The sequence below is a fragment of the Rosa chinensis genome, chromosome 1 (assembly GCF_002994745.2).
Source record: "Rosa chinensis cultivar Old Blush chromosome 1, RchiOBHm-V2, whole genome shotgun sequence".
NCBI lineage: Eukaryota > Viridiplantae > Streptophyta > Magnoliopsida > Rosales > Rosaceae > Rosa > Rosa chinensis.
In genome coordinates this window covers 33,740,700-33,801,647 of record NC_037088.1, presented here as the reverse complement: position 1 = coordinate 33,801,647, position 60,948 = coordinate 33,740,700, and the positions used below count along the sequence as shown (strand labels likewise).

General features: G+C 37.9%; 2 protein-coding genes and 1 long non-coding RNA gene across 7 annotated transcripts; 1 reads left to right on the top strand and 2 right to left on the bottom strand.

The window, feature by feature from the left end:
• Positions 1–1,423: 1,423 nt before the first annotated feature.
• On the bottom strand, positions 1,424–5,729 carry LOC112179541. The gene is made up of 2 exons (XR_002927787.2): positions 5,460–5,729; positions 1,424–1,892 (listed from the first exon to the last, which is right to left on the bottom strand). It is a non-coding gene; the product is annotated as an uncharacterized LOC112179541 (long non-coding RNA).
• Positions 5,730–25,261: 19,532 nt separating this feature from the next.
• Positions 25,262–32,657, bottom strand: LOC112165422. The gene is made up of 6 exons (XM_040506066.1): positions 32,569–32,657; positions 29,547–29,630; positions 28,842–29,052; positions 27,174–28,787; positions 26,652–27,026; positions 25,262–25,819 (listed from the first exon to the last, which is right to left on the bottom strand). The coding sequence occupies exons 1-6, from the start codon at positions 32,655–32,657 to the stop codon at positions 25,262–25,264; spliced, it is 2,931 nt and encodes a 976-aa protein (XP_040362000.1).
• A 16,057-nt stretch (positions 32,658–48,714) lies between these two features.
• Positions 48,715–57,230, top strand: LOC112182464 (general transcription and DNA repair factor IIH helicase subunit XPB1-like). Of its 5 annotated transcripts, none has more exons than XR_005804729.1 (21): positions 48,715–48,810; positions 48,911–48,954; positions 49,060–49,129; positions 49,396–49,558; positions 49,631–49,853; positions 49,954–50,010; positions 50,874–51,017; positions 52,096–52,176; positions 52,301–52,388; positions 52,932–53,269; positions 53,351–53,426; positions 53,521–53,714; positions 53,888–54,051; positions 54,163–54,235; positions 55,357–55,470; positions 55,741–55,821; positions 55,953–56,012; positions 56,119–56,202; positions 56,284–56,426; positions 56,589–56,758; positions 56,921–57,230. XR_005804729.1 is itself a non-coding variant. In XM_040512708.1 (21 exons), the coding sequence occupies exons 1-20, from the start codon at positions 48,801–48,803 to the stop codon at positions 56,689–56,691; spliced, it is 2,310 nt and encodes a 769-aa protein (XP_040368642.1). In that variant the 5' UTR covers positions 48,715–48,800; the 3' UTR covers positions 56,692–56,707; positions 56,921–57,230. The 5 variants fall into 5 exon arrangements, 4 of the variants coding, with proteins under 4 accessions (XP_040368642.1, XP_040368643.1, XP_040368641.1 ...); XM_040512708.1 differs by having other exon boundaries at positions 56,589–56,707; XM_040512709.1 differs by lacking the exon at positions 56,921–57,230 and having other exon boundaries at positions 49,474–49,558; positions 56,589–56,879.
• The last annotated feature ends 3,718 nt before the right edge of the window (positions 57,231–60,948 follow it).

Here is a 60,948-nt window from a genome sequence, read left to right as displayed (position 1 = left end):
ATATTCTCTGTTCAACAGATCTGGAATGGCTGTAAGTAAGTTTTTCCTTTTCTTGGCTTATTTATTTTTTTCTTAGATGAAACAGGGATTTGGATTGTTGAGGATTGGAAAAGAGGACGGGACGCGCAAAGGGTAAGGAACTTTATTCACTGAAGGAAAAATGACACACAGAGCAAACAAAGAAAAGTATGGGACTTTATCACTCACTCAACATCCAAACCCCAATAGCTCATTCATTGTTTTGCTAGTAGCCCAGTTGTATTCAAGCAAGAAGAAAGAAAACCAATTTGAGAATTCAGGGTTTACTCTCAGACTTTTCTAGGAATAGAACAAAATAGCATACCAAAATGAAAAAGAACATAACCAAACGCAAGTTTTATACAGAAATTAAACTTCCATTAATTCAAAATACGGTTGCAAATTACATGAATCGCAGATTCCAAAGCACAATACTCATTCCACACTGAAAGCAAGCAATGCTAGTAACAAACGCAATACTGAAAAAAGTGATCAAAATTGCACACAGCGCCATAACCTTCACCTCCTCCACATTCCATCCCACCTCCGCCGCCGCCACCAACAACTCAGCAACCCCTTTCCGGCGATCTGGCGAGCGCTCGGGCCCCTTCGGGTGACGTCATGGGCGCGCCCAAGCATTTGTGGTTACGCTTGACAACTCCGTTCGCTCTAAAACAAAGAAGAAGAAAAACTAAAATAAAATAATGCTGAGCTGGATATTCTATTCTAAATAGACCGACTCTAATTGGTGAAATGAAAAGTTCACTCTCCTCCTCAAGACTCCAGACGGAAAACCTCTCAAAAACACGGTGAGTGGCGGTAGCTGAGACTGAACCTCATCGCCGTCAACTCGTCATCCACTCATCGTCGTCTCCATCTCGAGTAAGCTTCTTATACCAGTTTCTGAAATTTCCTTGCTTCGCCGAAAAGCGAGAATTGGGTTTAGTTCTAAAACTGAATATTGAATAGCTCATTAAATTCATTGAAGAACCGGAGAAAAAATGGAATATAATAGCCCGTTAATTTCATTGAGGAACCCGAGATGGATTAAATCAACTCAGATGGTTCTTAGACCCCCACTCATAATCAGTGAAATTCTCATTCATTTTGTATGCTGGTTGCCCTAGGTCGATGGCGTACTACGTAGCACACAAGGGGGAAAGAATTGAAGTTTGGGAGGACGAAGAAGATGGGAGGGTTCATCAAAGAGCTCTACATTGGGTAACAACACCTATTAACCTGAGTCTTGTGAGCGTGACCACCATTGGTGTGGGTTTGGTGCATACTGTCACACCTGCTGGTCGCATTCGGCCCAGGCCACCAGATTGGGCACATCTCCAAATCACAGATTACCAGGTGGGGCAGGTGATAGATTTCTTGAAGGAAGGGATTTGGAGGGAAGGACTCGTATACAACACTGCTACATTTGCATTTGATATAGTAGCTAGGAACAACCATGCAATCCTGCTTCATCATGCAACTATGGGACCCCACCTTCAAATTCAAGAGTACAGACTAGCACTGGAATGGACAAATCAAGGCTGGATTTCTCGCACAACCGGGTATGCAACACATTCATCTCCATGCTATTAATTCCTATTCAGCATTATCATAATTTCATACTTTCATATAGCAAATGTAGTAAATTTTGACATGAACCTAACATGACCAACCAAATAACACTTTCCATGTGTTACAGTTTACATAAATTACCTCTAAAAACAACAGCAAGTATGGACTAAATGTAAGGAATAACCGATACTTTGATGTTACTACCCATAGACCACTGATGCAGGAGCAGTATCTGCCTTGTGCAAGTCAGCACATGAACACCTTAGTCACCAGTAAAAGATCCTCTAAATCCCCCTTGGAGCCTGCAATAAGCAGCACAAAAATATAAGCAACACTAGATTACAAATAACTGACTGCACTTAAGCTTATTATTAGGATTGAATGTCCAAGTCACAGTGGGTTTGAGCACATTAGGTTAACTCTGCCACGCCAAATGTCACCAAGGAACATATAACCTCGAGGTTAAGCACCTGTTTCTATCCAGTGGTTTGAGTTCTGGCAAGTGTACTTTGAAGGATTCTTGTTAAACTGGGAGGGTGTTGCAATGCACAATTTTGTTTATCATGTCATGCTGGTTCAAGCATATCAGTATTGTAATTTTCCATGTACGTAGTTTCTATTACAAAACATAGTTACTTAGCAAATTTCACTATGCTAGCCGTGAATTCTGACAGGATCCTGACCATCTCCCATATTTGTTGAACAATCAGTGCAAACCTCAATGAAATTCAAAAAGATTGGACCAACCCAAAATCCTTAGACAAGAATTTATTTAACCTAATCAGTCAATTCTCTCTAAGAATTACCAAACTGATGTAGGAAAGGTGCTGTGGTATTTGTATTACTCTTTTCTCCTAGAAGGTAACATATAAGGCCAGACCATTAGGAAAACCACATAAAATATTTAATAAGGGGGCAGATTGTCTTGCACTTGCCATCTCAACATCTGCGAGACATCTCCATCTAGTTACCTCTATTTCTAAAACTAAAAATATCCCATCTTCTCTCTTCCCTTTTATCCCCCTCTTCTCTCACACTTCTTTAACTCACCAATTTCACTCATGTACCTAGTGTTGGCCATGGACTGCCCAAAAAAGAAAAATACTGGTCTTCAGTGCCCAAAATCAGTAGTCTGGTAAACAGATTTTGTAAATAATTACATTTAATGTGTCGGAAAATTACCAGAAATATTTCCGACTTTTGTTTTGGAAAACTATGAGGGGGGAGCAATTGCCCAAAATTCTACATAACCTAAATTGTTAATCAGAGAATTCTATAGCAACTAAAAATACAGGGAAGTGGGTCTTGAATTTTAGAGAAATTTGAAACATAAGTTGGAATCACAAGTAAGCAATAGTAGTTTATATAGAAATCATCAACCAGTGAGCATGACTCTCGACTTGATTTGATCAGGTTAGGCAAAGCAGACTGGTCATTCAGTAAACGGAGCAACGAGTTTCAGTATGGATACTCTGTTTTGAATGTCCTTACATGTCTGTTTTAAAGGGTCAAAAACTCATCTTACATAATCGTTTCATTTGAATTATTATACCCCTCCACCCAATATAAAAAACACCTCCACAATCTGCAAGGCAATGTTATCTAGGCAGTGATAGGGGGCAGTGGTGGGGGGAGAAGAGATGCACTGGTCGTCTAATCTATGGCCACGCAACAGTAACCCCAGCATGCAACATGCAACATAATTTAGTGAAATTCTCAAAAATAGATATTTAGAAAATAGGGAAATGTAGGTTTCCTGTTATTGTTCTTATAGAAGAAATAATAACATTGCATGGACCATGCCCAGGTTCAAACCTATTTTGTGCTCATGCTGGTGGCGAGCCATAGAAGCTAAAAAGTACAACCCGGGATTTTTATTGGTTTACCAGGCTCATGGAGAGCCTAGTCCATGTCATGCCTATGCCAGGCCTGGCCTTTTTCACCTCTATGTAGCATTATGAACTACTGTTCATTACTCTTATATCTAGTAGGAGGAAGCTTTTAAGTTACAAGTAAGATGTTGCAATAGTACAGTGCACATTAGAATTCTCTCAAGACATAACATAATAGACTCAAAGTCGGGGAAACGGCATAGACCTTAACATAGTGCATCAACGAATTGTACATGTTAAATCCCTACACTTTTCCCTTCCACAACCCTTCAACCAAATTATTGTCCTGAGATTATTTTCTACCAAAAAAAACAAAAAACACCTAAATGTTGACAATAACTAATAGCAACTTGCAAATTGACATGAATAGCTTTTCTTTCTTAAAGTCTACTCAACAGATTCACAACTTTAAGAGATGAAAGGTAATAGCAAATTGCCTCATATTAATTTTTTAGAGGACTTACACTTGCTCCTAGGATACTTTCTTTAGGAACAGGATTATCACACCAACCTGAGCTATAAGATTATTATGCAAGAACAAGAAGCAGCTTGACCATTTCAGAGATTAAAAGGATTAGCCCTATATAGTAGAAAAATATCAGCATGGAGGCTGAAGCTTCTTACAAGATAGATGTCATAATATTGTTATGAGATTCTCCAATCTGGTCCGCAGTTACTATAAGTCAACAAAAATCTCCAATCTGGTCTGAAGTCATTCCCTTTTTCTTTTTTGGATGTGTGAAGGCTCTAAGAGAAAAAGAATAGGATTTTAGGAAATTTGGGGGGTGGGTGTTCCGAAACCAAACAGTCTTTAGGAAACAGGAAACTGAAGCAACTAATGGCTAGGTAAGAACAGTAGAGCATGACTGACTGCCTACAAAGACTGGAGGCAGCAGAGCACGTAAACCCAGTAATGGTTTTGACCACCACCATTCTCGTCCCACTCTGCTGCATAGTTATTTTGGTATTGTGCAGAATCAGACCATGATAATGCCCTCCTCCCATGTTGTTGTGTGGTGGCGGTCCTCCCATTTTGTTTTGGGGCAATGGTGGCCCTCTCATATTGTTGTTTGGGGTATCTGATTATAGTTGTTGGGCAGCCCCTGATTGTTATTGTTCGGAAGCATCTGACTGTAGATTGGCTGTCTCCGCCCCAGTTGTTGCTTGGCAGCTGCACATTATTGTAGTTGCTTGGTGCACCCTTGTTGTTGATTGGTTTTCTTTGTGTCACTTCATAGGATGAGTCTTAAACTATCATGGACACTTCTATTTGGACGAAAACTTTTATACCCAAGCTGTAAATCTTGCATCACCTAGCCCACACAAGATATGTTACATAGCTACAACCTTTCTCCAATCATGAAGTTCAGACCATGGCGGTATTAGAAAATCTACACTTGAATCATATCAAGTATATGCAGCTTTTACTTCTCCCAAATAGAAGTCTTTTGTACCTTCTCTGCTCTATATAAAGAAATTCTTAATACTATCGCAAGATATAGAGAAATAAAATGATATATCACCATCAGATAGCATGCCTGGAAATATCCAGTCCTTCTCCAAAAGGACTTCTAGAGCCAAACCCATTACCACATGAGTAGAAACCTGCTTCAGAGAGGGGGAGTCAGCCTCATAAAGGCTTACAGTGGGACTAGGAGGGGAGTCAAAAACATGAAAAACCTGCATCACAACTCCGCCCAAGTTGAGATCAGAAACCCTATCTGCTCTCAGGAAGCACTAACAGTGGAAAATTCCATTGCAGAATCCAGTTTAACTATCAGAACCCTACCGCTACAGTTATATGCCACAGTCCTTAATTCTGCACTCAAGGATATCACCACAGCCTAGATCTACATATCTTCTATCAGATCATCAACTCACTTTTGCTAATCACGAATAAAATCTCTACCAACCAATTCAACAAAATTCTTGAACGAATCAGAATATATAAATTAAAACAAGGGTGGGAGAGTATACCTGGTCACCACGGATCCCAGACCTCAGGCCATCCTCGTTATCTCAGATCTTAGACATATAGCTTCTCGTCCGAGACTTTGAGATCTCAGATCTTCTTCCTTTTCCACAATAGCGGCAGACCCACCGCTCAGATTCCTCAGAACCGTCGTTTATAGCATCTGATTTGGAAGCCTATTTGGGTGGTGGAGAGAGAGGGACTGAGGGAGGAGCGAGAGAGAGAGAGCAGATAAAGAGAGACGGTGGAGGCGTACGTCTTTTTAGGCATACTGTTATTCTGGATCTTTTCTGTGATCAAGAGAAAAAAAATAAATAAATAAATAAACAGATGTACTGTGGTCCTGTTTGTACTTTAGTTTCTTTTCTTTTTCGTTTTTTTGTTGCTGTTGTACTTCTGCTCAGTTTGCCCATTAGATTTTTCATATTTTATAATGTGGGTCCCGCAACTTACTTTCTGATGTTTTATGTTTTTTTTTTTTTTTTTAAATTAATTTTCATGTTTTGCCTCTCGTAGACTACCGGCGTTTCCACCACCTCCACCGCCCCCTCCACTGCCAATTTTTCCTCCACTTGTCATCGAGCCAGTCCCATCTGTGCAGCAGGTTTTAACAGAACATCCCATTCCAGCAGCTATTCCATTTGTTGATCTTGACATACCGAGCGGCAGTTCCGGCACTCCTAGTAGCGCCAGTTCAGGTTCAGGGGGTTCAGCTTGATTCTGTATCCAACACATCATGTGATGGCTGCCATTTCCCTTCTTTCATTCCTTGGATATTGTTACTTGTATCGCATGTCGTACTAGCTTTTAAATTTCTTCCGAGTACTTGTTTCGTAATGTCCTATCATTTGCTCCGATGTTTAAGACTTGTTAAAATTTTGACTCTATTTTGCTTTATGAGTATGTGAACTATATAATAAATCAAAAAGACTACAGTCAAGTTTTGAGTATGTGAATTGTTGTGCTGACAACTCTTTCATATTAGAATTTTGGAGAAATTATTAGATATTTCATTCTGAGAAGTTTTTTTTTTTTTGTTTTTTAAGTTGCTATTAACAAAGTTTTTGTCAAGTTTATTGCAAATGACAAATGGTAGAAAAATTCAATGTTTTATTAACGTGTACTATTTCGAGGGGATATGAGTGTAAAACTTGGGAGGACTGCCGGAAGGTAAGAGCGTAAAAGCTCGGGGGTGCCCCAAAGGCGTGAGCGGTAAGCTCGGGGTGCCGCGAAGGCATGAGCGGTAAGCTCATGGTGCCGCAAAGGCGTGAGCGGTAAGCTCTTGAAGGGGAGCTCGGGGTGTCGCGAAGGCGTGAGTGGTAGGCTCGTGAGCGGGAGCTCGGGGTACCGCGAAGGCATGAGCGGGGAGCTCGTGAGTAAGAAGCTCAGGGTTGCCTCGAAGGCGTGAAAGGAAAGCTCGGGGTGCCGGGAAGACATGAGCGTGAAGCTCAGGGGGAGCCATAGAGGCGAGAGCAGGAAGCTCGGGGTTGCCGCGAAGGCGTGAACGTTAGAGCTCGTGAGCGTGGAGCTCGGGGGTGCCGCGGAGGCGTGAGCATGAGAGCTCTAAGGTGCCGCTGAGGCGAGAGCATGAAAACTCAGGTTGTCATTGAGGCGCGAGCTCGAAGCTCGGTGGTGCCGCTGAGTAGCGAGCGGGAAGCTCGGCGGTGCAGCTGAGGCGAGAGCGTGAAAGCTCAGGTGTGCCGCTAAGGTAAGAGTGTGAAACTCGAGGGTGCCACTGAGGCGAGAGCGTTAGAGCTCAAGTTACCGCTAAGGCGAGAGAGTGAAAGCTTAGGTGTGCCGCTGAGGCAAGAGCATGAAACCCGAGGGTGCCTCTGAGGCGAGAACGTTAGAGCTCAAGTTGCCACTGAGGCGAGAGCGTGAAAGCTCAGGTTGCAGCTGAGGAGCGAGTGCGAAGCTAGGCGGTGCTGCTGAGGTGCGAGCAAGAAGCTAGGGGTTGCCGCTAAGGCGAGAGTGTGAAAGCTCAGGGGTTGCCATGAGGTATTAACCGGTAGCTCGAAGATGATGCCCTGAGGCATGAGCGTAACCGTTGCTAATTATGCTGGGCTGTATGTACAAGTTCCCGAAGTCCCCAGTCAAGGAGGGTTTTCAGCGGGGTTGATACCAAAGTGTGGCTTTGTGCCATATTGCGAGCATAATTAGTGCAAGTACATCGTCCATCTAGAATTGGTCGGAGCGAACACTTATGCCCTTTCGGGTGGGCCCCTGCTAGGCCCTCCAAGGAGTCCCCCACTCTTGGCTATAGACCTCCGTATGGTCGGACAATTGTTTAATGAGGGGAGTTGCGTTTAAGCAGTGGGTGTTAGGTAGCGAACCTAATCTTTGATACCCAAACATTGGGGGTTAACTGTCGAATCAATGACTACTGTAGGCTACGTTAACCGGTCCCTTTACTCTTTCCCGGAGGAGAAAAGCTTGATTGCAATGCTGCATAGCGGTCATTGTCATTATGGGGCGTTGCCTTACCGCATGGCTTTTGGCCGTAGACCATAGACTCGTGGAGTCTAGACCCGTTTAGGTCTCTTTCCCCTAGGAAGAGTTTGACAAAATATGGTGCCCGGAGGTTAGGTCATATGTTTACATATAGAGTATATGTAAAGTTTGTAATTGTATGAACAATGACAAATAAGTATAGCAAGTAATAATATATGGATCTTATGACCATGTAACATGCACAATAGATAGTGGCAAGTGTGATGGGCGTCCATATAAAATTTTGAGAGTAGCTTCTGATGAAAGTTATGAAGTATTGTGAACCTAGAGCTTAACTAAAGCATGTTGGATATGTTTGAGCGAGTTAAGTTGTGTTCGAGCAAGTTAGGTGTAGTTGAGCGAGTAGGCGCTCTGCGAGCATGCGAGGCGTGGCCCAAGCAAGTCGTGGCCATGCTCGATACCCAAGTGAGTCGTAACCCAAGCAAGTCATTATCCGAGCATGTTTAATTAAGTCATAAGTGTCACAAGCTTCTAAATGCAGCATAATTTGTTTAAGTGAGTGTCACATGTTATTTAATTGGGTTGTAATTAAATAGAAGCATGGCATATGTGTATAGCATGTACTAGTAGTAAAGTTGCTAATAACATTTTTGCATTTATTGCAAGCATGCCTAAGGATCATTGAGATCAATATTTAAAGCATGGAATTGCATGTAAGGCATAGCTAGTGGTTTTGCTAAATCTTCGACATGTTATAGGCATGCTTAAAAGTAGTAAAAGCATGCAAAAACATGGCAATGGCTCTAATTGCAAGAGTGTAAGAATGGAAGATATAGTTACTTATCTTATGCTGATTTGGAGTGAGTTGGAATTGGATTTGGAATTGATATAAGTACCCAAATCATGTTGGAGTTGTCCAAGCATGACACTCCATTGCTTTGGAGGATAAAGTGTTCCAATAATGTATGTCAACTCGTAGTTGAGGTTGAATGCTCGATAGAAATAATTGAATTTCCTTGAAACAAAATAGATGATTAATATGTGGATTTGTAAAATCGATATCAACAATTTGCATATGTACTTTGATAAAATTGTAAGCAAAGTGTATAAGCAATGTAGTCGTGTACTAACTGTTGACAAGTGGCATGTGGTTGCCTGTCACTAATATGAATTTCGATGGGCAATGAAATGTGTAAGGAGGCATATGTAACAAGGTATTATATGTACACTAGATGCTGGAGCCTATACATATAGTTATGTACAACTGATCATTTGACATATATCAATGGAAACATCTCTAGAATGACTAGGTTGGGTTTGGACCAAGAATATGTGCTATTTTGAATGTCACCATGTACAATTATAATGCCGAGAAACATATATGACACATGATACTGAGCATAGCAATTGTCCATGCGGTCGTTTAATCAAGAATGATCATGTTATATATGTATGCCATAACAACATGGTTACACGTAGTTAGTGTGCATCCCATTTGGGATGTAGCAGCTAAAATAAAGTCTTGTGCATTAATAACTTAATATGCATAGTTTGCATAGCTGGTTTCAATGGCATAAGGCATATGTGTTAAAAGGCCAATAGAGATGGTTCATGCGACCAATGAACAAATACCAAAATATGTAAGATATGATCATGTATAAGAGAGCTAGCATGTTCTTAATTTCTACCTTGAATTTCGATTTAACAACGAAACTTAGAAACTTAGTGGGGCAAGTACACGAGTTTTGATTGAAATTGTAATCATGCTCCATAAGACATACATAGATGATTCCATATCTACATATCTAATACTGTGGGCAACATGCAATTATAGGAAGCCTATGTGTTGACAAAATAATAGAACAAGCTAGGTGTCCTTGCATGTGCCATAGAATAAATGTGTTGGGCACGTGTAACTATATCATGGATGAAGAAGATGTAGTTGGGCATGGACATATATTATATATGTTCTTGATACGTGGTAATTAAACTAGCTGTATAGATAATGCATAGAGTGGAGCACGAGTCCAAGCATGCTTGGAACTTCAATTGAATTGCTGTGTATGTACAACGACTTATCTTTGCAAGGAGGCAATTTGAAGATTGAAGGCATGCTGGGTGTTTATAATAGGCTAATTGCAGGTGCCCAGTGAGGTAGAGGTAGATTGCAATCAAGAAGATGGCTGCATTTGGTGGTTTGGCTGTGTGCATCCGGCAAGTCAGCATAAGTGAGCAAACGAAGAGGACAGAGCCTTAGCGCTGATGCTGATCAAGGGATGGAGCTTGGATGTTGAATGCACCGAAGAAGAAATCATGGCGCAAAGGATTGAGGAAGGCTGGGTGTCCAAAGTAAATGGGCACTAAATTCCCGTGTGCGCAAGTGATGTCGGAGGAGTGAGTTAGCTGTGTAGTGCTTGCAGCTGCTGCTGATGCTAAACCAACTGTGGGTGTTCATAGCAGTTATGGAATGACTAAGGTTTATGGTTCTGTAGATTTATTGCTCCAATCTATCTCCAAAAGACAACCCAGCAATCATCGGTGGCTATGTGTTTTGAATTTGGAAACTTTGACTGCTTCCGGAGCTCGAAAATGGCTCTGGTACTGATGGTTGGTGCTAGCGGAGCGTTGGCCTTGCTAGCGCTGCTGTGGTTAGAGTTCGGCGTTGCCGTGATTGAAGCTCAGCGCGGCCGTTGAATGAAGTTCAGCCCTGCTGCTGGCTGAAGTTCGGCGGTGCCGCTGCTGAAGTTCGGCGGCGCCCGCTGACTGAAGCTTGGCAATGTCGCTGATTGAAGCTTGGCGCTAGCCTCGCTAGCGGTGGCTGATGATTGAAGGTGGGATGGAGCTGGCGAAAGCTGTTGCTGGGCTCGCTGGGTGCTAGCAGAGCGTGTTAGCTAGCAAAGGTGGGTGCTCTTAGCGGAGGCCAAAGGATGGCAACGATGATCAAATGATGGGAATGGTGATCAAAGGCCTCTGAAATTTGACGCTTGACCAAGTGAGTTTGCGTCAAAGAGACGAGCTCCGTTGATGCATGGGCTAGCGGTATACAGTTCAGTGGGGCGCTAACGATGACTGAAGAATGCCAAAGTGTCCAAAGTGGATCTCCGAGTGTCCAGAGCAAATTGGCAAGAATTTTTTTTTTTTTGAGTGATGTAGCGTTGACTTTTTTATATGGGCGTTGACCAAGCATTGACAAGCCTCAATGGGCGTTGACCAGCCATATGGGTGTTGACCAAGCGTTGACTCAATGCTTACGGGTCAAAGTTCGTGGTAGGTGACGAAGCCTTTGTGTTGGCTTCCCACAAACGGCGCCAATGTTAATGTAAGTGAACGAGGGCTCTAATTAATGTTAGAGAGAGAGAGAGAGAGAGACACCGAGACACAAGAAGTATAGTGGTTCGTCTCCCACCTTAGCGGGAAACTACGTCCACTTGAAGTGTTGCACTATATGGATTTGGGCCTTGCAGCCCAAAGGGATTATAAAGTGTGCAATGGGATGTTGAGTAAGTGGGAATGAGTCTCCTTTTATAGGGGAGGGAGGCTCCTTCCTTTACATGTTTTCCAATGTGGGATAAGAAACCACTATTCTAATCTAGAAAGCCATATTGTGGAGACATGTTGGCAAGGCCGGGAAGGTGGCTTCCTGGGGAGGTATTGGCCGCTTCTGACTACCGTAGCGTAGCCTGGACTTCGGGCTATGGGATGCATGTCTTGGTTGGGCCCCACCATGGCTTGTGGGCCCCTCTAAGAAGGTGTTACTTATGCTTGATGAGATAGCAAATTAGCTTGCTAGTAGAGGTATCTACAAAAGTCTTCCCAAACTTGTTTAGCGTTCACTATGGGTAAAGACCATGATATTTTAGAGATCTACAAAATAGACCATAGTCGCTGTATCTTCGAACAATGCAGAGATTATTACTCTTCACGATGTGGTTCGTGAATGTATATGGATTGGATCCATAATTATGCATGTTCGAACAATTGTGGTTTGAAGTCTACCACAGATGAGCCTATAAGCATTTAGGATAATGTTGCTTGTTTGAAACAAATGAAGCAAGGCTACATCAAAAGCGACAACACCAAGCATAATCAGCAACAACAGACTTTCCTTAAGATCAAAGTGAACTAGGTTCGATCTAAAGACAGTGTGGTAGACTTGCTCACTAAGTCATTGCCTAAATTCCAAACATGTTGGTAGCATCGTTTACAGAAGTTAACTGAACTCCCATGACCGTTGTCATCAGGGGGAGATACAGACATCAGGGGAGATATAGACATTAGGGGAGATGTCTTGTAACGCCCCAAGCTGCACCTCACCAGCTTGAGCAAGTCACAGTGCCGCGAGCCTCTAAAACATAAACCAAACGCTCGATTTACATTCTAGAGAATCGCTAGGCATTTTGTTTGAAAACTTTTCGTATAAACACAGCGGAAGCTACAAATATTTTTGAGGTGAAAAAATCCTTGAGTTGCTAAAATTTATTTCATTCGTCGAGAACTTGAAATGAATTCTCACACACAAGGTACGAACTTCAAGGAAACGAGAACTCAACCAAAATTAACACACGACTAACTATCAACAAGTCTCGAAATACGAAGTTCGAGAAATATAATTCAGAACAAGGTCTAAACAACAAAATTTACCAAACTTGTTCTGCACACCCAGCTCCTTCCACTATTGTCCCGTTACCAGTGCACAGTACCTGCATCCACACTGTTGTAGGGGTGAGCTTTCGTCCTCGCTGCTCTTACAGGAACTCTACCACGACTAGGTTTGAAAACACTAAATATATATTTGGGATCCCAGTATGAAGACATGCTTAAATCAAACATTTTAAAGGAACGACAAACTTTAATGTTTTTCAACTTGAAAACCGATGCATGATGCTTAAATAAATACGGCGCCAAAACCAAGTATTACCTGATGGCCAGTCTCATAGACCCACTACACGACCTTACCTCAAATTAAGTTATCACCAGGTAAGCGTAGCGAGAGCGTCCACTACCTAGCTACACACACGTACCGGGCCCGTTATTATGATCGGAATACCCGGACGACCGGCGTAACTAACCCTCCGGAGGTTAAGGGGATCGAACCCAAGGAAGTCAGAGCCACCCTTTGCTCTCAAGCCATCACACATTTTCTCACAGATTGGTTAGTATGCATTGCATTTTACATAACCAAACCATACCACTTATCATGCATCACATTAATAAAATATAAAAGAAAATCACAAACCGAGGAGAGTCCTGAATTCCCTACCTGGATTCCGAAGTCGTTTAATTCACGTTGTTCGAGATTCACGAATCTGCCGTTCCTCGGGTAACTGGAGTCCTAGATTCCAATATAATAATCGTTAATAATCCATTAATCAACTATTAAACGATTATCTAATCGTCCAACCAACTTCTCCTAGTTTGACCAGGATTGACCAAAGTTTGACCGAAGTTGACCAATCACATCTAGCTTTATAGTGTCTCAATTACTGGACTTCTTATACCGTTTGCTCGATTTACACATATCTGTACCATTCCGTAAATCTGACAGAACACCAAATTTTCAACTTTTCGCAAACATTTCCAATTCACTTAATAATCACACCTCATAGTAATTCTGCTCGAATTTGCTATGGACACCCATCATTAAATCAAGCCATTTTTTACCATTTTCACATGTCCCATGAGTATCACAATTGCGTTTCAGCATTATCATTATTCAGCTTGTTCAATCAATATCAACCATAATGAATCCATTATCTGCATATCCAGAATAATCAACCACACAACTTCAAGCTTCCAATCACCATTCACAAAACCAAATTCACAACCAGAATTTGACTGGAGAACGATTCTGTTTCGGAATTCCAAATTTACCTTTGAGAATCAAAGAATCGTTAACAGAGGCCATCTTGAGCATGCCTATACGTGCAGCTACCTAGCTCCGTAAACGTTAGGCAGAGCCCACCCAATTTCCCCCTTCAGTTTGAAGTGCAGTAAGGACCAAAGCATCACCGAACACCAATTCAAGGAGCCAAGCTTCCCCGGACCTCAACTGGTTTTCCAAAACGCTAGAAACGAAACTAGAAGCTTGGAATCGCCGCCATGGACGGCGGTCCGTCGATACCCGAAATCACCCAAAACACAAATTCATCAAAACTTAATCGAATTCGAGAACCACTTATACCAGCACGAGCGTAAGGAGAGGGTTAGTTTTCCTACCTCACACAGCCCCGAAGATCACCGGAAATTGCAGAAGCATCGCCAGAAAGTTCAAACCTTTCAAGCTTCGAATCTTTCTCCACAGTCCGTGCATGGATGATCCGTGGCCAGAGGCACGTCGGCTTCGTCGATACGAAGCGAACGCCGGTGGTCCGCCACGAGATATGGTCGAACGGAGGAGTTCCGACCGGGTCTTGTTCTCGGGTCATCGGGTCGCGTCGCGGGTCAGAGGGAGCTTGATGCTTCTGGAACAATCTGATGCGTTGGTCTGATGGAAGGTCTATATATAGTCCCCTTAATAAATCTTGGACGGTCCAGATTAAGCGGTGGGTAAATGAATGGATCAGATTGAACCAGATAATTCCATTTCCCTTAAATAATTATTTATAATCTCAAAACTTCCAAAATTCGTATAAATTAGCTCGGGTATCCGGAAAATTCCCCGAAAATTCCCACGAACTCGTTGTCTTGTGTCTTTTATTATCAAACCTAGCTTTAAATCAATAATTTCTCCTTGTGAAAAGTTCTGAAAAATATTTCTGAGCACCCATAATAATTTTCGAGATCGTAAATAAATAATTATAGAACTATCTCGATTAAGCTCGATAAATTTTTCCGGGGCTCACATGTCTACATGTATGGTCTCGAAATGTGAAGGATGTGTTGTGCTCTTTTTCCCCTTTGACCGAGGTTATTTTTGTCCCACTGAGTTTTTGTTGCTTAGCAAGGTTTTTAATGAGGCAACTAGAGGAGCACCACGTTTGGGTGACACAAGAGGGAGCGTTCAAATAAATCTAGAATATATGTTTGGCCCAAACTCTAGGTTACTTGACCTAGTTGTAATAGGGTTTTGAATTAGAGATATTCTCGGAGATAGTCATAGATATCCTATTAATTGTACGATTATCTTACCTTGTACAACTCTGATTCTATGTCTTGTAATCCTCTATATAAGGAGGCCTCTATTATCAATGAAAGTAAGACTCAATTCTCTCCCAATTCAGTTTTCCTTAAACAATATATACTTTATTTACAAAAATTACATGGAAGGGGGTTTTTGGATTTTAATTTCTAAATTAACAACTAATTATATACAAGTGACACACCAAATCAAATTATAAACCAAATAGATAAAGATGAATGGAAGATGTAAAGATGAAATTAACTACTCATTAACACGTTAACAAGGGTGATAATCATTATTTTCGAATCAAACATATCATAGCAAGGAATCGATCAAGAATAGAGATGAACACATACAAAGTCCTTTTTACTTCCTTTACTTAAATTAACTAGAAGAATGCACCATAATTAACCCTATTAAGCATGCAATTACTAGTGGTAGCTAATCACTAATAAAAACATAATCAACGCATTAAGCACACACGGAAGTTTCATCAATTCAATCAATGACAATAAGTTAGAACGCTAATCTTATCATGCAAAACTCATTGTTGATTTACCTAAGGAATTATAGGTTTTCCACTTCAATTATTAAGACCTAAAATGCTAGCAATCTTAATATGCATTCAATTACATGCTCATCAATCAAAGTATGCATCCTAAGATTAATAGACAGGTAAACAATGGGTTATTCGCACAAAAGCAACAATCATGTTATGATATAATGAAATCGCAAATTTTTAGATTATCTAAACCCTAAAACATTAACATGCTTCATGGTATTTGGAAATTAAACATCAAAACATGCTTTCAATCTCACAAGTAATTGAACTAACCAAATTATCATAACAAAAATCTGTTTTGAATTACAAGTATTGAAAACTGAAAAAAAAAAAAAAAAAAAAAAAAAAAAAGGAGTTCATGGTTACACTTTTAAATCTTCAAGAACGCAAGAAGCTTCAAAAGGTGGTGGAGGTGGACGGCAAGGATGCTTGGAATGGAGGATAATTATGGCTATGGGAGAGGATAATGCTCACGGCTTTAATGCTTGAACTTTGGAAGAATGTCAAAACTTGAGAGAAGAAAGGGGAAGCAAATTGTAATTTTGATTTAGGATTTTGTGGTGGTCAAAAATGTCTCACAAAGCCTCCTATTTATAGTGCACGGCTAGCCAAGATATCAAAGTTGGCTTCTACTTCAATGACATCATCCAACCAATCAAGATATTGCGTGAGAAGCAGAGAACAATCTTGATTCTTCATCAATATCCTCTTAGTCAAAATTATTTTGTATCTTCCCTTAATTTGATCTTCATTTAACTCATATGCAATCAGGAAATGTAAATTGATAATTACTCTTCTTTATTTTCTTTTTCATAATTCACACGAAGTAGATATTCTTCCAAACTCTCCCAATTTGATATTGACAAAATCTTCTTTAATATTCCTTGTATATCTCATGACAAAAAGCAATACTTATGGGATTAGGACTCCTCCAAGGTGTCATGCATGATCATTCTAGAGACTCACATGCAAGTCACATGCTTCAATCTTTGGGTCAGGCTTATCAATTTGGACGTTTCAAAGCCCATCTTCTATTGTGACGCCAACTTGTAATCTTTTAGAACATTCTTGCACAATCTTGAGTTATCTTAAAGCCACAACATCTCTTAACCTTCCCAGGTATCCTAATATCATCAGGACGTCTAATGCAAACAGGTTTCCTAGTCCAATTAGGACTCTTCATTTTCGATATATTTTGGAATCTTCCTGAGCTCTCCTTCTGCAACAGAGACTCCTAGTCATGTTATGTTTCATTTTCCTGGTAGGAATGGGTTTCCTTGTTTAACTGAGATTCTGTTATTTCTCATTTCTGATCATCATTTCCAGGAGCTCACTCTTAGTTGACTAAGGATTCCTACTTGAACTGGGATTCCTTCTCCTAGTAGGATTGGAAAAACTTTATTTCTCCATTTCTGCACCATTTACTCCTTGCCTTCCATTTAAGGACTCAAAAGTACCTAAAAACATAAAACTAAGTTAGAAATGATAATGTTAAAGAAATAATTAAGTAAAATGTAGAGAGAATAACGTTAAAAACTTAGTAAATATTGCTTTTAAATTCCCCCACACTTACTTTTGCTAGACCTTTAGCAAATCAAAACAAAGAAAACAACAACTAAGACTCATGAAAACACTAAGACTCAAAACAAAAATTCAATTAAGTATAGAAAACCTAAAACGAAAACACAAAGACAAAAGACAACAACCAACAAAATTAACTAAGTACAAAACTCAAAAACAATTACAAAGGTTAATGACTCTAATGCCTTCAACATTTTGTCTCAGAAATTTGATACTTACATGTCACCAAGAATAACACTCAACAAGACTTTATCACATATTTTTCGAGAGTTAAATAAAAGATATACACAACACATAAACATGTAGAACTTGGGACAAATAATGGAGAGTGGTTGGAGCTTAGCATACATGTACAAGTATTGATTCACCTCACAAAGGATATACATTCTTTCTTCTCTCAGAATTCAAGGTTAATGCTTAAAAAGTTTTTTATTCACTCAAGTATATGTGAAAGATGATATATATATTAAATGAAAAGCTCACATATAAGAAACGAAAAGAGCGCGCGCGCACACACACACACACACACACACACACACACACACACACACACACACACACATATATATATATATATATATATATATATATATTCGAAAGATCTCATGAAGAATATCAATCACATGCACAAATGAACTCAAGCCATAAGTTCACAATTATAAATCATTTTAAGGATAAAAAAAGGTCTTATATAAGGGTTGTAATGGGTCTAACGCTTAAGGTTAACAGAAACAAAGGGGTAAGGAAATCACAAAGGTTTCCTAAAAACAAAGTAGAGCTCTTAAAACAACTTCATGAAGTCCACCAAGGCATACAAATGTCAAGGCCCATAGAGGTTATATAAAAGGCCTTATTTCATCTTGTTCGGCCTCTGCTTCATTCTAGGCTTTAAATCCACAATGTAAAAATACAAAAGTCCACAAAAACTTAAACAATTTCAACCAATTAAAAGTTGTATACATATATTTTTTCTTTTCCTTTTCAACAATTTTTTTTCTTTTTATTATTTTTTATTTTTTCACGGCATATATTAAAAATAATTTTCATGGACAATTATACCCCCATACTTGAACTTTCACCTCTTCTAAATCTTCAATCTTCATGCCTTCTTTCTTTGCAAAGCTTCAAAATTAGGGCTAGTTTGAGATTGTTATGACTTTTTAAAAAAACTGTTGCTGCTGTGTTGTGAGAATAATAAGTTGTGCATTAAAACAGTTTCGTGTTTGGTAAATAATATTTTTAAAAGTGCTGTCAGTACATAAAACAACTGCAGAGTGTGTTTTGATCCACATAATCTTCTAAAAGCAACCTTTAGGTTGCGTCTAAAATCTGCTGCCAGTGACATATAACTTTCAATTAAAGCTACTTTTTATTTATGTACCAAACACAATAAACTCTAAAATTTTGAACAAAAGTTTATTTTTTTAAAAGCGAAGCAATCTCAAACGGGGCCTTAGCTCCATTAAGTCTTTAAAACAAAGAGTAATGATGTAACTATATTAAGGTTAAGTGGTTAAGGAAATTTAAGATGATGAAAGAAAAAGCTAAATAATGTTGACTCAAAGGGGTTAATCTAGGGTAGTGCACACAAAATAGGATATAGACTTATTTGGCAATGGTGGTAAAATCCTAAAATGCCTTTATCCTTTCCAAAATTAAGGATATATATCGATAAAAGTTTTGACAAGCATAAGAGTGAATTCTAGCACTAGTCCATTAAAGAGCTATGACATGTAATCAATCAAATGAAAGATAACAAGATCAACTAAGCATCGCCAAGAAATTCAAGAATATACATATAGTATATATAACGTTAACACTCAGAAAAGAAAAAAAAAAAAAGGTACATGGGCTCAAATTCTCACATGGATGAATTTGAATCAAAACTCATTTTAGCATAATCAGAATCTGTACCATGTTATCCACTACACAATTATATATCACATATAAGTCATATTTAACAAAGAGAAATAAATTTCCATCTTAATTTTTTGATCATCTTTTAGCCATGATTTTAGAGATATAAGCTCATTCTAGATAGTTGAAAGGCGACTTAAGACTTAAAAACCAAAAACAATACAAAAATAAAACAAAAGTGACTCAAAAAGACACAAAAACGGTTTTGGACTTGGGCTTTTTCTCTTCTTCCTTTGGTAACTCCTTTGAGACATGACCAGGTGAAGAGAGGAACGATTTTGACGGAGACTAGGGCCCAATTAAAAGCACTTCTTGTATCCAAACCAGACCTAAGACATCACATCCTACTCAGATGGATCTAGTTTGAAGAAGATACTAACCCAAAACAATTTTGACTCAAACAAACAAAAACAAAAAAACAAAAGTTAATGCAATTTTTTTTTTCCAACAATTTTTTGTATTTTTTTCCTTTTTCAATTTTTTTTTGTATTTTTATTTTTAACCACAAAAACTAACAACCTAAAAACGAAGTATAACGTTAAACCCTTTCCCCCGCATTTAAATCATACACTGTCCTCTATGTAATACAATTCATAGCATGCAAAGCATAATAAAAGCAAATAGGGATAAGTTAGCGCAAAACCAAAAATTAATAATTGATTAAAATCAAACACTAAAAATAATTGTCCAAACTTAGAAACCAATAAAAGTAAAGAAGGTCAAGAAAGCGTTGATGATCTCCTCCACAGTTCCTTTCTGATCTGGGTTGTCTCCCATGCAACGCTTATTGTTTAACGTCTTTCAGCCTAGACGCAGCTCCTTTGCTCCTCAGTTGTTGGCACCTTCAAAGCCTCCCTTTGGATTTGGAATGGTGTTGTTTGGAAGCTTAACTTGTTCATGGAACTTGGTCATAAAGTACACTACTTGTCCCATTTACTTCTTGAGATCCGCTATGTCCTTTACATGGTTTTGTTGCCCTTGAATCAAGGCCTGTGTTGAAGAGTTTAGCATCTCAATAATCTTTTCATAGTTAGGGGATGTAACTTGGTTTTAAGGAGGGGCATGAGGTCTTAGAAAGAATACTCCCTGGGGTCCTTTGTTGTCTGTGTTTTGATTGACGTTTTAGATATTATCATTATCCCACCACCTAAAGTTAGGGTGATCCCTCCATCCTGGATTGTAGGTGTTGGAGAATGGGTCATTCTGGATGTGGTTGCCCTTGTCCTTGACCTTGGAAGTCTAAATAGTATCATGCTTTCCCATCCACCATTGTCTATCAATTGGGGGCATTGATCAATCATGTGCCCTTAAGTAGAGCACACCCCACAAGCTTGAGCTACTCCTTGAAACTTTGGCATTAAAACCTGAGACAAAAGAGAAGTAATTTTGTCCAAACGAGCATTCATATAAGAGTTTAGGGTTACCTCCTTCACTGGGCAAGATGTGGTCCTAATGCCTTTATATTGTTGAGCATTGGTAGCCCTATTAGCAATCAACACCTTCCCTTGAGCTGGAATCTTGTCTACAAAAGTGCCTCCACTTGCAACATTTAACATTTGGCGCTCAAGAGGGAGTAAACCCTCATAAAGTATTGCAAGAGGCTTTCATCCTTGAACTTGTGCTGGAGACACTGAGCCAATAAGGACTTGAACCTTCATAGTACGCAAGGTATAACTCATCTTCAGCTTGTTGAATCCTAGTGATCTTCTTCCTCATAGTGATAACTATTAAAGCAAGGAAGAATTTCTTAAGAAATGCCTTCATCATGACATCCCATGAGGTGACACTTCCATCTGGAAGTTCATGCAATCAATCTTTGGCTCTTTCAACTAGAGAGAAGGAGAATGTCTTCAGCTTGAAAATGCTCTCAATTTCAAATGAGAAGGTCTTATGTATTCAATTTCTGGAGGGTTCTTTAAACATTCGAGCCGTGCTTCAATCTCTTCTGCAGTAGGGATCTTAGAAGGCTCAAACATTGATAGATATCCTGAAGAAATCAAAAATTAAACTAAGTTAGTAAACTATACAATAAACAAAATATAAATTAATATTTATACAAGTATAGAGTAAAAAGTATGTCACACAAGAAACACAAGTCTATTTGTATAAGTATCAAAGTATATGGCGCCATGTATAAGTGTACAATGAAAACTTTTACAAGTTTAGTGTATGTATAAAATGTATTTTTACAAATTAGGTGTAAACGTGAAATCAAGCAACTTATAAGAATTCAAATTCAACCACAAGTCTTCTATCAAGGTTTAAAACACGGCCTAAGGGTTCTAGTTTTAACATCATGCTCCTTTCTCAATCTTTTGGTAACTCTTTTCACATATGGCCATGTAGTAGAGGAATGATTTTGGCGGGGCTCAAGTCCCACTTGAATGCACTTCTCATATCCAATCAGCCTAGACATGATGTGCTACTTAGGTGCGGCTACTTGAGAGAAAAAGGAGAGGGAAGCCAATGTTATTAAGAGAATCCTTCACCGATTCTGTTATGATTTTGAACTCATAATTCAACTCAAACTCCCACAAATAAGAATTAAACACAAATTACAAAAAAAAAAATTATTTTACAAGTATATTAAATTCCAACGCCATTTACAAGAAATAAAAAATAATAATTTAATCCCCAGAACGGCGCCAAAAATTGACTCCACAGTTATTACCACTACAAAAAAAAATTGCAATAGCCACGGCGCCCTGCCGTAGCAAAAAGCTGTTTTGCCGTGGCAAAAAAGCATTTGCGACGGCTCTGCGACGGCAAAGCTTCTGACGCCGTTGGTGGCGTCGCCAATATCTTTAGCCATGGCAAAATGCCGTCGCAGACCACTTTTGCGACGGCTAAGATCTTTGCGACACTTACTCTGCGACGGTTTCATGCTACCCCTAATGCCGTCGCCATTACAAAATATACTACGGCAAATTTCCGTCGCAGCATAATTAATATTAAGATAATTATATTACTTCCCGCCAAAATTTGTTTCCTACCAAATTTGTTTCCCGCCAAATTTGTTTCCCGCCAATTTTTTTTTTGCTGCCAAACTAATTTGCTTCCCGCCAATTTTTCAATAGCAAATTTTGCTACGGTCTCGTTGCCGTAGCTTCGGTGTGGTGTTATATAGAAATATATTCTTGGCTACGGCAATTCACCGATGCTAGTAGCCAACCAATATTTTTTTTTTTTAACAAAACCTGTATTTTTGCAATATCCAAAAATGGGATAAAAATATCAATACACAACACATATATTGTTCATTAACTCATCTATTTCATTGCAATGTAATTAAGTTGTTGCACTATCAGTATAGGTAATTAAAAGAAGTACAAATTAAGTTATGCCCAAAACCAAGTTCCTAATGAAGACAACCAAGAGTAACACTTAACAAAAATATGCAATAACATATTGAAACTTAGCCCATTGCTCTATCACTGCTTGAATTTGGATTCCCTTCTTCTCCTACAGACTCCCTCCGAATTTCATGGTCACTAGTTGCATCTGAAACCTAAGACATCAAAAAAAAAAAAAAAATTAGATATATCATGTATGGCTTTGCATATCACCCTTTTTCAATGTCACACCATAACCCAATTCCAATAACCAAACACGCAGATTCGCAGGTTGCATCATTTTTTATAATCATATTACAAAGAGAATGACAGTATGAGAGGAAATTTCAAATCAAGTGTCATCAAAGCTAGTGTTTCTTTTACAAGTTGATCTAGTATGTATATTCATCATTGATAAAATAACAGCAAAGGGGAAACAGATCAAATAATAGAACAATTGTAGGACTGAGGACACTTGAAACAATTGTAGGACTGAAGACATATATGATCATAATAAAACATTATCATCAACCTGCCTACTATACACATACATAACTAACAAAAGTGACATACTTAAACAAGGAAAAACATCCCACTAAAAAGACCTTTTAGAGACCTTTATACAAAACCAACATATGATCTATATAGGGAAGCATATTAAACTAAACAATTCTTGTCAAAGCTGAATAGATCTTGTCACCAACTATATATTTCTTGTCAAAACAAACTGAAATCTGAATATCTCCGCATTACTTCATATTTCTTGTCTTGCTATATTATCTCATCAATACCATCTAATAAATTGTGCACATCAAATAAGAGCTAAATATTCAAACAATTATTCTTGTGATGACAAACCTGTCCATTTTGATCTATGCCTCTCTTCTCTTTGTTCTCCAAAAAATCAATTCGAGCTTGTAGCATATTAAGCTGATCCTGAAACTTTTTTGCCACAGATTCAGTTACTTTCTGTATTATATCATCAGTGGTTTCAGAGGAATTTGGTGCATGTGGGTAGACAAATCTTCTAGGCACAGCAGATCCATAGGTGCGACAATATCCATGGCCATCCTCTCCAATCAATTCATGAAATATACGGTCTTTGACAGCCTGAAAGTTCCTTTGGTCCTCAAGTTCTAATAAAAGTCGTTTTTCATATTCTTCCTACATTCAAGTATAGAATTACCAGCTTGAAAAGAACATATAAATTAGAAACTGAAACATTATCATACAATATACTAAAAATAAAGCTTACAATGACTTCAACTACTTCTGGTTTTGACTGGTCTCATGCTTTTTTCCACACATTCATCTTATCAGTTTCTTCTCCATTTTGCTCCATCTATCAAATGCAAAATAATAGCAAACTGAATCTATAATATTCCAGTCCAAATTTACATATTTTCATATTTCAATACAAGAATCAAATTTATAGATGAAATGGAAAAAAGAAGAAACTCATCTCCTACCGAAGAAACACATAAATGTAGAATGCAGTGGAATACCTCAAATCGTAATTGAGCAAAGTGTTTTCGACCAGTAGTATGAACTGGTCCACGAAGCTCCCTATTGATAGAATTTCTTCTTGCTATCATCTGCAACATCAATGTCAAGGTTAAATGGTAGTGATTCTGGTATTCGATAATCTATTTATAAATATTGTGCCACTAATACCTTAGCTTCCTCACTACTCCAATAGGCAACTAGCTCACTCCATTGCTCTGTCACAATATTGGCAGGAACTTTTGAAAGAATATCTGGATCTTCTTTGTTTTTCTCAAAGAAGTTGAGTTTCGTTTTGCTTTTATGATCCTTCCACAGACTATTGCAACATCTCAAACATACAGTTTTATATCCTTCTGGAACATTCAGCAAATTATCCTACGAAACATTGATAGGTTAGGATTAGTCTATACTTGAAACTAGTACTTATGCTTCATAATTTTAAAACAAATCAAAACCAAAAACTAATTGCAAATACATGGAGTCAAGTTTTTTTTTTCTTTCATTCAAGTGTTTACCAACAAATATAAATGACATATGTACCTTAACTTCTTTCCATATTCCATCTTTCACTTCAGCTCCAACAGACTTCCAATCAATTATTGTAAGGGGAATTCTTTGCCCATCCCTTACAATTTGTCCTAACTGCGACTTTAATTGGGCAGCCCTATCTCCCACAGGTTGGAAGGTAGAATCAAACTTGATTTCGACTTTAACTCCAGTATTCCATTCTGAGATACCCTTATTTTGACCTCTGGAACTTTCAGCAGTAGCTTGTACTTCCATCTCTAACCAAGTTTTAAAAATATCAAATTGTAACTTTAAAACAAAAAAGATACTACATTACAAATATATTAGATATTGATGTACCTGCTGGTGGAGATGGTAGTGCAGGGGGTGGCGGTGGTGGAGGAGGTGGAGGAGGAGGTGGAGGGGAAGGAGATGGTGGTGGCAATCTTGAAGACGGTGACGGCTGTTGTGATGAGGAAATGCTGTTGCTTGAAGATTGAGAGCTGCTGGAACTCAAATATTCAGACATGGTGCGCGATCGACCAATCTTCCTTTTCTTCATGGTTAACTGAAAAAGGACATTTACAATTATATGAGAACATAATGTTTCGAATCGAAATAACCAACAAGTTTTATATGATAGAAATACCACAGTTTATTATAAATTGAAATGACAGAATCACATTCCATTGTCCAAAAAAACCGTAATTAATATCATATATTCCATACACGAAGACCAAGTTCCAGCAAACAAAAAAGACCTATGCACACAAAAATCTGCACCTATAAGTGCCATCTTAACCTACATCTACTATATTACAAGTTACGGTCTCAATCATCCATTTCAACATCCATTGACTCGCTTGAAATACTAGCTTCTTCAGTATTGTTAGTTTGCACAAGGGATAAGTCTCTTGAAGGCATGTCAACAACATTCAGCCATTCTTGCCCTGAAGGATCTAGAGCATACCAAACTTGATGAGCTTGAGATGCCAATATGAAGGGTTCATCCCCTATGCAATCATTTTTGTACAACAAACGCTTGAAGTTAACTAAAGGAAAGTTAAAATGGTCTAACTTTATACCTGTAGCAGGATTAACCCAATCACACTTAAACAAAACATATTTGATATCAATACGATAAGAGATTTTGATAATATCTGTCAATCTCCCATAGTATGGTGAGGAGTCAATAGAAAGATTCTTGTCTGCTTGTAAAGTTACACCACTATTCTGTGTTGAGCGATGATTATCAAGACTTTTCACTTGAAAGAAAAACTCATTCGCATTGTAAGAAGTCAATCTCTTTGCTGATGGACTAGGAGAATTAGACATAGCAATAACTTCTTCTGATAACAATACAGAACTTGTTCTTTGCAAATTGATAACCTGATTTAGGTAAACAATAGTTAAAAACTGCACACTATAAGACACCGAAAGATGAACTAAATATATCTAATTATAGCTAGCAACATACATGCTCCTTAAACTAGTTTGCAAATTCCCGAAAATGAACTCTCTGAACATAGTGTTCATTTGCAGCAGGAAATTGTCGTCGAATAGTAATAAGATGTTCACTGCAAAGTAGTAAGAACATCATTACTTTTCTGCCCAGAAACTCAGAAACTATCCACTAAGTAACTGACCATGTAACTGACCAAGTAACTGACCATGTAACTGACCATGTAAATGGTCAAGTAACTGACCATGTAACTGACCAAGTAATTGAGTAACTGACCATGTAACTGTAACTGGTCAAGTAACTGACCATGTAACTGACCATGTAACTGTAACTGGTCAAGTAACTGACCATGTAACTGGTCAAGTAATTGACCATGTAACTGACCAAGTAACTGAGTAACTGACCATGTAACTGTAACTGGTCAAGTAACTGACCATATAACTGACCATGTCACTGACCATGTAACTGACCAAGTAACTGTAACTGGTCAAGTAATTGACCATGTAACTGACCATGTAACTGTAACTAGTCAAGTAACTGACCATGTAACTGACCAAGTAACTGAGTAACTGACCATGTAACTGACCAAGTAACTGTAAGTGGTCAAGTAACTAACCAAGTAACTGACCATGTGATTATATGCAGATTATAAAAAAACAAAACAATAAGCAACATGACATACTTGAGAAATGGTGTGACTGCCTCTGTATGGAATAAGATCCATCGATGAGCTTGTGTCCGAGTAATTTCCTCAAGTACAAAGTCTTTTCCCTTGTTTATATCGTCATCATTTTTTTTCCTTGCTGGTCTATTAAACTTGCTTTCCACATCATTGAGATACTGAGTACAGAAGTTCATGCACTCTTCCATCAAATAACCTTTAGCCATTGATGCTTCAGGACAAGCCCGATTCCGCACATATTCCTTCAAGGTCAGTAGATACCTCTCAATAGGATACATCCACCGAAAAATTACAGCACCAGCAATTAATGCTTCATCAGCTAAATGAATTGGTAAATGCTCCATTATATCAAAGAATGATGGCGGAAATATCTTCTTAAGTTCACAAAGTGTCAGCACTATACGAGCACGAGCCTTTTCTATATCTGCTGCACAATTATCCATTGAGCATAACTGTTTAAAAAAACTACCCAGATCAATCAATGCCTGAACCACATTCTCTAGTAAAGAACTTCATATAAATAAAGGAATAAGTTGCTGCAATAGAATATGGTTATCGTGGCTCTTAAGACCTCCAATACTACGATCATGTAAACGTACACGACGTGCAATATTGGAAGTAGCTCCATCTGGCATTCGTGATCCTGATAAGGCTGAAAAGAACATGTCTTTCCCCTTATTGTTCATCTCAAACTCAGCTGGATCAGCATACTCTGTACCGGACTCTCTCCTCTTTAGATGATACTGCTCCCTAATTCCCATAAGTTCCAGATCACGACGAGAATTCAAGTTGTCCTTAGACTTTCCAGCAACTCCTAATATTGAGAAAAGAACATTATCACAAATGTTCTTTTCTATATGCATCACGTCAAGGTTGTGACGTATCAGGTTGTCTTTCCAATATGGAAGCTCATAAAATATACTTTTCTTCTTCCAATTGTGCTTCTTTTTCATCAAAGGATCATTATCAGGTTTTTGCACCCCAAGCACCTTCCTTCGCTCTAGATCTTCCCGCTTGTACTCTGTAAGAACACCATTTGATTCCAATTGTGCAAGAAGATCAGCACCAGATAAAGTTTTAGGCTTCCTTCTATATTCTGTATTGCCATTCAATGACCTTGAATTTGCTCGATACTTGTGATCATAGGGTAACCACCGCCGATGAGTCATGTATGAAGCTTTTTTACCAAACTTCAACCGCTGGTAACCACTTTCAGAGTTGCATGATGGGCAAGCAAATTCACCTTTTGTACTCCACCCCGACAAGTTGGCATAGGCAGGAAAGTCATTAATCGTCCACAACAATGCAGCATGCATTTTAAACATTTCATTGTTGAATGCATCAAATGTTTCTACACCATCTTCATACAGTTCCTTCAATTCTTCAATAAGTGGCTGCATGTAGACATCAATTTTATCACCGGGTGCCTTAGGACCATCAATAAGAACAGATAGAAATATAAAGGGTTGCTTCATGCACATCATAGGTGGTAAATTGTAGGGAACCAATATGATAGGCCAGGTACTATGAACTATATTCATAAACCTAAATGGGTTGAATCCATCAGATGCTAACCCAAGCCTTACATTGCGAATGTCTCCTGAAAAATTTGTGTGTTTTTGGTCAAAATCTTTCCATGCAAGAGAGTCTGCAGGATGCCTAAACACACCATCATCGGTTCTTTCCTCTCCATGCCATCTCATAAGCTTTGCTGTTTTTGAAGACATAAACAACCTTTGTAACCTTGGTTTTAAAGGAAAATATCTTGCTTGTTTTGCTGCTTTTCGTTTCCCAAGTGCTGCAACATCATTTGAACTACCATTGTTATCTTTCCATCGAGATGTCTTGCATATTCTGCATTCATCCAAATTTATGTCTTCATTTCTAAACAACATACAACTGTTAGGACATGCATCTACTGTTTCATAAGTGAATCCGAGATCTTCTGTTAACTTCTGCGCTTCATAATATGACTTGGGAAGTTGCACACCTTCAGGCATAGATTCTTTTGCTATCTCAAGTAAAGTTTTGAAGGATTTATCTGTCCATCCATGGAGCACCTTCGCTTGCAAAAGACGAACTGTATATGACAAAGCTGTGTGTCTCTTAGAACCCGGATACAATGGAAGGTTTGCATCCTCAAGAAGCTTCAAGAACTTCTTGGTAGGTTCGTTTGCCCCTACATTAGGATTAGTTGAGTTTTCTTCACTAGTCTAATCATGTGTTCCTACATTAGGAGCTCCTAAAGCTTCTTGGACAAGTCTGACCATATCATCCTCCATATAAGAATCTAACCCAATACCATTTTGATTTCCATCCACTGGATGAACATAATGAATAGGCTCACCATGTTTATCCCATTTCCTATACTTCTTAAAGAAACCATAATCACGAAGATGCTGGCGCACAACTAATCTTACATAGAGATAACGATTTTCGCACTTTCTACAAGGACAATAAATCCTTGAACCCAGATCCCTATTGATGTATGCAAAAGTCAAAAATTGATCTATTGCATCATAATATGCTAGAGAATGCCTATCTACTAAATCTATCCATGATTTGTCCATATTTCTCCTTAAGCAATCAGATTGAACATCTACGTCAAATAGCCAAGAAAAATACAGTTTATTAAATTATAACCATGACTACTAACCAAACAAAGGACTTCAAACAATTAACCAAAGTGAAGAAACATTGCCTACAACTGAGCTGCCATCAAAATACAACACAAAAACTATAAATTTCCAACATCAAAAGTATAAAATTACTATAAGCTAGTTCAGTCCCTAAAAGAAGGTAATTAATTAAGCAAAGAACATATACTCCAGTTGCAATAAACAGATAAGCTTTGTTCAAAAATACATTAAACAAAAATATATATAAAAGCAGCAAACAAAAAAGATAAAGCAGATAGCTTCTGCATTTATACCCAACAATCTCATCCAAGACACAAAAAAGTTGAGGCTTACCTTGAATTTTCTATGACGAGTGGAAGATAGATGATAGAGAATAGAGGACAGAGCAGATTAGCCTCCAAGTGATACGCAAATAACCTGCAAAGCCAAACAATAAGATGCAAACAGGTTATGAAGTATCAAACTTTAGTGCTTCAGGCAAACAAAACCAATTAACTGAAAGGGAATGAAATTCAGAAAAATCAGTAAACATGCATGAACCAAACACAATACAAAACTCTTTGGTGCTTTGCTGAAGATTTCCACATTTGTGGAAGCTTCTAAGTTTTCTAACGACACTAAGAAAACTGGACAAATTAAACTGACCATGTCAAAGTAACAAGAACATCATTACTTTTATGCCCAGAAACTCAGAAACTATCCACTAAGTAACTAACCATGTAACTGACCATGTAACTGACCAAGTAACTGTAACTGGTCAAGTAACTGACCAAGTAACTGACCAACTGACCATGTAACTGACCAAGTAACTGACCATGTAACGGACCATGTAACGGACCAAGTAACTGTAACTGACCAAGTAACTGTAACTGGTCAAGTAACTGACCAAGTAACTGATCAAGTAGCTGTAGCTCACCCTAATCTTGAATACTTGCAAAAGAATACCAAAATTTCGACAATCAAATCAGAACACTAGCAATGAAATCATCAAACAAAATTTCGTCCCGTTTTGTCCCCAAAGGCATAAGCATCATTTTTTTTCCCCTTCCAAAATGATCCATAGGGAGAGTGCTAAGGCTGGAAGGACTATATTACATATCATATACTGCTATTCTACATAATATGACAATTAAAAATTGAAGACAAGTTGATAAAGAAATAGCACATATATTCGAGTTTCACATTACATTAGTTCTATCTCTTATAAACAAATAGCACATTATTAGCTAATCAAATTAAACACCAGCCAACAAAACCAAGTATATATCTGTTTTCATTCAAAGAACCCTACAAGCTATAAAAGGCCATTACTCATAATACATATAAATATCCAAGTATCAAAACCAACCACTGAATAGGACCACGGAAAACTAAAACATAATCACAAACACATGCATATACCATTTAGCTGAAAGCTTCAGCAACTAAATGAACCCATATAGTGATAAACAAAACCAGAGCTCTTAATTACTCAGGGCTTGAAAACCATTCAGGGCCAAATTCAAATGAAAAGATTTAGGGCTTGAAACCATCTAAACGAAAAGATTAAACAACCGAGATATCGCTATCTACCATGTGAAGGAATAGATCAGGCCCAGTGCTTTGAATTGTCCACAGAACAAATTGAAGTCAGCTCCATTCATATTGAGATTTCCAGTACCAAATCGACATACCCAAACACTCAATTGACATACCCAAACGCCAAAACCAACAAACATAACGGTTCTTCCACAAATAAGCAAAATTGAAAGTGATTTCAAATACACAAACAAATTTTCTATACTTGGTTCCTCTCAGACAACAAAAATCTCATCTCTTTCATTTGATAATTTGAACTAATCGAATTGAACCCACTGAAGGGAGAGAGAAGATACATACCCAAAGAGTGAGAGAGACGAAGGTGAGTACTGCGTATGAGGTTTTTGAGATTTAGATGAGTCTTTAGAGAAGAGTTTTTGGGTTGAGGGGAGGGGAAGATGGAGTATGAGGTTTCATTCTTCGGGAAGATTGAGTTTTTTGGGTTCACTTTGGCGCGCGGCTATTTTTCGTTTCCCCGCCCCTTGTGAAGCTAGGTCAACTTTGATTCTGATTTTAAGACCCAAATCGTATAAAAGAAAAATAAAAATAAAATAAAAAAAGCTACGACAACTACAGCGTAGCAAGGATTAGGATAAATTTAACTACGGCATTAAAGATGCCGTCGCAATTGTATCAGTTTTTATGCCACGGCGTTAATTAGCCATCGCAAACCAATTTTAATTTTGCGACGCCTTGTTTCCCGTAGCAAATCTATGACCAATGGCGACGGCATTTTTGCGCCGACGCTAACTGTGGTAGCCGTTGCAATTTTTTTTTGTAGTGTACATAATTTGAAACTCTATCAATGTAGTTAGAGCAAGTAGAGTATCGTTCTCAACCTAAGATTAGGGCTTCATTTATTCCTGCAAAACAAAAATGTTAGACAAGATAAAACAAATATATCTACATAATTTGAAAATTACATGGAAAAGGGTTTTTTTAGATTTTAATTTCTAAATTAACAATTATATACAAGTGACACACCAAATCAAATCATAAACCAAATAGATAAAGATGAATGGAAGATGTAAAGATGAAATTAGCTACTCATTAACACGTTAACAAGGGTGATAATCATTAATTATTTTCGAATCAAACATATCATAGCAAGGAATCGATCAAGAACAAAGATGATCATATACAGAATCCTTTTTGACTTCCCTTAAGTAAATTAACTAGATGAACGCACTATAAGTAACCCTATTAAGCATGCAATTACTAGTGATAGTGATTACACGCATTTATATGCATGTAATTGTATCTAAAATACTATAAATAAGCTAATCCTTGATCCAATTATAATGTAATTAATCTATTTTTATTTATTTTGTAGTAAATAAGTAGAGGTGCGGAAACGAGAGAAAACAAAGCAAAATTGGAGCAAATAGAGTTTCCGACAAAAAGAGGAAAATGTCAACTAATCATGGTCAATCCAAACAAAGAAGTGAAATCACTACCATATTGGTGCTTGCAAATATATCTTGACAGTTGAGATTGAGGTAGTAGAAAAAGATGAGAGAGAAAAGAAGAAAGAAAGAAAGAAAAAGAAAAAAAAGAAAAAAGAAAAAAAGAAAAAAGAATAGAAGATTGAAACCTGTTGCATGCACGCGGTGGTCTTAATTAAGCAACAATTGATCCATTGCTTAATTATCTTTGTTGACCAAGTTCAGACCATTTTTTTTGTTTCTCTCCTACGCCAATCACATGCTGCCACGCCACCTCACCTCATCTACTAGTTCTCTCACGAAGGCCAGCCAACCATGACCCCTATATATACCATCCATTCTCTTTGAGAATGGGAGAGAACGGGAGCGACGCATAGTAGCCTTGGGAAGGGTTGCTGCCCTTCCACTCCTCCTCTTTCATTTTTCTTATTTCTTTACCTTTCTTTTGGGAATACAAGAAGAACTCACTCAAGCTTTAAGGAGACATCATCAAGAGCACCACACCTCCATCTTGGGTAGTTGGGTGAAGAAACTGCTTGGTTCATACTAGCATATAGCTAGAAGTGACTAAGTCAACTCTCCCCTCTCTTCCTTATCATCTCTTTCATATTTTTCTAAACTTTTGATGATGTATCTATATATGAGTAGTGAGTAGTTTCTTTGGGAAACTAGAGTTTGAGCCCTAGCATGGATTTAATGTAATAAATATGTTTTAATTTAATGGTTTTCAATTTCGTGTTGGGCATATGTTCTATTCTATAATATTTGGCTTAGATGCATGCTTAGGAGCTTGATTAACTCTTGAATGTGTAGATGAGCATGTCTAGAACAAATTAGGGGACTTAATCACTTTTCTAATTTATGGCTAGGACACTTGTTTAGAACATGATTAGTTACAATATCAATTTCAACCGCCGTATTGGCTAGCTTGGGAGCCTTGATTCTGGAAGTACTCTTCTCCTTTTGGTGCAACTAGATTGTCCCAATTGAGTTTCTACGACCCTTGATCCGGAGTAGGAATACCCTTTAAGGAATCTATTGAAACATGAGCCTTGGAAAGCCTTGGGCACGGTTCTTGATGCCACTATAAATTGTTTGACCATTGTCGGAATATATTTGTGTATTGAATTTGGGTAGGAGGATACCCTAGTGACCTAATTTCAATTTCTTACTTTTATTTTCTTTATTTAATTTAGTTGTTCGCTAAAACTTTCATTTAAATTCTTGCAATTTAATTATTAGAAAATTACAATCACAATTTTGAATGACAATTTATACCTCATTGTAAATATCCATCACTAGCCTCTTAGTTTTGATTAGGCTTTGGTGAAAATTAAAGCCGAGCATTGCTAGGGCTTGGTGCCTTAGAATAGCATTTTTATTTATTTTCTTTTTCTTTTTCTTTTGTTTTGCTTAGTGACTTTAGTTCCGACTACCCAAGGATTGTGGGTTAGCCACTAATCCCCGTGGTACTATAATTTTGGGCTTAATACTTCCCTATTTTGATAATGATACTTACGCTTGCGTAAATGTGTATCAAGTCAGATATCTAATCACTAACAAAAACATAATCAATGCATTAAGCACATATGGAAGTTTGATCAATTCAAGCAAAGATAACAAGTTAGAACGCTAATCTTATCATGCAAAACTCATTGTTGATTTACCTAAAGAATTATAGGTTTTCCACTTCCATACCTAAAACGCTAGCAATCTTAATACGAACTCAATTACATGCTCATCAATCAAAGTATGCTTCCTAAGATTAATAAACAAGTACATGATGGGTTATTCGCACAAAACCAACAATCATGTTATGATATAATGAAATCGCAAATTTTCATATTATTAAACCTTAAAACGTTAACATGTTTCATGGTATTTGGAAATTAAACATCAAAACATACTTTCAATCTCACATTGTGGGTAGTTATAGACCTTTATTTTTAGTTGTGGAGTTGTTGTGGAATAGGGAGTAAGTAGGCCCTAGGAGTTAAGGTTGGTTGTGGAAATAGTTAGAAGTATTAAAATGTTTTTCATAGGTCTTGGGTAGTCCATTTTTAGGAGTGACTGTCGATTTTCGATAGAGTTATTCCTAAAATGGGCCCTACAGTGTGATTACAGACATTTCTATACATGTAATTGTATCTAAAACACTATAAATAAGTTAATCCTCAAGTCGATTATTATGTAATTAACCCACTATTATTTATTTTGTAGGAAATAAGTGAAATTGCGTAAATCGAGGAAAAACGACACGTAAATGGAGCTAAGTTGAGTTACCGACAAAAGGACGAAATTGCCAATTCCAATCAACATGGTCAACACGAGCGAGGAAGACGAGCGAATGAAGCACTAATAAAGAAATGAAGAAAAGCTAATTAATCATTGTTTTGATTGATTTATCTAGGGCTGGGCGTTTGAGGCCGAAAACCCGAGGGACCGATCCGGAAACCCGAGAAACCGATAAGTCGGGTCGGTCTTTGCAGTCATTTTTTACGGTCCGGGCTAAGACCGAACCGAAACCTATGAGAACGGGCCGGTCTCGGTTTCTAATACTTCTAATCTCGGGTAACCCGAACCGGCCCGACTATAACACCCTCTATACGTGTCAGTCTTTAATTGGTCATTAGTTAGTCCTAAACCTAAGTCTAAACACGACCACAGTCAATTTCGACCTCATTTCTTCGGTTCATCCCCGAGTCAAATCCCTAGCACCCAAAGCCCCAAACTACTCTTCCCCAATTTCTTCCCCAATTTCGTGATTTTCTTCCTTCTATCCACTTATCCAGTGTTTGTTCGATTCCTTCTTCTCTCTTGTGGTTTTGATTCCCTCTCCATTCTTCGGTTCATCCCCGATTCAAATCCTTAGCACCCAAAACCCCAAACTACTCTTCCCCAATTTCTTCCCCAATTTCGTGATTTTCTTCCTTCTATCCAGTGTTTGTTCGATTCCATCTTCTCTCTTGTGGTTTTGATTCCCTCTCCAATCTGATTCAGTCTCTAATTTCTTCAATTCTTCCCCAAAATCTGCCAAGCATGGCCTCACCTGATACAACAGCAAAGTCAGCAACAAGCATGGCTTCGGGGGGCGCCGGAAATGCTTTAGTTCGGGCAAGTTCAACAGCGGAAGCAAGTCAGTCCAATCCGGCAAGTTCAACAGCTCTACCACCTGTTGACCCGAAAGGGAAGGGGAAAAGGAAGAAGGGTGACAAGCCTGGAAAGTTTCGATCCGATGTTTGGCTACACTTTGACAGGATTGAGAAGCCTGTGTTCGAAACAGTTGATGGGAAGATGCAGCAAGTTCGAACTGTCACTCGTGCCCAATGTAAGTATTGTTCAACCGATTTGGCTTGTGATCCATATGAAAATGGGACTAGTTCTCTTAGGAGACACATTCAAGATGTCTGTAAGAAGTATCCGGGTAGGGCTGACATAGAGAGAGGGCAGACACTATTGGGTGGTGATGGGAGTGTAAGTGTCAGTGGTGAACCTAGTCTAGCTGTTAAACTGTGGTCGCAGGATCGGTGTAGGATAGCTGCAGTTGAGATGATTGTGATGGATGAATTGCCATTTAGCGCAATTGAAAGGAAGGGTTTTAGGCATTTTTGTTCAGTGGCTGTCCCAAAGTGGGAGATTCCATCTAGGAGAACAATAGTGAAATTGTTTTTGAAGATGTATGATGCAAAAAAGGTGGAGCTGAGGAAGGAATTGCAGAGTCATAGTGTGTGTTTAACCACTGATACATGGACATCAGTGCAAAACATAAACTACATGGTGCTAACTGCACATTTTATAGATTATGGATGGAAGATGCACAAGAGAATTCTCAACTTTTGTGCAATTAGTAATCATTCGGGCAATAGTATAGGGAAGCTTATTGAATCATGCTTGATTCAATGGGGTATTGAGAGGGTTTTGACAATTAGTGTCGATAATGCTGCGGCTAATAAGCATGCAATTGAATATGTGAGGAAGAAAATGGTGGATTGGTCGAAGAAGCCGGTTTTAGGTGGGAAGTTTCTGCATGTGAGGTGTTTGGCTCACATCCTCAATCTCATTGTGAGATCAGGACTCACAATGTTAGATAGGTCAGTGGGTTCGATTAGGAATGCAGTCAAGTATGTTCGAAGTAGTTCATCGAGGCTTGAGGTGTTCAAGAAGTGTGTTGAGAAAGAGAAGTTGGAATCCAAGAAAATATGTGTTTTAGATGTCCCAACTAGATGGAATTCAACATTTATTATGTTGGAGACTGCCTTAGAGCTGAAGAAAGCCTTTTATAGGATGGCTGATGAAGAGGACAGCAAGTACGAGAGCTATTTTGATGAGCCTGAACCTGAAGAAAATGATGGGGAGCTTGAAGATGGTTTTGTTGTTGTCGACCCGAAGACCAAAAAGAGGATTGGACCACCAAATGAACGTGATTGGGAGAAAGCTGGAATATTTGTGCAGTTCTTAAAAGTCTTCTATGAGGTAACCTTGAGGGTTAGTGCATCAAACAAGCCTACCTCACATCGAGCATTCCATGACATTGTAAGCATTCAAGCTGAAATAGAGGACTTGTTTGATAGAGATGAAGAAGATTTTGAGCATGAAGCACACAGAACCCTTCATCAGATGGCTGTGAAGATGAAAGCCAAGTTTACGAAGTACTTTGCCAAGCTGGAGGACATGAACCAGCTTCTTTTGGTAGCTCTCGTGCTGGATCCTAGGTATAAGCTTAGGAATTTTGGCAGTACTTGTCGAGATATGCTTGGATATGATGGTTCACAAGTTAAGAAGGCATCGGAGGAACTGAAGGAGTTAGTTGTGCAGCTTACTGACTTGTATGCATCTTCAAATGGACCTCAGAAAGGTAAAACAAGTTCAGAGAGTGGCATTACTAGTGGAAAAACTGGAAGCAGCAGCTCTAGTACAAGGACGTTGAGTGGCAAGAGGGCTGACATGTTGAAGAAATGGAAAACCGAGTTGAGGGAATCAGAAGAGGTGGTTGTGCAACATGAAGTGGATAGATATTGTCTTGATCCAATCGAAGATCCACCTGAAGAAGAGGATTGGGACATTTTGATGTGGTGGAGGCTTAATGGAGTGAAGTACCCAAATCTGCAACTTGTGGCCAAAGATGTGCTTGCTGTCCAAGTTAGTACAGTGGCCTCTGAAAGTGCCTTTAGTACTGGAGGTAGGGTAATTGATCCCTATAGAAGTTCAATGACTCCAAGAACTGTGGAAGCCCTAATATGCATGCAAAATTGGATCAATGCTACCAGTATATCCGAGATCGAGTACTTTCCAACTACCGAAGAGTTTGAATTCTATGAAAAAATGGAAAAAGGTGCGTGATTGTTTCAAACTTTCAGTACATTACTTGTAAAGTTAAATTTTTTTGCCTGCATTAAAGTGAAATAATTGTGATACAATTTTGGTGCAGAACATCAACTTGAGGATACTGCCTCAAGTGAAAAGGCTCGTGCAGGAAAGCTCTCAAAGGCTGCAAAGATAACAATTGATTGTGATGCAGCAGGGGCTTCAAATACTTCATCTTGACTGCTTGATGCAGCAGGGGCTTCAAATACTTCATCTTGCAGGTTACTTACTGTGTTTTTTAGTTGGTTTTTACATTTATTTATTTATGATGCAATGTGTTTTGTCAATTTTGATGTTGAACTGCAATCAGTGCAATGTGTTGACTTGTCTAATGGACTGATGCAATGTGTTTTTTGTGAACTGTGTTGACTTGTCTGCAGCAATGTGCTATTGTGCATTTGTGCTACATTGATATAATTGTGATGTAATATGGAACAAATTGAGCAACTTGAATTCTGTTATGTAATAGATTATCTTCTATGTGCAATTTTCATGATTTGATAAGTTGTTGATGGAAAAGCTATGAATTGTTCAAGTTGTTTTTTCATTGGTGATGAGATCTGTATGAATTTCTATTCACTGAAAATGTATCAAACTATCAATATGTTGAAATCCAAATGATAGCAATATTTTGCTGAATTTCTGTTGTAATCCAAATGATAGCAGCATTGTGATAATGTGATCGATTTATGTTGAATGCAATGTGCAGAATTTCTGTTGGAGGCTTGGACCAATTGCTGCATTGTTGCTGTTGGAAAGATCGATGTCATTTGTTTGAGGCTTGGAGCATGGCTTCTGCAGTTCTTGAAAACTTTGTTTAATTGAACTGCAATTCTTCCTGTCGTTATTTGATTTAAATTCAATTGGACAATTTCAATTTGTTCTATTTTTTTTTCTCTCAGTTATAATTTGTAGTAATTTGCCTTCTCAGTTTGGGAGTTGTCACTTCTGAGTTTGGAACTTTGGATTATGAAATGATGTGACTGGAAGTTATGGCTGTTTTGTTGTTCTGCACTATGGCTATTCTGAGTTCAGTTGCAATGTTGCATTGTAATTCACTAATTTGTATGGATAATCATGTAATGTGTTGTGTAATAAACTAATAATGTAATTATGTATTTCATTGTGATTCTGTTGCATTGCCATAAGAAGATGTTGGAAAACAGGAAAAAGGCCATTTCCCAGAAGGCATAAGCTGGAAATCTGGGCTAGCTTTCAATCTGTTGTATTCATGTGTCACAGGACCGACAGACCGAAATTCCGGACCGAATATAACCAGTTCGGGTTGTAGTCGGTTTTAGAACTATCAATACTCAAGCCCGAACCGAGACCGATTAGTCGGGTTCGGTCTCGGGTCCACAAAAATCCAGGACCGGACCGGACCGCACCCAGCCCTAGATTTATCATTTTGATTAATCAATCATTGCTTTGATTAATTGATAAATGATAATGGCTTAATTGGAGTTAGGCATAAGCCATCACGTGCAAATGCTGCAACAATTAAACAGTGTATTGTTTAATTACTTCAGCCAATTACATATTGCCACATGACAGCTTCCTTATCTCTTTCTTGACCACGGAGACCACATATCACCATATTAATCATTCTACTCTCTCTCTCTCTCCACCGAACCACACACTCAAGGACTGAAAAATCGAAAAAATCGGCGAAATTTCGCCGAAAATTTCGTATTTTTGAAGGCCCGATATATCCGTAGCATACCATGACAATTTCGGCCGATATTTCCGATATTTCCCCGAAATTTCCCCCAAATTTTCGATATTTCCTGAAATTTCCCCATACATTTCATCTCCACCATCAATTCTCACATGCAAAGTCAATCTCCGTGGGCCCAGCACCAGTTGGCATAAAATTCAATCCAAAAGACCAACAACAACACCAAGAATCAAACCTTAGTCATCCCACTACCTTTTGAGAGGGTTTGCTAACTCTGCTACACATACATGTATGTATTAATCACAACATTCTAATATATATTCATTTGCCTAAGAATCTGAAAACTTAGATACACGTCCAATCAATAACTAACTTGAAACACTTAATTACTATATTGAATTTTTTTTTACTAAATGTTCAAAAAATTTATAACAACATTTCAAATTATAACTTCTATAAATAGTTCAAAATAATCTTCATACCTTGTACCTTATAGGTATTCTACGTGATTCTAAGTTACTCATGTAATTCAAGGTGTAATGTATGATATGTACAAAAAATGTATATAAGGTGTGATGGCCTAGTCTCCCATTGAGTTTCCAACCATAAAAAAAAAAAAGATGTTTATTTCAAAAAATTTCAGAGTTATCAGCGAGTTAGCATTTGTCGTTTCATTTTAAATTATTACAAATTAGTATATAACAAGGTTTATTCAAGGTTTTCTTTCTATATATAGTAGACAATTGATAAAATAAACATATCTAAAAGTTTCACTTAAAATTTCCATGTTTTTCTTCAAATTTCCATCATTTTTCTTGATTATTTACCGAAATCGATATATCCTCGATATTTCCGTCGAAATTTCCATTTTCAGGACCATCGATATTTTCTCGAAACTCGATATTTTGGTCCTTGCACACACTAGCATACCCTATTCTCTCTTCCTTCTCTAACAGCTGACAACCCACCTCCATTTATCTTCTCTTTTATCCTCTTTCTTCCTAATTTATCATTCTTCACCATTTTTCAAGAAAAATCAAGGGGCTTTTACTACCCACACCATCAATTACTCATCAACACAAACTTAATATCAAGTTGGGTTCATATTTGCCTATAGCAAATTGTGAGCTTAATTTGTGTTCCCTCTCTCCTCTAAACCTTTCTCTTATTTTCTTATGTATTGGATGATGTATTTGAGTATGGGTAGTGAGTAATTCAATTTTGGGAGTTAGGGTTGTGAAGCCCTAACTCATATTGTATAAATGTTGATGCTTTACTTTCAATAAATGCAATTTCTATTGTGTATGCTTTAAATCCGAATTTATTGGTTCTTAGAAGCATGTTTCTAGGCTTTTTCACAATTTGAAATTATGTTGTGGGCAATTGTGATGATTAGATTGATAAATTGACAACTTATTAGTCTTGTGGCATCTAGGATTTAAGTGCGGTGACCATTATCTAGCTTAATTATAGCTAAACTTACTTGGGTCTCTGTTATCTTGCTCTCTAAACCTCTAATTTTGGATATTCCGGCCTTAACCAGCGTAATGCCCAAATTAGAGAGTTGATTGTGGCCTTAATCGGCATAGTCAATACACCAAAAGGATAATTGGTTTAGTAGCCTTAACCGATACTAGATACAGGACTCGACACATATAGGAATATATGAAATTGGCATCGATATTTATAAGATAGTTAGTGTGAATCACCCGACACTCCCATCTTCCTATTAATTTGAAATCTGAATTTAATTTCTTGCTTGACAATTAGCTGTTTGCTTTTATTTTAGTTTGCATTTGATTTAGTTAATTTCCAATTCAAAACTCCCAAACAAAATTCTACCTTCCATTGTGCATAACTCATTTGGGCTACAAGTTAGTGGCTTTGATTAGGCTTAGTGTGAGCTAAACCGAGCATTGTCGAGGCTTGGTGCCTTGTGAATATTATTTTACTTTATTTTATTTTTTCATTGTATGCTTTTAAGTTATTCTAGCGCCAATTACCTCAGTTTAGTCCAACACCTAATCCCCTGTCGTACGATAAACTAAGGTCCAAATACTTCCCTTACTTGACATGAATCGTACGCTTGCGAGAGTATATGATTCAAGTTACAGGGCCACCTCAGATTTCAGGGTGAAATCATGGGGAGAGTCCTGTCAATTAGTGGTTTCCTCTAACTCATCTAGAGTTCCAATAGGGTATATCATCGACATACACTACAACAATAGCTAACCTGGAACTTGTGCTCTTAATGAAAATGCATAGGAAAAATTCATTATTGACATCCCCTTTCGATCAAGTTATCACTAAAACGGTTATACAATATTCATCTAGATTATTTTAATCCGTATAGTGGGTGTCTCAATCTTATTAAAAATGCGCTCTCTGGTCGAGAGCTACTTGATTCAGGTAATCAAAGTCCATCAGGGATCTTCATTTATATCTCTATATCTAGACCCCAATAGAGATTTGTTGTGACCACATCCATAAGCTACATGTTCAGTTTTTGGGAAACTACCAAACTGACAATATAGTGGAACGATATAACGTCCATTACGGGAGAATATGTCTCCTCGTAGTCGATTCCAAGGCGTTGAGAGAAGCCTTGTGCCATGAGGCGAGTCTACAATCTCATTTTTCTCATCACGCTTTCTAATGAAGACTTATTTCTGTCAACAGGTTTTATATTAAGAGGTGTGGGTATCACCGGCCCGAAAGTCTTCCTTTTTGTTAGTGAATCAGGTTTAGCCTGGATCACATCTTTCCATTTAGACCAATCTTCTTTACGTTGGTATTTGTCAACGGAGTGGGGTTTGATGTCACTAGACTCAATGATCTCACGCTCAACAAAATACGCGAATACATCATCAATGATGATGAAGTTTCTATCCCATGTCCCATGTACACTAGTATAATTTATAGAGATCTCTATATTCTCAGGAATTAGTTCTTACGTTGAGGCATCTCCCAACAATATCTCTCAAACATAACTATAATCCGGAATATTCTTATGAGACAATTTTTAGCATCGATGATCAAAGAAATGGGTTATGCCAAAGTTGCTCTCTTTCTACGACAAGTATCTTTGGAACCAATGAGCCTCACACGTTTCCTAGTTGGGGCCATGGCCTGTGATGTCACAATGCCACTATCTATGGCGTTAGTGTCATGCCTACCTCTATTTACGGCGGCACCACGTCCACTCATATGAACGTCAATCCTTGCAGACATATTTGAAGTAGTTATGTGTGATCTTGTTACTTTAATGATGTGATAATTCGCAGCACTTTGGACTGTGCGATTCAGAGATCAAGATGAAAGATCAAGATGAAACAAAGTCGGGACAGACCATGACAATTTTTGTCATTGTTGAATGCTAAGGTTCTTATCTCCCTTTAACGACAGAAAGACTGTCTCATAAAAGTGACAATATGCAAAACGAGCGGTAAAGAGATCACCTGTCAAAGGTTCTATAAATCGGACAATAGTTGGAGAATCAGATCGAACATATATATAATTATTCATTGTGACCAATTTTGATGCACTGTGGCAGCGCAATTTGTCACATAAACCACCCAAATATGTGTAAGTAGGAGACATCTGGCACGTACCCAGTCTCCAACTATGACGTAGAAAAGGGTTGAATGGCGGTGGGTCGTAGACGACTAAGTACAGATGCGTGCAAAATTACATAGCCGTAAGCGTAAATAGGAAGATTGGTGCGCATTACTAATATCCTATCTTCCTTTGTATAACTTCTTAATGGTGCCCTTTGTGAGAACATGCATGCAATAATCATCGAAGGTGTTTGATGTAAACTCTCTTGGTACGTCTTATATCCGATTTACCCCTTTTCCTGTATGTAAGTTCTTTACTTTGAGTTTTACTATCCTCAACTTTTGTTTTACCGTTTAGGAGGCCCTAAAGAGTTGACTTTTTATAGAATGACAATTTGAGAAAATTTTCTTCACAGAAATTGTAGAGGATGTTAAACCAATTCTGTGGACATGTGACATGCTTAAATCGGAGTTCGTATGAAGAAATTATGAGCAAAAATATGAAAGTTACTGTTTTGGAAAAGTTTCTATAAAAGGAGGATTGACTAAGGTAAGTTTCCATTTCCAGAAACCTACCCCCAAAATTTTCTCTCTCAGCCGACCCGACCCATTTACATTTTTCGGCTTTATCTTCACTGTCCAGCCACCACTAGTCCCATTCGAACCGTCTCTTCCTCCTCTTTCGATCTATGGTGTGGTGTGGTGTGAATCGCCCCCTAGACAATGCATCAAGGGGAGAACACAATGTTGCCGTCGTTTCGGGTCTTCAACCTATTCTCCTTTTTGGCCACTTCCGGCCGTGCCACCCTTCGGGTTTTGAAGCTCTTGAGGTGTATTCCAATCTCTCCAAGCTTCTTAATCCAATTTTAAGTGTGAAGCACAAATCGAAAAAGTGAAATTCTAAGGATTTTCATCATCATTTCGAGGTAAATTCAAGCCGATTTGTGCATTTCTAGACATTGTGTTAGTTGTGAAAGTTTTCGAGTTGGATAAGAGGAAGATTTTGGCATAGGTGATTTCACCCTAATTAGGGGTCAAAAAAGGCGGCGTGTGGATTGTAGGTGGCGCGTGGGGCTGATTCTGGCCTCCTAATTTGGCTGTTGGGTCCTTCATAACTTGTATAACTTGTAGTTGTGATTTTGGGGGTAATCGAAGAAGCAAGGTTGAGTATCGATTGGGAATTTCACAAATTTGATGTTTTAGATTTATGAAAATCCAACCGTTGGATTTCCCTCCATTCTGTCCTAGAACATTTTAATTGACGAATTGATATTAGTGGTGAAGTTTGTGTTCAATCCAAGAAGTTTGAAGCAATTAGATTTTCGGGTCAAAGTTTAGGGTATGGTTATTGTCCTTTATAATCAATATTCAAACCTTGAGTTTTTGTTCATAATTACCGTTTTGTAAAGGACGTGAGGAGACCCCACTTGAGGAGAATTCTGAACGACGACAGGATTAGCCATATTTATTGCGAGTGGACACCTTCTTTTAAAAATATTATGCACACAATAATTCTTTCGTAAATGATGATTTTACTTATTTAAGATTAATTATAATTTGGTTTCGGAAATGGATTGTGATTAGTTTAATTATTTGACGTGATTTTCCTTGATGATTTTCGGAAATGGATATTCTCGATATGTTTTGAAATGATATTGAGCATTTCAAGGAATTTTCCGAAACATGCTTATTGCTTAATTTATGAATTTGGTCTATCTCGCATGTTATCATTTAACGATTAGAGAAATTGTGTTTTATTTTATTGGTGGTATTATTCCTTGCTTCGTTCTTGGGAATGATTTTACTTGAGATTTTCCGAGCACGGTTGGGAACCGTACTCTTGTCTTGTTTTGGAGATTTTGGGGAAGCTTTATTGATTTTCGATTTTCGTATGATTTTCTTATGCCATACTTATGGTGATTATTTTATCATGCAAGCATGTTAGTCTACCTTAGTGGTGACATGATTATATCACGGAAGCCTGTCTGCTTTTGTGGTGTTGGATTGCTACCTTAGTGGTACTAACTCTGAAGCCTTGTGCCCTATCCGCCTTAGTGGTTTAAGGGTACGGGAGTACTTTAGCTTGGGAGGCTATCACCCGAGTGGTTATCGACTTTCCCTACTTATATTTTACTATTTGGACTAGCAGGGCTAGCTAGTTTTATTATTTTAATTATTTTTTTAAACATTTGCATGCATCATCTTTTTCTACTAATGTAAAAGTGGGAAAGTATTAAGTGGTCGTTTCTCGTTTAAATTACGTATATTTGTTTTTTGTCCACTCACGCTAATGTTTTAAATTACTTTTCCCTGGGCCCGTTGTATTCAATGCTTAGCCTGCAGATCAGTGTTCGGCATTAGTAGGAATTGAGGCATAGTATCCACATCTGCTACTGTCATCTTGTCAGCAGGTTTACCTGTTTAACCTACCAGTTGTGATTTTAGTTTATTATCTTAGATTGCTCTGATCACCTTGGAATGTTATTTAAATTCATAGTATTCATATTCAGGGTCTATGACACAACTACGAGGATTTTGTGTAAAAATAATTTGTGGATCTTTCTGTTGGAATATTTTGTGTTTGACATGCTTTTACTTAGTTGTGAAGTTAGAATAATTTGGGGAGCAGGGTGGCTCCAGAAGTAAGGGTGGATTTTGTTTAATTTTTAGAAGTGTTTATTTTATTTTCTTTAGGTATGGGTTGTCCACTTTCAGGGGAGGTTCTGCCGAATTTTCAGAAAAAGTGGGTCCCGCAGGGCCAACTCAGATTTCCGGGATCGATCCTGTCATCTCTAGCATTGTCAAGACGAATTGACGTAATATGATGATTCGGATGGTGAGCCTGTAAAGGAATAATTTGTGATAGTAGTTTAGCATAAGCAACGATTGCATGAATGAGAGTATGACATGTGAGCAGCATGTTGACACGTCAACCAACACCATCGAAATAGTCCACAAGTTGGTTGAATAGGTTTAAACATATTCCATTGGATTCTATGTAAGAATAGAGCTGCATCCTTTGGGTAGAACGATCTCGTTCCTAATTTCTCTAAGGAACATGTTTTGCAAAAACGATCTATAGGTCTTAGAAGCAATCGATGGGCATTCCGGTTGGACCATGAAACCGCAATTGGTGTTAGAAGTATAGGAGGAAGTGATGATGTCACTATAGGCGTCAACAGATGCAGGAAGCCACTAAGGTGTGTGGTTGGTGTCCGAGTTTCTCCTTAAATCAACTTTTGATTCTTGCTTCTTGTAGCTCGAAAAGGAAGGATGTCCGTGTGAAGTCTTTAGTAGATGGATCATCATATCACGACTTGTATGACCTAATCTATCGTGCCAAAGCCAATATGTGTCAGAATTCCATAAGTCATCTTTTATGACATCGTTGAATTCAATGACTTGAATAGTGGTAACATAGAGCCTACTAGAGAGACACGTAAGCTTCTATAAGATGTGTTTATGTCCTTAATCATTAGAGGTAATGTAAAGGAATTAGTTTCCATTATCACAATGGGTTTCCGCATGAAATCCATTAGCTTGATATCTCGAAAGCTTAAAAGAGTTCTTCTAGCTCTAGGAGCATAGGTAGCTTATTATTATGACAGTCATTATGGTGCCATTTGGCAAAGCAAATTGGGCAGTTCCACAGCCTTGAATCAATTTGAATGGGCTTGCCATGTGTCACATAGAAATGTGTAGGAAACATCTAAAAATGGTTACCATGGCAAAGTGTGCGTAGTCGCACTATTTACGAGATAATGTAGTTCTCTGGAGTCCATTCCTAAAATGCTTGAATAGAATCAAGAGATAGAATAAAAACTGAAATTTTTATTCATTTGAGACCAACGATTACGTCAAAGTTTTTGACTAGAAGTCTAATCCCGATAACTAATGCACAAAATGGTAGTCACTCAACTTCTTTCGATAAATCCAAAATAAACACCGCCAAGCAAGAAAGGAGGGATGTCAGTGGAGCGAGGCTCACTCAAATACCACTAATCTCAACTTCTTGCCTTGACATCACATCTACCTTGGATGAGCCTATTCAAAGAAAAGCTAGAAACCAAAGTCAACAATAAGACTATGGCAAGTGTCATTACAATCATCCTTGGTAATAAAAGGTTCTAATCAAAATCGACGACTTCTATACCGTTTGATATTGGCAAAGTCAAAAATCTGCAACCTTGAACTCGACATTTTTATCTTCATGTTTTGCGTGATAAGCTTTCTTGCTTCCCTTCAAGTTTTGTAGGTAGCAGCTATTAAATCAGATATATGTCGCATCTTTTCCCAATGATCAATTGTTTCACATTGGAAACATAAGTCATCATTAAAACTAGATTTATGGTTGATCTTATCGTGATTGAGGCGCAAAATGTGCCCCTATATTGCTGGTCCTATGGCCGGCGGAGGAACCACCATTGCCGGTGGTGGTGGCAATTCCTCTCTTTCCACCACGGCCTCCACCGCCGCGTGTTCGCATGATTTTTTTTTGGCGGCTTCCTTCCTGAGTAGAGCGATTAGATGGACTAAAACGTGCGAATTGATTATCCTTATATTTAGGGTTTCGCTGGCAGCTACCTCCCTTACGTGTGCCATTATAATTTTTTTCACAAGAAGGTATAGAGAGTCTTCTCAATCAAGTCCTCATTTGTAACATTCTGATTACATGATCACATTATAGATCTAATGCTGAGGATTTCTGAATAATACTCAAGTACTGACTTATAGTCGGTGAGGTGGAAATTTTGTCATCTCTTACGTAATTTGCAGGTTAGGAGTCTTAGATATTCCCAAAGCTCTCTTCAAGTGCAACCTATAAATTCCTTGGGTTATTTTCAACCACATACTCTAGTAGTGTCCATAGTGAAGTAGAGTCGAGTTTGTTCAAGTTTGACATCCTTGAAAAGGAAAAAAAGAACAAATTAGTTTCGGAGCCTAAACGCTTCCACGAAAACAAAGTAAATTTTTTAGCGTAAATCACTACCATGAAATTAATTTCTAAGAAATGTAGATTAGACCGAAACAGTGATGTTTCAATTAATAATCAGGAACAATTTTTGTTCAATGCTACCTCGAATCTAATTCGGAGCAAGGCTTCCATGAACCAATGTTCGAAGCAGCACGATTCCCCACAATTCAGCGTAATCCCACTTTATAGGAAAGGTGGAAGGTGGAAGAAGGTATAATAGAATCCCCGACTGTAAGAAAGCAGGAATATTAAATCAAATCAACAACTTTTTATAAAATTTTTCCTTGAAAAATTGTTGGCGAGGCTAACAAGTAGTGCAATGGGTGTTGTGAGTATGCTGTGTGGACGCTGTACGAAGGCAGGGCCTAGCGAGGATATCCTAGTGAGGCTAACACAGTTTTATTTATTTACTTCCTAAGGTTTTTGGCTATTGATTTAGGGAAAGAGTTTCATGCTGATAACGTATTTAAGGAAAAGAGAATTCGGGAAAATACTCAGATTCTCTCATAGATGATAGGGAACTTTTTATATAGAGAATTACATATACAATATCTTGGAGGACAAGATATCCTAATGAAATACGGACAAGAAAATAATGCTCAACTACCCTTGGATGTAAATCCAATGGCAGAGAGAATTATTATTAAGTTGAGGTGTTTTGTTTTCCACCATTTGATGTAAATCTAAGGGTTATTGAGCATAAATTCTTTGGTCAGCAACTGACCAGGTGAACACCACTGTACAACTAGAAGTAGTAATGATGTTTGGGCTAAGTACACATAATTTAATTTTTCCTTCAACACTTTTTTTATATTTTATTCATATCCACTAATTTTTTGTAATATTTTTAGTAAAGTTATTGACACCAAACTAACCGCCTCTCTTTCTTTATAGTAGCAGAGAAGGAGAGATGCCTAAATCAATTCAAATTTCTATCTCCCTCAAACAAATAACAAGGAAACAGAAGAGAAACTCCAAACCTACAAAGCAATGGGACACGGTATCCATAGTCTATCTAATTTACATCTCTCAGCTTTTCACCTGTTCCGTTCAAAATTAAGAGAAATTAACGAATATATCGTTGACTTCTAACTTTCCAGGTGAGAAAGGCCGGCGCAATAAAAAACTCAAAGTCTCTGCCAAGGTTTCATTCATGGCTTTTTAAAGAATTATGTTCTGATTGTTTTTCCAATGTTTACATCAATTTTATACGATCTAGTTTTGATAAGATCAGGCGTTTTGGATGCAGGAAAGCACACACGTGGAAAACGATGACGGCTATTACAGCGGTCGTGAAGAAGATGACAATGTCCGCCATGGTACGTATTTCATTATGTGCAGATCATACATAGGTTTACCTCGGTATGATTCTTAAGTTCACTGGTCAACTCCATTGTGATTAACCTATGTCCAAAACCTGAACCCTAAATCACTATAGGGTTGAAGGAGCACGTTCATAGGCTGACCGCTGACGCTGACGTTCTTTTCTTTTTTTCCCCTTCAATTTTCTTTATAGTTATTTACTTTTCTATGGTTTTAGAAGTGTGTTGTGTTCACGGAATTATGACTGACTGATGGAGTATAGGTGAAAGGAAAACGAGAGACTTTACCAAACTAGAATTGAAGCCTGACCACCCTAATCGGCCTTTATGGGCTTGTCCAGATGGCCGGATATTCCTGGAAACTTTCTCGGCTTTGTACAAACAAGCTTATGATTTCCTCATTGCCATTGCGGAACCCGTTTGCAGGTACCAACTCTTTTGTGTTGACTAAATGTTACTAGATTGATCAGCATACACTTATCCAAACTCAATTGGCAGGCAAGAGTGGATGCACGAGTATAACTTGACCCCGCATTCTTTATATGCGGCTGTCTCAGTTGGCCTTGAAACCGAAACAATTATTTCTGTTCTAAATAAGCTGTCAAAGACCAAGCTCCCCAAAGAGATTATTGATTTCATACATGGTTCTACTGCTAATTATGGCAAAGTGAAGCTCGTGCTTAAGAAGAATCGGTATTTTGTCGAGTCGCCATATCCAGAGGCAGGATTTTATGCCTCCCTTAATTACCTTTTTCAGTTTACATTAGTGATGCAGATTTTTGGGGTTTATTTAATTAAATGCGGTTTATAATCTTTTGCAGGTACTGAAGACATTGCTTAAGGACAACTTTATTGCAGAATCAAGGATTACTCCTGAGGTCTGTACATTGATCTCCATAGAAGTTGTAGTTGTTCTGATCGGTTAAAATGAGAAATGAAAAACAAATAAAACACAGGAAACAAGGGCAAGTAAACATAGTGATAAGCTAGAGGACGCGAAATAAAGGGGTTTGGCAGCAAAGTACAACAATGTTACCATGCCTCTAACACAAGACTTGATGAGCAACAGAAAGAATAAGAGAACAGGAACTCTTCCTTTTCTCTCCCTTGCCCATACTCATTCTCTAAAGACAAAATTGCTCTCTGACTCTCTGCCTCGCTCACTCTAACTTCAAGAGCGGGGAATTCCCTCACCCTCTCCTTGGAGTTCTATGCTCGAGAGTAAGCGTAAACTACTTCTCCCAGCTGTTTTATTCTCCCTTCTTTCGTTGGAATGGAATTCCCAATTGCTTCACTCAAGTCTTTATATAATCATAGCCTTATTCAGAATCATATTCCTATTCGCTGTATTCTTTTTCCTTTCTGAAAGGAGTCTTATTATTTACGAGAATAGAATTATGGGCTTCCAAATATCAAAATTATTCTATTGGAGGAAACCATCAATAAAGTAAAAGAAGGGATTCATCACTTCTTCCAAGTCTCATTGACTCATGAATCCATCATAGGCTGGAGCATTAACTCGTACAACAGTAGTTATAATTGTGTGTTTGTAATTTGAGTTCCATTTCATGAATAAAAGGTAGATTAATTTTTTATATGCACTTGTACAGTTGATTGTTCTGTTATAGTGCAGCTAACCATTGAGCTTTATATGTTAACATTATATTTCCTTATGTTTTTGTTTGTGGAGTCCATGGGAACACATGTTTTGACAATTATGTAAATCTGAGTTATTTAATAGGGTCCTCATGGAAATGAAGATTTTACAATTAGCACAACGATGGGTGAAATTGGAGCTGGTCCTAGTGATTTGCTAAATGAAGCAGAACTGGCAGCTGTGGCTGAAGAAAAAGAAACTCATGCATTTGAAATTGATCCTTCAAAGGTACCTTGGTTCTAATTTCAAAGCTAAAGGCTATGATTTCTTATTATTAGCTTGTGTATGTATCTGTGCTCGTTTCCGTGCTGCCCCATGTGATGGGCAACTTCTAGCGAGGTAACGAACTAGTTGTTTGGTATAGTTTCTTAACTTGGTTTTAAAGGTGAATCGTTGAGGCGCGAAGCATTTTGCAATTTATGTCTCGGGGATAAGCACTTTAAGACAAACTATTAATTACACTAAAAGTGACCGATGTTGCTTTATGCCACTCCTATCACATTTCTACGGACTTACTAAGTTTCATAGTTAGTATTGTAACTATAGAGTAGATGCAACATTGCCTTATGGTTAGAAAGTACTTCTCAGATTGTCAAGGACTTAAGGTGAAATAAGTGAATATAGTTAACTACACGATAATTAAGAGTATTTACCCCAACTTGGATATTCCAGCACTTCTTAGATATAATAGGGTATTACTAAATACTTTACCCACCAGCTGTATCGTCAGGAAAAAAAAAACACCAGCTGCCAATAATTGATTTTACTCACAGGATATCAGCACAAACTACCCCTAATGCAATGGGTTCTTGTGGGTTAAGGGTTACAGAGGTGTTATTTCGATCAATTTACCAAGTATTTCTGGGGTTAATTTATGGTATGTGACGTACTCCCCAAAAGAAAGGTGTAGGCAAGGGCGCTTCAAGGGTCAATTGGGAGGTGGAAAGGAGTGATCGGTTCTGCAAGTGCCTTCTGCTTCTTTAGTTTGCTTTTTGTCCTTTTACGGTATGAGACGTCCTCCTCAAAGGACCAGTGTAAGCGTATTGAACATTTCATTGCATAACCTTACACCACACCTGATGAAAGAATTATTTGTAACCTTTTATCAGTAATATTATTAAGCATCAGATTGCTCAAGTACTCATACATCATTCCAACAGTAGACAGATAAGCCAGCCAATGAATTTGAAACTATTTTTTTATGTAACACATTTATCAGTTTAGTACATCATTTTATCTTCAGACCCTGAATGGCTTTAGATAAAAAACTTAACTCAATGATGCATGTTATTCTATTTATTGACAGGTTGAGAATGTTAAGCAACGTTGCTTGCCAGATTCTTTGAACTATCCTATGTTGGAGGAGTATGACTTCAAAAATGATACAGTGAGCTATTTCTCCCTGCTGGACATTGCAAATTAGTGATGGATATCAGTCGATCATCAGCTAGAAGTTTATTTCTAGCTTTCTTTTGTTTTTGGTGTCTGAAATTGTTCTTTTGAGAGTGCAGGTTAACCCTGATCTTGATATGGAACTAAAGCCTCAAGCGCAACCCCGACCGTATCAAGAGAAGAGCTTGAGTAAAATGTTTGGGAATGGTATGCTTCTTCTTTGTTTCTCTCTTCTTTCTTTTATTTTTTATTTTTCCTTTTTTTTCCTTTAAACTTTTTTTTTTTTTTTTGCAAATATAAGCAAGCATCTGTTTGATGAAGTAATTTACTTGATCGAACCTTTAATATGCTTGCTTTCACTTTATTTTTGGGCTTTTACAAAAAGTTACCTATGTACAGAATAGCGAGCTTTACAATATTCAAATATAAAGGCAAATAACTTTTCTCTTAAATTTTCAGAAACTTTTAGATTTTATAGTTCTTTCATGACTGCACATGAAGAAAAGCTTAATTATGTCCTGAGGAATGAACACACATATTTTTATATTGCAATTATTGAATTAACTTTTGTTGTCTTTTAATACTGATAAATTAATGCAAAACCTGTTGAGTACTTGCCCTGGTGTTACTGTTGTTTTTCATGGTTTTATTTTCGGAAAGCATTCTAGGGCTGAATAAGCAAAATATGGTGTATGAACAAAAGTTCTGACTTCTGACTTTATATTTGAACTATATTATTTAATACTTTAGGGAGGGCAAGATCTGGCATTATTGTACTGCCTTGTGGTGCTGGAAAATCTCTAGTTGGTGTTTCTGCAGCCTCTCGAATAAGAAAGAGCTGCCTTTGTTTAGCAACAAATGCCGTTTCCGTTGATCAGTGGGCTTTTCAGTTTAAGTTGTGGTCAACTATCCGAGATGACCAAATTTGTCGTTTCACATCTGATAGTAAAGAAAGAGTCCGTGGAAATGCTGGGGTGGTTGTGACAACATATAACATGATTGGTTTTGGTGGAAAGAGGTCCGAAGAATCTGAAAAGATTATTGAAGAAATAAGAAACAGAGAATGGGGATTGCTTCTTATGGATGAGGTGATTATATATATGATTTTGTGGAGTGGACTCTTTATGCAAGCATTTTAGAATATTGATTATGTTCTCTTCTCTATTAAGGTGCATGTTGTTCCTGCTGAAATGTTTCGAAATGTCATCAAATTTACTAAATCACATTGCAAGCTTGGGCTCACGGGTGAGTCGGATACAGCTTTGGTCCATTGCTATACAACTTACCCTTGATCTTTTTGTTTTTGGATATCCAAATTCACGCATCAGCACAATTGCAGCCACACTGGTGAGAGAGGATGAGAAAATCACAGATCTGAACTTCCTTATTGGTCCCAAATTGTATGAAGCAAACTGGTTGGATTTGGTTAAAGGCGGATTTATTGCTAATGTACAGTGTGCTGAAGTATGGTGTCCTATGACAAAAGAGTTTTTCCTGGAATATTTGAAGAGGGAAAACTCAAAGAAAAAGCAGGTGTGTCTACTCTGAAACTTGTCACTAATTCATGGTTGATCATATTATATTTAAATTACATATGCCAAGATGCAGCTAGCATTTCTTGTCAAGCCTGCCAATTTTGTTTGTTGCTGTTAGTTCATGATTCACTTTACTACTTTTTTCTCCTCAAACACTTCTTTCATTTTCAGGCACTTTATGTAATGAATCCAAATAAGTTTAGGGCATGCGAGTTTCTTATACGGTTTCATGAAGAGCACCGTGGTGATAAAATTATTGTATTTGCCGATAATCTATTTGCACTTACAGAGTATGCAATGAAACTTCGGAAACCTATGATCTATGGTGCTACCAGGTTGTTTCTGGACATTTTTTTTTTAAATTTTTATTGACGTCTTTTACTTCTACCGTGGATATGATACTGTCTGGTCAATAATCTAATACTGCTAAGCCCTCTTAATTTCAGCCATGCTGAGAGGACAAAAATTCTACAAGCTTTCAAAACAAGTCGGGACGTAAACACCGTATTCCTGTCTAAGGTAAGGTTGTCCTTTTTTTAAAATTTTTTGTAATATTTAAATAAGAAACATATTTTCATTTTATGATTTCCTTGAAGGAATTGAAGCTGTCTAAAACTCTCATCGAGGAATTGCCCTCGTCAATTGGGTATCTCAATTCCTTGTGGGTTTTGGAGGCTTCTGTTTTAATTTTTTACTTGATGAAAACACTTCCATGTTATACTTTCTGGAAAGAAAAATCATATTCAGCTTTGTTAGAATATGAAATTGTTGAACAATTTGTAACCTATTTATTTACGTTCTATTAGCATGCAACAAATGCTCTGCATGCATAAGAAATTTTCTGAATTAGGAAAAATATAGTAAAAATTAAAAAAAGAGAAAAAAAAAAAAGATGTAAAGTTACCTGCAGATAGTGGGAAAATTCTACAATTTGTTAACGTATGACATACATACAATTGTTTTAAAAGTGGTAAAATGAGTCCTCAAAATAGTAATATTAGTCCTCAAAGTAGTAACATGAGTCCTTAAAGTGGTAAATTTTCTTAGTTACCACATGAGTCCTCAAAATAGTAATATTAGTCCTCAAAGTGGTAACATGAGTCCTTAAAGTGGTAAATTTTCTTAGTTTACCATATGAGTCCTGAAAATAGTAATATTAGTCCTCAAAGTGATAATATGAGTCCTTAGTGGGGTAAAAATAGTTGATGTATGAGAAATGTTAACATATCATAGCTTTACCCCAGATAGTGAGTCACTATCTGCTGAGAAAGTGGATTTTGATTTTGATTTAAATTTAAATAATATATGATCTAAGGCCTCACTTCTTTTCGCATCCGCGTTGACCGATAAAGTGACTTTTTTTCAATATCCAGCATCCAGCTCACAAGCAATGCATGTGAGAGTGTCTTTTTTCTCTTTGCTATGACATGTTACAATTTAAAACATTGGAAAAGAAATGGATCTTTATCTAAATTTGTTTGGTTGTCAACGCGTGTTTTCTTAAAGAATAATATAGATTAGTGAAATTTAGTATATATCACTGACAAGTGGAACTTCGTTGTCGTTTGATTTGGAAAAATTATAGTATTTGCAGATGAAATAGTTGATCATATAGTGATGTTTGAAATTTTTTATTTCAGGTGGGTGATAATTCCATAGACATTCCTGAGGCAAATGTGATTATTCAGATCTCATCACATGCTGGTTCAAGACGTCAAGAAGCACAGCGTCTTGGACGTATTTTGAGGGCTAAGGTTCATGTTCATGTTTATTTTCATATGCACGTAATCCTTATTTTCTTCTGATATTGGGACGACCAGGCCTGTTGGACGCTATTGGTTGGACTCTTTACTTCCTTTTTCTTGCTTTCTTTCTACAAATATGTACATCTTGGTTGCATTATTTCGTGATAAGAAGAGTTTTTCTTTGATATAAATTCTGGAAATCAGATCAATGTAGTATTTAGGCAGAGTCATGATATTTTTACTTCTAATGTGTTATTCAACTTTTCTTTGGATAATCAGGGTAGACCTCAGGATCGGATTGCAGGAGGTAAAGAGGAGTACAATGCGTTCTTTTATTCTCTTGTGTCGACTGATACTCAGGTGTGCATTTATTATCTTCTTCATTTGTATAAGTTAAGAAAATTTTAGTTTTCATATGGAACTTTACGTTTGTTATATACACAAGTTTCTTTTATGAGCTTGACATTCATTAGTCATCCATTTGAATGCAGGAGATGTACTTTTCAACTAAACGCCAGCAGTTTTTGATTGATCAAGGTTATAGTTTTAAGGTACTTCATATTGATTCCCCAAACTGTACGAGTCAGCTGTCAGAATGTACCTCAATTTGATCTCTACAGTAGTTTAATTGGCTTTTACTATATGTACTATTGATAGGTTATTACAAGCTTGCCCCCTCCTGAATCAGGATCTGATTTGAGCTATCACCGTCTTGATGACCAACTGGCACTACTTTCAAAGGTTTGCATGTTTCATTCTTCTTAGGCTTCACTGAATAATTACTCTTGTATTGAAGGTTTCTGACAGGTTTAATGCTTAAAGGTGTTGAGTGTTGGTGATGATAAAGTTGGCTTAGAGACACTAGAAGAAGACCCTGATGAGATTGCCCTTCAGAAAGCACGTCGCTCAACAGGATCCATGACTTTGATGTCAGGCGCCAAGGGGATGGTTTACATGGAATATAGGTATGCTTAATGTAGTTTGTTTTTACTTTTTCTGCATTTGTACGTAAGAGCTAAATGAGCTATATCTATCTATATCATTTCGTTATTATCATAATATATGGCAAGGCACAGATTATTTAGTTAAATGAGCTAAATGAGGTATATCTATCTCCTACTTTGCAGTACTGAAACGCAGAAACACAAGCATGGCAAAGCACAGATTAAGAGTACTAAGCCCAGGGATCCGGCAAAGAGACATTATTTGTTTAAACAACGCCGTGGCTGAGAACAGGAAGGATAAAGTAAATAATCATCAGTGAAAGTCATGCTTTGATATATATGAACAAGCATCTGTATGTTTTTTTTTTAAAGTTTCTATAATTTCTCATAACCCCCAGTTTTGGAATTAGGGTAAGAAACAGATTTATATAGAGCTGAGTTTAGGGCAAAAATTTTCAAGTTGATAGTACCATTTGACAATTTTTTGTTTTTTTTTTTTTGTTTTATGCGAAAAGGCTATTATTAGAAGTGGAAATCTCTAGGGCGTCCAGAGTTTACAACATCAAATCGGAGAGCATTAGAGGCGCTCCTCAGCAAAGTGGTCCTTTCAAAACCATCTAAATTAAGTTCTATGGCATAGATTTAATACAGCATCTGGTACAAAGTTGGCCTCTCTTAACACATGATTGGAAGTGATAGATGAGAAGCTAGTTGCTAATTGCCGGATATCTTGGATAATCTTGCTGATCCTCCAAGGGGGGTGGATTTTGCTCAATAACTAACTTTGAGTCTCCTTCTGCCTATATGTGTGTGAAGTCTTGTTGCCTTGCTGAGGATTTTGCTCATTAATAAAGTTCTAGTAATGATGATAACTGTTATTTTATGTTATTCCTTCTCATATCATCATATGTTCAAAACATAATATGCTATTTCAAGCCAAACAAACAGAACATGATCATACCTAAGAGCACAAATATACCAAGTGAGAAAGGAGTAAAATGCAATCTAGTAACATATATTATTGAATGCCCAAGAGTCCTGAAACTTTATCTGTTAGGAAGTCACCAACAACCTATAAACATAAGGCAATACCACCATGCTATAGAACCAACTAGGAAGATTTGCCCGCGCCTTGCTGTGAGATTTGGTATTGTGATTGTTTTCATACATGATGACAATATTATTGGTGTTGTAATGAAAGAACAAGTATAATTACGTTATATGCCTAAAGTAGGTGAAAGAACACTTGCATAACTTAGCAACTAGTTAAATCAAGAAATCATGTTGAACATATAGGATCATATCAGATATGAAAACAATGACAAAGGATCTGATGTCAGTACCCATTCAGTGCCAAGACCACATGCCAGAACACAGAGAGCACGTGCACCCCTGTAAACAGGGTACGTTCTGTTGCAGTAACAGTCATCTTACACTCATCCCAGTTCAATTCGCATGAAAGGCCATGAGATTCAAAGACTGTTTCCACCTCTTTCTTCCAGACTTCGTTCAAATTCTCTTCTTCTACACAAATAATCACAAGGGTTTTATTTCAACCATATGAGACAATAATGGGGAGACACTGGGGTTACTATCCTCATTTATTCCAATTTTATGCTTTTATGATCTGAAATGCAGCAAAGAACAAAACAAGAATCATTGACTAAAACCCAGGAAATGAAATGCAGCAATCTGCAGTACACCTAGTTAAACACACAGTCACAAAGAGAATAGAATGCATATACACAGTCACAAAGAAAAAAGTTAAACATTTCACGAGTTCAACATAATTAATACTTACAATTGTAGGCAATGTGGAAAGATGTTGGATATAGATTCAGCAGTTGGCAAATCAGCATCTCTCCAGACACAAGAACCAACTTCATCATTTTCAAGCTGCTCTCCTTGCAAGTATACAAGACTCGGCTTATACGATTCAAGCAATTTAAGGAACTCCTTTTTGCGGTTAGTCAGAGTTTGAACCTACATTCAAAGAGTCAAGACATTGTAAAATTATAAACTAAACTAAAACACCCAATTCACTTAATAAGTTGAGAACAAAAACGTGCTTCTAACAACATTCAAGGAAGAAGAACACTACAAGTTCCCTGAGCATGAAACATTGTTTCCCTGAAGACCCCCAACAGAGTTGGCAACAGCAAAGAAGCTCAAGCTCCTCACACAAAACTTAAGAGCCCAAAAACCATCACATCATCCCCTAGTTTACAACACTGAGACTGGCCTCAATTTCCAACTTTCTGATCAAAAATTCCAACTCTAATCCACCTAGTAGCTAACATTCAAGGAAGAAAAACCAAATCTACTGAGAATGATCAACTCCCAGAACCAAAATCTCTCCAGAAACCCAGCATGCAGTAGCAACAAGATCCAGAGCACAAAACAAAAGAGACCAAACTTTGTGTCACTAAAACAAGCAATTGAGGAAAAAGCCCCCAACTTTGAATCCCAGAAAACTTGAAATTGAGAAAATAAGGAGACCCATATGAGAAAAAGTGGAAAAATAAAGGAAGCTGAGAGAAAACTCACCGGCCCAGAAGATTGAAGAACATAAAAAATTGAATGAGACCCAGATGAGGAAATTCAGGAACTTGAACAATCCAGAAGAGAATGGCGATGAAGAATCACAAATAGGAGAGAAGAACACCATGAAAACGTAAACAAGGTGAGAAGCAACTATCTAATTGAGAAAACTTCAAAGCCTTGGCAATCTGAGGTCTCCTATCTCTGATTCAATTTCTTCAATTTTAGGTCTCATAAACAAAACAAGAAGACGACGAAGAACAGGCTTTGGAAATTGCAAGAGAGAGAGAGAGAGGAGGGGTTTTTACCAGTGAGATTGTTGGATTTGATGTTGTCCTGAGTGCAATTGGAGTAGAGCTCGGAGTTGTTGGGGTCGACGACGATGGCCTGGGTGTAGAGGTCAGCGGTGAGCTCGGAGTGGTCGTCGATGAAGGCCTTCGATCGCTATTTCCCAGATTGAATAACCCATGTGGTCGGGGCTTGTCGAAGAGAGAGAGCACTTTGGTGGGGTTTGTCAAAGAAGAGTTAGGGTTTGTCGAGGAGAGAGAGAGCTTTGTCGAAGAGAGAGTGAGGGTTTTGGTTTTGGGTTTGTGTCGAGAGAGACTGAGGCGCGGGGCGCTGTCGAGGGTGAGGAGTGAGGGTTTTGGATTTTGGGTCGATATGTTGTTATTTTTGTTATTTTTTTGGCTTAAGTGTAGGATCTCAAGCCCTGCCCTATGAATTTGGACAAGCCCTACAAAGACCCACACAACAGAATTTTATAAAAATGTTGTCTGAGTACATGAGTTTAAAATTTGAAATTTGCCTCCTATCAATTTGACTTCCCTCGTTGGGGAGTTGGAGAAAAATGATGGTGAAACATCTCTTCCTTTCTGCCAAACATATTAATCAGACCACAGTTTTATTGTTTCTCGTCGTATGATTAATACATGTTGGGAGAAAATTTGGGGTTCGAGACAAGGTTTGGCACCACAGACATGGTGGGAAACTTGCCGCTCAATTTTTTTAGGGTCACACAACAGTTTTATGTTTAAACGTCTTGTGAACTAGATGTTCAGACGACGAGTTTTATAAAAACGACGTACAAAAAAATAAAAATCAATCAGACGACGGAAAACTATGATGTGTTGTCTGAGAGGTGTCGTCTGATTCAATTTTTGTAGTAGTGTTAAGAGAATACCAACCAGTAATGAGTTGGCACATCCTAAAAGTGCCTTGGAGGTTGGCCTAATGTTGGTTGCATTTCCTGACAATCTTTTTTGGCGAGACTCTTTTGCCAAAAATCTTAGCAAGAAGGACATAGTTGCTAAGATGCTCTTTGTTAGTGATTGCATGTTTAGGGACAAACAATTTTCTTTCATTGCTATCAATAACCACCTTAGTGCTACCAATTCAGGTGACAAATGGAGGTTCATTCTAACTGGGGCGGGGGTACGGGTTAAAGACAATAGGGCTTCTAGCTCTTGGAGAACTAGAGTGAGTTTAAGGCATCAGGACTGAAAACCATTACAACAAGACAGAAACAAAATAGGACCCTACTATTTGCATAAATGTTTGGAGAGGACTAAATCACCAAAGGTCTCAGATTTATAGTCCTGAAAAGGGATGACCTACAAGAAGAAGGTGTAAGGGTTAAGTGATTTTCAAGGGATGAGCAGGCGTGCCATTAGGGAACGAAAGAAATTTGAACAAACCAAGGAAAAAACATTATTGTTCTGGGGTAATCAGTACGAACCGTAATTGAGCATATGAACCGATTTGTAATGGCATCATACCAAAGACATCAGAAATTAAAAGTCCAAATGAGGCAGGCCAGGCCGCCACCAATCTAGGAACATGTGGTATAAGGTGGTTTGGAGAGGCATTTTGTGGGGTGGTGCAGGGGCCAGGCCATGGCGGCCACCACCAATCTTCTCCGGCGGCTATGAAGCTAGCCCAAACAAAACCCAGGAGAGCTCTGGGTTTGAGAGAGAAGTGCGTGCGGCGCGTGTCATTGCTCCCA

Bases quoted from the DNA above. Each gene is read 5' to 3' on its own strand.
- LOC112182464 (XM_040512708.1), top strand. The intron at 53,427-53,520 runs GTGAGTCGGATA...GCACAATTGCAG, and splicing joins TTGCAAGCTTGGGCTCACGG to CCACACTGGTGAGAGAGGAT. The intron at 56,203-56,283 runs GTTTGCATGTTT...TAATGCTTAAAG, and splicing joins AACTGGCACTACTTTCAAAG to GTGTTGAGTGTTGGTGATGA.
- LOC112165422 (XM_040506066.1), bottom strand. From the start codon at position 32,657: ATGAAAGAGGAGGAGTGGAAGGGCAGCAACCCTTCCCAAGGCTACTAT. The intron at 29,631-32,568 runs GTATATATAGGG...TTGGCTTTGCAG, and splicing joins ATTCTCAAAGAGAATGGATG to GTTATTTGCGTATCACTTGG. The intron at 25,820-26,651 runs GTACTTGAGGAA...TACCTAAATCAG, and splicing joins TAAACAAGGGAAAAGACTTT to GTTATCAATTTGCAAAGAAC.